At 42.1% G+C, this 72,089-nt stretch overlaps 3 protein-coding genes and 1 pseudogene across 3 annotated transcripts; 2 read left to right on the top strand and 2 right to left on the bottom strand.

Moving 5' to 3' along the window:
- The first annotated feature begins 16,720 nt into the window (after window positions 1-16,720).
- On the top strand, window positions 16,721-17,676 carry LOC149408359 (uncharacterized). The gene is made up of 2 exons (XM_089625229.1): window positions 16,721-17,057; window positions 17,480-17,676. Exons 1-2 carry the CDS (start codon window positions 16,721-16,723, stop codon window positions 17,674-17,676), a joined length of 534 nt encoding a protein of 177 aa, XP_089481355.1.
- Window positions 17,677-37,705: 20,029 nt separating this feature from the next.
- Window positions 37,706-39,113, bottom strand: LOC149408358 (phenolic glucoside malonyltransferase 1 pseudogene; annotated as a pseudogene).
- Window positions 39,114-66,541: 27,428 nt separating this feature from the next.
- On the top strand, window positions 66,542-67,807 carry LOC149408357 (small acidic-like protein). The gene is made up of 7 exons (XM_089617042.1): window positions 66,542-66,697; window positions 66,775-66,896; window positions 66,962-67,014; window positions 67,103-67,166; window positions 67,253-67,295; window positions 67,382-67,429; window positions 67,501-67,807. The coding sequence occupies exons 1-7, from the start codon at window positions 66,617-66,619 to the stop codon at window positions 67,660-67,662; spliced, it is 573 nt and encodes a 190-aa protein (XP_089473168.1). The 5' UTR covers window positions 66,542-66,616; the 3' UTR covers window positions 67,663-67,807.
- Window positions 67,808-67,988: 181 nt separating this feature from the next.
- Window positions 67,989-69,990, bottom strand: LOC149408356 (Mitochondrial substrate carrier family protein). The gene is made up of 5 exons (XM_089617035.1): window positions 69,701-69,990; window positions 68,790-69,359; window positions 68,588-68,720; window positions 68,352-68,496; window positions 67,989-68,246 (listed from the first exon to the last, which is right to left on the bottom strand). Exons 1-5 carry the CDS (start codon window positions 69,757-69,759, stop codon window positions 68,224-68,226), a joined length of 930 nt encoding a protein of 309 aa, XP_089473161.1. The 5' UTR covers window positions 69,760-69,990; the 3' UTR covers window positions 67,989-68,223.
- Between the last annotated feature and the right edge of the window lie 2,099 nt (window positions 69,991-72,089).

Raw genomic sequence — 72,089 nt, 5'->3', positions numbered from 1 at the left:
AAGATTGGCTCGGACTGGACCGAGCTCGGAGTCGTGCGTCGGAGGCAGAGGACGGCTCGCGACAAAGCGGGTTTTGGCCGGACTTGCAGAAACTCGGGCGGTGGTTATAGCGTCGATTTCACCAGAAAGTTAGGAGAGAGAGAGAGAGAGAGCGGGAATGTAGAGAGAGACTGTGGAGAATTTTGTTTTTTTTATTATTAATTTATTAGTTTTCACGTGTGTGTGTGGTGTGAATATATTTACAAAAGGGTAAAATTGTACTTCCTCAGCTGACCAACTACTATTCTTGTCCAAAACATGGATTTCCATATTTTGGTCCAAATTATGAAAAGTGGTAGTACTTAGGGCCATTTCCCAACTATTTAGGCGTATGGGCTATAGGTATAGAACTTACTATTTGGGCCTACATAAAATCCCATTAAGAGTCCAGCTTACTGTTTGGGTCTTCATAGTTCATATATCTCAAAATGTTTTTATTTTCAATTGTTTGGAAATAGACATCCCAACTAAGCTCAATAAATATACTTCAATGTGGAGTCATTTTTCCCCCCAAAACAATTAGTGTTTTATAACGCAATTCGTCATAGAATACTAAGATCGATTTTGTCATAAAAAACAATTAGTTTTGAAAAAAGAAAATAATGTTTCCATTTTGGTAAAAAATAAAAAATAAAAACATTGAAGAAAGTATTATTCATGTAGTCTATTCCCTAGTTTTTTTTTTATGTGCTTCCTAAGACTAAAGAAGTGTATTAAAGAAATCTCACAAGAATCATCTATCTGAATGAAAAAGATTGTGTAGCTTAATTGAAAGGTTTCAAAGATTACATCACCTTCATCATGTGTTCACACTACTACAAATTTAGTTTTCTGATGCGCATGACTATCAGGTGCGACTAGTCGCACCTAAAAGTCGCATCTAAATGACTTTCGGGTGCGACTAGTCGCATCAGATTGTCAACCAGAAGTCCAAAAAATTTCGCTAAATTATTTTTTTCTTTTGAGTATCAGGTGCGACTTTGTCGCACCTGATTGTTAAAAAAACTTTCAGGTGCGATTTTGTCACACCTGATTATTTAAAATTTTAAGCGGGCCAATTCTCTCCCTCATTTTTTCATTCAGTTTTACAATGGCAAAGAATTTAAAAGAAAAGAAAGGACACGGGAAAGAGAAAGAGAAGAAAGAAAGAAAAAAAAAGAAGAGAGAAAGGGAAAGGGAGAGAGGGAGCCGAGAAAGAGAGAGCCGAGAGAAAGGGAAAGAGAGAGAGGAACCTGAGAAGAGAGAGGATTCGGCGCGCCATCACCAGCCGTGACCCATCCTCCACCGCGCGCTTCTGGCCGAGGAAAAGAGACGTCGCCGGGAGTCGCGAGGACGCCGGAGCAAGAGCGACCACCGAGGAAGGAGTGAGTGGTTGCCGGAGAATCTAATTCCACGAAAATAAGGTGAGGAAGTCTCTTTCTCGGATGTATTTTTGAGCTAGGGTTTAGAGCTCATAATTTGGGGATTTTGATTCCGGGATGATTTCTAAGCAATAGATTGTGTTTAGTTGATCTTTGGACCCGATTATTGATGTTGAGGACTTGAAATTGGTGATTGGTTTCGGATTTCTTGGTTGTGGTTTGAATTTGGCCGAATTTGTGAAAAAGAAAAACTGTTTGAACTGCCTCTGTAAATTGACGTGGACAGACCGATATGATCTGAGTTCTTATTTTTGGATATTTTTCATGGATAGTAGACTGTATGAGCTTTCTAAAATGACCAAGAACATGTAAATCCATTGAGTATTGAATGGGTTATGAATTTCCAAAGTTTGTGTTTCGCAGCAGTAAAACGGGATTTCCAGAATTGTAACAGTGAATTACGGGCTGTTTTTGAGATAGCTATTCTTGTCGTATATATGCTTGTAATATCTCGTTAGAAAGCCACATGAGTCTACTTCATTTGCCGCAAGAATCAATCGATTTCAAGTTTTGTAGCTCGAGTTATGATGGCTTAAGCGCTAGTGGGTCAGGCTGTCGGGAATTCTTTTGACTTGTTTATATTTGTCGAGCGTTCGATTCTTGTGAGACCGACGCCGCAAAATCCGAGGAGGAAGAAGGAGTGAGGGTCCGTGTTTGCTGATTCGCGTGGTCCGATTTTGATTTTTCTCGCCGTGCGCTCAGCCCCAGCTCACTCTCCGCCGTGCGCTCGCCTCGTCCCGAGTCTCTGCAGGTTAGTGTTTAGTTTAGAATTTGTGATTAGTTTGTGAAATTGTGAAATAGTAATATGTTTAGTTTAGTTTAGTTTGTGAAATTGTGAAATTGTAATTAGTTTAGTTTGTGATATACTAATATGTTTAGGTTAGTGTTTAGTTTAAATTTGTTTTTGTTTTAATTAGTTTTGATATATTGTAATTTATCAATTAGGAATTGTAATTAGTTAATGAAATTGAAATTAAGATTAATAATTTTAATAATGTAATAATGTGATTAGTTTATCAATTAGGAATTGTAATTAGTTAATTGATTAGTAATTGTAATAATGTGATTAGTTTAAATTTGTTTTTGTTTTAATTAGTTTTGATATATTGTAATTTATCAATTAGGAATTGTAATTAGTTAATGAAATTAAAATTAAGATTAATAATTGTAATAATGTAATTAGTTTATCAATTAGGAATTGTAATTAGTTAATTGATTAGTAATTGTAATAATGTGATTAGTTTAGGTTAAAATTAAGATTAGGTTAAAATTAGTTTAGGTTAAAATTAATATATAATCAGCATATTAATTTTTTTTTAAAAAGATAAAGAGCATCAGATGCGACTAGTCGCACCTGATAGTCAAGACTTTCAGGTGCGACTAGTCGCACCTGATAATAGAAGACTTTCAGGTGCGACTTTTCGCACCTGATAATCAAGAGGATTATCAGGTGCGGACTTTCGGGTGCGACTTTGTCGCATCTAAAGTCGCAGCTGCAAGTACTTTCAGGTGCGACTTTTGCACTTTCAGGTGCGAAAAAAGTCGCACCTGATGCTATATTTTGTACTAGTGTCAAGCTCTAGGAGGCCCCGTATGATTATGAGTTGTAACAAGCTCATTTGACTTGATATGACTAGCTTATTGTGTTTCTTGAAAATCTAAGATTGATATAAATACCTTATTTGTGAAGAGAGTGCAATTAGAGTTAACCAATGCTCAAATCTACGTTAGTGTTCACACATCTTGTTCAAAGAAAGATTGATGGGATAGTTTGTTGGAACAAATACACATTGAGTTTAAGATGAGCATGAAATGTCTTATTTCTTAGGTCTTTAGGCGAAACAAATGAACGATGATAGTAGTTATATATCACAACACAAGTATGGTAGAAATTGGGAAATAGTTCTATATTTAACATTCCAATCATCACAAGCACCAATCATGTGAATTTACTAGGCGTTGATCAAAATCTCCGTGGAAATATGATTCATTAGAAAAATAACCAATTTAAACGTTTGATAATCCTAAATAGTCAATGTTTGGTAAATATTAAGTAAATAGTCAATTTCATATATTTACAAACGTAAATCTTAAGTAAATAACCACTGCCATATTAAGTCATGTTATCATTTATGATTATTTAGTTAAGATTTACAAAACGTTGGCTATTTAGCAATATCAAACGTTTAAATTCGCTATTTTTATAATTTTTTTGTTATTTAATCTCGTGTCTCACACAACGCATGTCTGATTTATGTTATGCAACGGAAGTGGTAGTTTGTTATTGTTGACTGGTCATAAAAGGAGTTATTTGGTCAATATACGAAACATTTTTTTTTTCATCAACAATATATGAAGCTGCTGATTAGGCATGTGAATGCTACATAACATTAAATATTTTGTGAATCATTTCCACTTGAACCAAGGGCCTCCAGATGTTGATCTCACACATTGAACTGTGTTACCGCATTTTATTTTCAATTTTGTTTTTATAAATATATATGTTGATATGATCTGAGAAAGGAGCTAAGATGCATCGAGAATGGTAGGAATTCAGCACTTTGGTCGAGTCAAATAAGCCCGACGGATAAATGAAATTAAGAATCATCCGTTCATAAGGCAAGAATGAATCATACCTAGTAGAATTTCAGAGAGAAGTGAAGCTGGTAGGTCAAAGACTAGTCAAACAATAAAATATGTGGCAATAAGAAAAACTTAAGCAAAACGCATACTTCGATGGTTATCCGAGCACACGAGAAATTAATCACCCACTACACACGTTTGTGAGCGGTTATTCAAAAACTGTCCGGACGTAGACTTGATCACCCCACGTACTCGGTACTATCCGTTTACAAATAGTTGAGGAAGCGATAGAAGCAAGGACATGCACAATTTCATACTCAAAACTCGAACAGAAAACTTCGGCTATCATTAAATATCATCATCTACATTCTCTCTTTTACTAGATTCGTTTTTCCTTTAGAGATACTCTTGTATAGAAACTCATAATTATCGAAACTACATGTTCGGAACTAAGTGCTCTTTGCGGGACAATTGTTGTAACATTTTTGTCTGTCAATATGTACAAAATTGACAAATAAATTTAATTGGTTATTGTTGCAAGTATATTATTCGAATATAACCGTGTTCATGACTCTACTAGCTAGATGATATTTAAATTTATCAAGTTTTAATGTACATTTTAATCGAGGTGTTATTTTAATTTTTAATATTTTAATTTTTAATGAAACTTACGCATATCAATAATTGCTCACCAGGATAATACTTGCTCTTGCTATGTTGCTCATTGATAGCATTATTGCTAGCTTTACAGAAAAGGTAGAAGCAATGGGTCACTTTCTTTGGGAAAGACCAGTCAAAATATTCGTTTCGCTTTTTTTTAAAAAAAGAAAAAGATATTCGTTTCGGTATAAAGATAATGGCATGAATCATTTGCTGAATTATGGTGGAAAGTGCAATATGTTTTTAATTTTAAAGTCACAAACACTCTTTGGAGAACCCATATCGTTTAATTTTTTTTAGCTTTTGTCAATTTTATTTTAGGGTGATTTTGGTAATGAATTTGTAAATAGTCGAGGTCTTGACAAAATTAGTGAAATAATCAAAATGTATAATTATGTTTCAAACAAAATTTGACCATAAAAATAATTTTTTTAAAAGTCATAAATTGTTTATAATAATCATAAAATATTTTAATTTTGGCATCAAAAATATTTTGACAACATAATTTTAGTTATTTTGTCGAAATTTTAAAATTTTGACTATTTTATTAATCAACTAGTTTCAAATAGTTATTTTGTATAATTTTTGTTATTATTATTATTATTATTATTATTATAAATAAGTTACAAACTGATGATACTGCCTAATTGGAGGAGGTACACAAAACGAGAGACCCTCAGTGACGAATTACACAGGACTGTAGGGCATACTTTTGTGCTGGCCACTTTTTAACAACTGTCTTTTTTATTCTCATTACCTATTATTTGTTTTTAACGAAAGAAAAGAAAAAGAAAGAAGGGGAATTGACACACATAATACCAATTGAATGTCCCTTACCAAATATAGCTCAAAATGAAAAAATTGACACAAGTAGTACTTTTGGTAGGTGAGAGAAATTAATTTTTCCCCATCTACCCTCACCCCTACCCTCCCTCATTTAGTTACGTTTTATTTCTGCTGAGAACATAACCCAGGAGAAGAAGAAAAGAAAACAAAAAAGGAAAGAAAAAAATCGCGCGTCTTCAAGGACACCGGCTGAGAAGAGCTCGCCGGAGAAGAAGGAGAGAGAGACGGCGACGGAGAAGGTAATCTCGATTTTTAATTTCTCTTCCTCTATGGTTCGGATTTGAGGAAAAATGAAATTAGGGTTTGGAATTGGGATTTTCTGATTTCGTGGGTATGAGTTTGAGAGTTTGATTTCGATGATGACATAAATGAGTTTTTGATTTATGTTCGTGTTTGATGCCTTGTTTATTGGTTGGGCTCGGATTCTATTTGGTTCTGAAATTGTTTCTTCTGGCCGAGTGTAATTTCGGCATTTTGACGTTGTTGATGTTCTGGTTGTTTATCATGGTTAAGGAAATTCCTTTGGAAGATGTCTGAGAATCACGTGATAGGTTTGAGTCTGGAAATTGATTTGGACGAGTTTGGGTTTGATTTTTGGGTCTTGGCCGTGTGATGATAGATTTAATTGTGATGTTGAATTGTTGATGATTCGAGACTGTTGGTGCTGTGTATTGGCTGAAATTGCTAAGCGTTTATTGTGCTTTGGACTGAAATGATGTGAAGCTGTTTTTTGTGTGTGTGTGCGTGTGTGTGTTTTTTTTAATTCACTGTCATAACATCTTGCATTGTATCATAAAATATAATATAACTAAGATAGTGACGTTTGCAGAGTGGGAGGTTTGGGAAGCTGAACAAAAGAGTGACTTTCCCAGAGAGTTTGGATCTTAGTGCTTATACGAACAAGGGAGGAGAGAGTGGGGACGATGATGATGTGTACAAGCTCTATGCAGTTGTTGTCCACGTGGACATGCTTAATGCATCGTTCTTCGGCCACTATATCTGCTATGTAAAGGACTTCTCCGGAAACTGGTATAGACTTGACGATTGCAAGGTAACCACCACAAACTGTCATCTCATCCCTCTGCCAGATCTTATGATTGGCCTTTGACAAAATCTTTTTTTTATGAATATATACTCTTGTGTGTGTGTTTTAGGTCGCCAAAGTTGAATTGGAAGAGGTGCTTTCCCAGGGAGCATATATGCTTTTCTACAGCCGGTATGTTCATATTAGTCAATTTCTTCTACCTTTTTAAGGTTATGATAGAGAATCAAATGATAAAATTAATGAAAAAATGATATAATTTAACCATTCTGAATATAATTGATTAGCAAAATAGCCGAGGAGTTTTTTAGTAATTAACCATATTTGGAATCAAAGGAATAGATGTATTTTTGAAGACGTCCCTTTCCACCTCAAAGATCTGTGGGACAATATTTTGAGGAGCATTGTGTTTTGTCCGCGTGCGATCTAGTTTGTATTTTGCTTCGTTCTAGATGAAGCTTCCCCTCTTTTTATAAACTTTTTCGATTTCTTTTGAGAAAAAGGTATTCAGCAATGTAGTTAAATTTTGACACTCTATATCAGGGTATCTACTCTATAAATTTTGTCACGAAGTGAATCCAGTTTGTGACACTTCCAGGTTTTTCCAGGGTGTCACGAACTGGATTCACTTCGTGACACTAGTGTCACAAACTGGATTCACTTCGTGACACTAGTGTCACGAACTGGATGTTTTTCCATGTTAATAACCGTCTTTTAATACTCATTTCTAATACTGAGTGAACGTATACAGGTATGGCGGAAATATGTTTATATGCTAAGCATAGCGGGAAGTGGGTAAAACCGGGCGTATATCAAGAGGGTGGTACTCTTACGCTTTTGCTTCCTACCAAATTGAATTACCAAAGTTTGATGCAAACATTGTATGCTCGGCTGAACGTGACCCCTGCAACGCATTCAATCAACGTCAAACATGAAGCTGACGGGCTCGTACCGCCAACCATAGACGACGACGAAAGTTTGCGATGTTATTTGTACTTGAGGAAGAACGAACCAAACCGGACGAAGTTGAATCTTGTACTTGAGATTAGTCCGGAGGCATTTCAGGATAAAAAAGCGGATGACGCGTCTTCTCCACGGGTTGGATCCACTCCAACAGCAAACACAAGCGAGAGTGGATTTGGTTGCAATCGAAGCAGGATCATTCCAAACATGCCGAGTCCTATATCCGAGGCACGTGAATGGGACGTACGAAGTCCGGAGGCTTTCGACAATGATACTGTTGGGTTGGATGACATGAATACTGTTAGCCAGGCAACACCCCAACCCAGAAGGTCTCCACCACCAGTTATTTTGTCGATAAAGGCTCCACCACAGACTCAACACCAGGAAGAGCCTCCTCTTCCACCACAGCCGCCAACTCGATCACAAAGAAAAGAGAATGTATCGAGCCAAGAGAATGGGGGGTGTTCGGTTACGGCTCCCGAATCAAATACATGTGTCGAGAGTAACGATATTGAGGTGTTGGACATTTTATCTCCGGTAAGTGTAAAAAAAAAAGGATTATATGCAAACAAAGCGGTGTTGTTGAAGCATTTGCGGATGGATGCAATCAATAATCATTATCGGTTCAAAACGAAGAACTCATCTCCGCTCAAACTTCATGTCATTTGTGCGGGTAAAAATTGTGATTGGGCGGTCCAGGCAGTGAAGCTAAAGAACACGGATTGTTTTGAAATTAGGAGCATGATCATTTGTAATCAGAGCCATGGAAACAGAATTATTAAACATAACCAAGAATAATGATAATCAATTCACAGAGGAAATTGATAATCAAAACGAATACTCTTTAAGTATGGTCTTCACTGAAGACAAATTTAAAGAAATAATCAAACATAAATTTGAAAGAAGAGAACTCACTTTTCAACCCGGAGTTTTCACAAAGCTAAGTAAAACTCTACACTTAAGACAAAAGCATGTTTATTATAACATAATTACGAAGGAATACGCTACTAGAATAGACGAATCTAATAGCATGAAATTAATCACCAAGAAGGAGATTAATGACGTTTTCAATCAGATTGATAAAAAGAAAAGAAATAGTATAAAATTCCTACATGTAGGAGGAATAGAGATTCTCATAGAAGCCCTTTTTAGAGAAGGCTTAGACACACCCATAGGAGTGACTGTCAGAGATGGGAGAATCAGAAACTACGAAGAAAGTATACTAGGAAAGATATCAGGGAACCTGTGCTATAAGAAAATAGGATTCACAGTATACCCAGGATATTCCATAGCTATTACAGATAGAAACATACAGGATGTTCTAACCCTAGATTACAACTTCCAAAAGAAAAACCTTATGAAAGAAGGTAATTCACCCATAACTATCAAATACGTCATGGGAATAACACTAAGTAACCAATCGGGTCTAGACATTAAGAAAGATCATGACCATTTAGAAATAAACAATATCTTTAGGGATGTCACAGAAAAAACCCTACCTAATAGAACTTTCATAGAAGAGGAACAAATAAGGGAAACCAATAGGGAACTCATAGAGGAACTTAGACAAAGGAACACTAGACGACCAGCACTAGAAAGAGCCAGTTCTAGCAGACAAATCAGGTATAACCCTAGAGAACACGCGCTAGAAAGTCAACCAGCTAGGTTCTCTACCTCAACCCCTGAAAACCACATAGAAAGAAATATAGAAATAGAACCCTTTAGGACAGAAGACCTTAGGAGAAATATTGAAAGGATAAATAGAAACGTAGAAGTAATTAAGTCCTCAATAGGATTGGAAGAACAATGAACAAAAATTAATTTGTCACCACTCGAACGGTATAACAAGATCAATTCCCTCGAGGAAATTGAAAAAACGGGTGAGAGAGAGATAGCAATACAAAGGACAAGGACAATTAAACGATAAGAATATGTCATTCTCCGAAAAACAAGAAACTGTAAACGAAGTCAAGAAACCCTTGATGAACTTACAGGAGCTTGAGAAAAAGATTACCAAACAATTGGCGGATCTACGAAGTGATTTTGCCAAAGACATGAAGAATATCCTAAACAAACACGAGATGGAGATGAAGAACTATATCGAAACAGCAGCAGCCAAGGTCATCAAGGAAGGAGAAGACTGTAAATGCAAGGAAGAGTTTAAAAAACTTTTGGACGCATTCAATGGGAGAGCTGTCAAAACAGCGCCGGACCAATACAAACAAAGGGAAAGCATACCGGAACCATCTTCCCTACCAAGAAGGAAAGAGAAGGTATCATTCCCAGAGGAAGACCCTGAAGAGGAACTGAGGACGAGATATATAGGTCAAAGACAACCCGTAAGGGAAGCAGTACAACCATTCGTATTCGGTTATACTAGGTACCCACAGAGATAGAAAAATGAATTTTTCTGTAGAAGAAACAAACAGTCAACAACCTCTGGATGAAGATTTACTCAAAGAAATAGAGGAACATTTCAAGGAGCTAAACATCGATTCATCAGCCTCTGATGTAGGATCAGAACCAGAAGATATCCCGGAAACGTCTACCAAGCAACGAATATTTACGGACAGAACGGCAGAATCAGGAACAACGAGTGCAAACTTCCCAGAAGAAATCCCACGAGAAGAAAGAAGGAGACCCACGACCACTTCAGGATCTGCTAGGACACAAAACTTCCCAGTAGAAAAAATACCCGAAGGAATAACAAATACTAGAGCCTTGAATCTCGATTGTGGATCTGATCAAGAGCAAAATATCAGAATCCAGAAATGGTACAATGAGATGAAAGTACTAATATACGCGAATGAATACCTAAGCAGGGTTACGAATGACCCAAAGGCAATTAGGGAGGCCATTATGGTAACATTAACGGGAAATGTTGCCAGATGGGCGAAATATCTTATTTTCCCCGTAGATTTGGACAGAAGCGGAATCGAATACCTAGAAGCATTCGTTCAAGCTTTATACCAAGAATTCTTAGGAAAAGCTTACAACGCTTTTTTAGAAGAAGCAAATAGCATTGAACAACAAGAAGCAATCTTCAGGCTAGACAACATGAGGCTCTGCAACCTCTGTGAGCTAGAAGCATTTATATGCGAATACCTGAAGAACTACTACAAGGTAAGCGATCGAACGCTACAGCCCAGGTATAAAGATCTTATATTTGATAAGATGCCGCACGGTTTTGGAATAAACCTAAAGGCAAGTTTCCCAAATTCGACCTATCCCCAAACAATCGGAGGGGCCATTAGATCGATAAGGGGAAAACTTCTCATGACCTGTAAGGAAATAACGGAAAAGAAGAAAGTCAGGAAGGCTATAAAGAAAGGATATTGTTGTGAAAAACAGGAATTCACAATAAAAGATTTTGGATGTAGGAAACAAAAAGAAAAAAGAAGAGAACCATCCAAGAACTATTACTACGAAAAACCCTACAACAAATACGGAAATAAGAAGTACCGAAGATTCAAAAAATACTCCACAGAAAGATACAAAAAGGATTTCAACAATTCATATAGGAAGCCCCAATTCAGAAAGAAATTCTTTAAGAAAAAGCCTGAATGGAAGAAAAAACCCCCATGCCCGAAAGGAAAGGGAAAGGACTGCAGGTGTTGGCTCTGTAATGAGCAAGGACACTATGCAAACGAATGCCCGGTACGAGCAACCCGGCAAAACAACCAAAATTGGAAAAATAAAATAAAATATCTAGAAGAATTAAGAATGCTAGATATATACCCTATAGAAGACAATCAAATAGGAGAAAAAGAAGAAATTTTCTATATAGACTATTCAGAATCAGAAGAGGAGACTACAGATGAGGAAATCAGGTTCAGTCAAGAATCCACGGGATCCTCTTCACAAGAAAGCGAAGAAGATGAATAGAATCCATAGTGTACATAACATCACGAACCCAAACTCAATCTACATACCAATAGGATTAAAACACAAAGGACACAAGAAATTTCACATACATGCCCTGATAGATACAGGAGCATCTTTATGCATAGCCTCAAAACACATATTCCCGGAGTCAGCATGGCAAGACACTAAGAAAACCCTAGTGGCAAAAATTGCCAATGGAGAAAGCATAGCGATCACAAAATGTATTAAAAACCAAACGGTTGAAATACAGGGAATGGAATTCATGGTTGATACGGTATATCAATTTGAATCAGGATTGGATTTTATAATAGGAAACAACTTCCTATTAAAACACCAACCTACCATTCAGACAAATGATCATTTTATCTTGACAAAGGAGAAGTCAAGAATATGCATACCAAAAGTCAGAGAAGCCAAGAAAATCGGACGACAAGATTTTCTTAAAGACTACAGGAAAAACAAAAATGCAAAAACTGAAAACATTGCCGTCTTAGAAGAAAACGACAGCGACAACAGTTTTTGGGATGCATTTGACGAAGAATGTCATTTGTTCCTTAACAAATGCCAAGAAGAAAAGGAGATTGAGGAACTATTCGAAAAACTTTGTTCGGAAAACCCTCAGGATCAATCGATCAAACGAAAGAAATTCCAAGCCAAGATTGAGCTTAAGGAGGAAGATGATACGATTGACCAACCGCCAAGACGAGTCAATCAGGAAGATACAGAAATATTCAAGAAAGAAATTGACAAACTTTTATCCCAAGGACTGATAGAAGTATCAAAAGGACGACATAGTTCACCAGCCTTTTACGTCGCAAAAAAGGATACGACAGACAAGAGGCTAGTCATTGACTATAGAGAAGTAAACGAAAAAACCAAAATGGATGCTTATAAAATCCCACATAAGGAGGATTTGCTTAGCTACATAGGAGGTAAACAACATTTCTCATCGATCGATTGCAAGTCAGGATTCTGGCAAATACAGTTGCACCCCGATTCAAGAGAAATCACAGCATTCAGCTGCCCACAAGGATTATTCCAATGGAACGTATTACCATTTGGATTAAAACAAGCACCAGGTATTTTCCAAAGGTTCATGGATGAAACCTTTAAACCTTACACTCAATTTTGTTGTGTATATATAGATGATGTGTTAATCTATTCTGATACATTAGATCAACACTATAAGGATGTAAAATTCGTTTTACATTTATGTGAAAAAGATGGAATCATCCTTAGCAAGAAAAAATCAGTTTTCATCAAACAGGAAATTGATTACTTAGGACTAACCATCAAACAAGGAAATTATACCTTACAACCACACATTCTTACAAAGATATCTGAATTTCCAAGTAAGATTAGTGATAAAAAACAATTACAAAGATTTTTAGGAATTCTTACTTATGCTGAGGGATATATTAAGAATCTTTCAGAAATAAGAAAACCTTTACAAACAATGTTGAAAGAAGACTACAAGTGGAATTGGAAGGAATCCGATACCAAGTATATTGATGGAGTCAAAATAAAGATTCTAAAAAATATACCAAATCTACATTTCCCAAAACCCAATGATATTATGATCATTGAGACAGATGCTTCGGACCAATACTGGGCCGGATGTCTGAAAGCTTACACAGGAGAAAAAGCTTTTGAAGAATTAAAAAATTCAAAGGGAAAAATACACAAAGAAGAACAGTTGTGTAAATACACAAGTGGATCCTTCTCTGGAGCCACCTTGAATTATCATTCAAATGAAAAAGAATTATTAGCCATTTTAAAAACGGTTAAAAAGTTTGAGATACACATAATTCAAAAACCTTTTTTAATAAGGACTGATAACAATAATCTAACTTATTTTAAGAAAATGAAATTTGACAAAAGATCTGCAAGATCCAGGTCCAGATGGATACGATGGCAACTTGAACTAGCCGAGTATCAATACGAAATTAACCACATTGCAGGCATTGACAATTCTTTACCAGATTGTCTGACACGCGAATGGAGACCAGGGGATTAGGTTTATAATAACCAACAATATCCGAATAAATATGGGTAATAATAAACCCAAATATATATATAAAAAGAGATCATATACGATCCACCGAGAAAACGGTATAAAACAGGACAAGGATAAGTCTATAAAAACCCTCGATACAAATGAAAATTGGTCGGGAATCTCCTCACATGACGGTGAGAAAGAGTCTAATACAGGTATACTTTCCAAACGCAGGAAACAAACTACAAACATGGAAGAACTCAAACTAAAGCGGGAACAAGCCATAGAAGACTACGAAGAATTTATGATAGAAGCCAACAACAAAAGAAGAGCACTGATACAAAAGATACACCGCCTAGATGGAAAGATAGGAACACCCCTCACTCTTTTTAGAATGTTTGAAATACCCCAAGAAGGAGTAGAATCAAGCACAGCTTCAAACCTAACCCAGACAAACACTGAACAGAAAAAACCAGTGGACCAGAAAGAACCAACCCTTCTGACCCCAAGTGATTTCCAAAAGCAAATAGACCAAATTAGAAAAATTACAAGTTTTTCTAGAATCATCGAAGAAGAACGAGACTATAAACAGGCCTTAGAAAGACTCAAGCCTAGGGAAGAAAAAATCCTTAGACCAAGGTTGAACCTTAGACCAGGAAACAAAAACAATCAATTTTTGAACCTTCATAAGATGAACCTTGAAGAAAAGGAAACAGAAACCCAAATACCAAAACCCACAATCCATAGTTTCTTTGAAGATGCTAACAGCATTAGGAAACTTGCAAATGGAGAAACGGCCACCGTCCAGACAACTGACGGCGCAGAAATATCACGAATAAAGACCCGTAAAGGAGTCAACCCATCAATAGTAAGAAGATTCTTTGACATCGGTCTTATCACGATGATCCAAGTTTCAGAAGACGCACACGAAGTCCTACTTCTGCCAAAGGACATAGTTAAAAATGTCCAGAAGTACCTCAGAGTCACACGAAGGAGTGAATGCGTATTAGACATCATGTCTACTATCGCAGACTGGAACGGACAACAGGAGGAATACATCAAACCTATATTCTACATCAAGATCCGACCAATGACGGCCTTGTTCACATCCAACGAACCAAAGGAGGACGTCGTCCCAGAAAGGGTAACCGAGCTCAGAACTACGGCTGCCATCAACATACTGAAAGCCATATCCAGGATCAACCTCGAAACAAAACTCAGAGCAGAACTGGTTTCAGAAAATATTCTGATAACAATAGGAAGCAAAGAAAAGATTGAAGAATCATCCATCGGACACATTTCCGATTTCCAAGACCTCATCCTAGGCAACAGCCAAAAGATGGGAGGAACCTTCACTCGCGCACTCATATGCGCAAAACTGAATGACATGGATAGCATGAGCGATCCCCCGATGGAACATCGATGCCTCTACTGCATCAGGATGAGCAAAACGTCATCAATAACATCATCCAGTGACGAAGAAACGTCGGCAACAACCCCACCAGACGACAAAGCAGAAGCCGCCAAACAAAAAGATAAGATGTGAAATATCTTATCCCCAACGTGGACCCTACCACGATAAAACGCGTCTGACGGAAGACGTTAAACTACTTATCCTTTAATTACTTTTGTCGGCCAACTGTTTAGGCCAATTACTTTTTCTTATAGCCAGCTTTGGCTTTTACTTTTTTGAAGAGGCAAATAACCCTTCACTTTATTCCTCACCCCTCGCCTATAAAAGCGAGCTCTCATTTCATTTGTAATCATCCATCCCTAAATCTGAATACTACTTTTCATCCCTGTAAAAATTCTCTGAAATACAAGTTTCGGCATTTAGCCACCCAGATCTTTGAAATCACACAAAAACCATATATCAATAAGGAAGAAGAAAACTCTGGAAGATACCAGGAAAGTGCAGAAGCGGTAAAGTACCAAGGGGGAAAAAGCTTCGAACCACATACCGTAAGTATCCTGAGCCTTTTTTTTTCCCGATAATTGTTATGTATGAAGAAATTATGATAATCGTACGGAATATATGTGAAATAGACTTTGAATCAAACATGAACACCAATAGAATGTTCAAATCTGAATTACATTCAGTTAAACAACCTCTAGTAAATAATTTAAAGGAACTCATTAATACATACAAAATAACAGGAGTTATTAGAGAAAGAGAAGAAGAAAACTTAGCATGGAAAATATACTTTATAACCAAAATGATGAAAGTTTTGGAAACAATTAAAGAAAATAATTTAAAACAAAACTAATCTATTTTCAAAGATATACAAGAGGGTACCTTTCGAGAATTAGACTTCTAGTTTCATAACTACGAAGACTGTCTCAGGTATATAATACAAACCTCATAATGGAAACAGTTTTTGACAAATTAAACGATGTTGATTTTGAGGATAACCTTGAAAGAAATGAAGAATTTGAACAGGTTTTGAGAAGAGGAATTGAATCCATAAAAATTAAACAAGAAAATTTTGAAAACGAAGTCCGACACATTTGGACAAAAGAAGAACTAAAATATCAAAATATGTTAACAGAAAGGAAAATCGAATTTTTTAGAAATATGATACAAAACATTTTACAAATAAGAAAAGAAATTATCAAAGACAGTTACGACACGATATTAAAACAAAAATAAGGTTTGTAATCATGGAACCAGAATCAAGTAGAATGCATACGCCTGAAAGGATAGAAAAATTTATTCGAGGATTTTTCTTCATAGATTTTAATGAAGACTATAATGAAGTAAAACCTGCATTAGAACAAGCAATAGTAACCAATAATGAAGAAACAGAAGAAATTGTTGGAAGTATCGAACCTGAATTTGAAGAACAGGTTAGAAATGAAGGAGCATGTAAAAACATGATTTTTAGGAGCATGATAAGAATCATGAATGAAATTAAAAGGAAACAGGAAACTCCTAAACAGGAAGTAATTGATCTTTTGTCTGTAGACTAAAGATTTTCTCAAGAATTATCCGCAGTTGTATTTTTTGGTATCAGAGCCATGGAAACAGAATTATTAAACATAACCAAGAATAATGATAATCAATTCACAGAGGAAATTGATAATCAAAACGAATACTCTTTAAGTATGGTCTTCACTGAAGACAAATTTAAAGAAATAATCAAACATAAATTTGAAAGAAGAGAACTCACTTTTCAACCCGGAGTTTTCACAAAGCTAAGTAAAACTCTACACTTAAGACAAAAGCATGTTTATTATAACATAATTACGAAGGAATACGCTACTAGAATAGACGAATCTAATAGCATGAAATTAATCACCAAGAAGGAGATTAATGACGTTTTCAATCAGATTGATAAAAAGAAAAGAAATAGTATAAAATTCCTACATGTAGGAGGAATAGAGATTCTCATAGAAGCCCTTTTTAGAGAAGGCTTAGACACACCCATAGGAGTGACTGTCAGAGATGGGAGAATCAGAAACTACGAAGAAAGTATACTAGGAAAGATATCAGGGAACCTGTGCTATAAGAAAATAGGATTCACAGTATACCCAGGATATTCCATAGCTATTACAGATAGAAACATACAGGATGTTCTAACCCTAGATTACAACTTCCAAAAGAAAAACCTTATGAAAGAAGGTAATTCACCCATAACTATCAAATACGTCATGGGAATAACACTAAGTAACCAATCGGGTCTAGACATTAAGAAAGATCATGACCATTTAGAAATAAACAATATCTTTAGGGATGTCACAGAAAAAACCCTACCTAATAGAACTTTCATAGAAGAGGAACAAATAAGGGAAACCAATAGGGAACTCATAGAGGAACTTAGACAAAGGAACACTAGACGACCAGCACTAGAAAGAGCCAGTTCTCCACGGGTTGGATCCACTCCAACAGCAAACACAAGCGAGAGTGGATTTGGTTGCAATCGAAGCAGGATCATTCCAAACATGCCGAGTCCTATATCCGAGGCACGTGAATGGGACGTACGAAGTCCGGAGGCTTTCGACAATGATACTGTTGGGTTGGATGACATGAATACTGTTAGCCAGGCAACACCCCAACCCAGAAGGTCTCCACCACCAGTTATTTTGTCGATAAAGGCTCCACCACAGACTCAACACCAGGAAGAGCCTCCTCTTCCACCACAGCCGCCAACTCGATCACAAAGAAAAGAGAATGTATCGAGCCAAGAGAATGGGGGGTGTTCGATTACGGCTCCCGAATCAAATACATGTGTCGAGAGTAACGATATTGAGGTGTTGGACATTTTATCTCCGGTAAGTGTAAAAAAAAGGATTATATGCAAACAAAGCGGTGTTGTTGAAGCATTTGCGGATGGATGCAATCAATAATCATTATCGGTTCAAAACGAAGAACTCATCTCCGCTCAAACTTCATGTCATTTGTGCGGGTAAAAATTGTGATTGGGCGGTCCGGGCAGTGAAGCTAAAGAACACGGATTGTTTTGAAATTAGAAGGTAAAATTTCACGACCTAAAAACTGATTTTATTTGAAATTTCATTTCTCTTCATAGATGAATCAGTCTGTGACAGATCTATCACGACGTGAATCCACTCCTGACACGAGTGGATGTACTTAGTGACAGATATGTCAGGAAATGTATGCGCTTTTAATTTTAAATTTTTTTTGATCGTGTGTATGTGTTTATGGTTCAAGATATGATCCAAAGCACACTTGTTCTGTGGAGGAAAGACAAAAAGGGCAACCGCAAGCTACTGCAGAGTTGGTTGGAGAGAGGGTGAAACACAAATTTATTGATCCAACTGTACATAGTTTTACCCCAAAGGAGATTCAGAGTTACATGCGAACAGAGGTGGTATGGTTTTTGCGCATACCACGTGAAGAATAACGTCAAGGCAAAATTCAAAAAACTTGGCAAGGAATTCAATTGGAAGTTCTACGGTGCAACAAAAGCGTATACTATATTTGAATATCAAAAGTTTATGCGCATGTTGGACAAGGAAGACCCGTTGATACGTCTGTACCTTGTCAACGAAGTAGGAAATGAGAAGTGGGCACGTTGTTTTTTCAAGACATCAAGGTATACGATCATAACTTCAAACAACGCAGAGTCTTTGAATGCGTTAACTGTTAAAGCAAGATCATTTCCAATAGTGAAGTGCCTTGATTGGTTGAGGGAGAGAATGCAAGTTTGGTTCTACCAACGACGAGAAAAGGCGGCATCAACTCAAAGTGTGTTGTCAATGGAATATCATACCGAAATGTTAAAAAAACTTGCTGTCTCGGCAAATATGCAGGTTATAGTGTGTTTTTAATTTTTAAATTCTGTCACGAAATGACCCGAGTCCGTGACACTTGTGTCACGGAGTGACTTCAGTCCGTGACACATGTTTAAACTTTTTTTTGCTTATGTTTTAGGTCCGGCCTTCTGCAGTATACGAATTCGAGGTTTTAGACACAGAAAGAACACCATGGGCAGTGAAATTGATTGATAAGACGTGCTCGTGTCGAGAATTTCAAACTGATCTATTTGTATGTGTCCATGCCATTGCGGCTTGTCGCTTACGCAACCTACCAGTTGAGAGCTATTGTGCAGAGTACTACACGACCGAGTATTGGAAATTGGCGCCATCGTCCTTCTTATTCTTGTCGTCTTTGTCCTGCTTATTTTTCTTGTCCCCGTCATCGTCCTTTTTCTTCTTGTCCTCGATGTCTTTCTTCTTCTTCTCGTCTTCGTCGTCTTTCTTCTTCTTCTCCTCGTCTTCCTCTTTCTTCTTCTTCTCCTCTTCTTCTTTCTTCTTATCCTCTTCTTCTTCTCTCTGCTTCTTCTCTTCTTCTTCCTGCATTTTCTTCTCTTCTTCCTGCATTTTCTTCAGCTTCTCAACATATTCTTCTTCCTCTTTATTTTTCTTTTCTTTTTCCGCTCTCTTCTTCGCCATCTCTTCTTCCCACTTCTTCAATTTGGCCGCTTTCTTCTCCCGGCGCTTCTTTTCTAACTGTAACTCGTTTCTCCAATCGTAGTACTGATCTAGTTCATCAAGAGCCACTCTGTAGCTCTTCACCGCGTCCAAAATATCTTTTTTGAACTTCCTGTAGTCGTCTTGCATATAGCGGAAACGCTCGTCGAGATTTCCAACTGAGTTTTCGAGAGAGTCGAGCCGGGACTGTCCATGACCAAAATTACAAAGTAAGCTGGCTGACGAGTAAATCCACTACGTGACACATCTATCACGGAGTGAATCCACTCCGTGACACATCTGTCACGTAGTGGATTCACTCCGTGACAGATGTGTCACGGAGTGGATCCACTCCGTGACACATCTGTCACGGAATATGGTAATTTAAATTAAAATAGAAACCCAAAATTGTGTTACCTCAACTGTCTGTGCTTGTGAATGGGACGGTTGTTGTGGTGGTTGTGCTTCTGGTTGTGGGGCGTCTTTTTTCGGTTTCTTGTCCGGGCGTTTGTTATCCCCCGCTAGCGTCGTAGAAGGGGTTGCAACGCTTGAAGAAGTGTCGCCGATTCCGTGAAATTCAACCTATACGTGGGACAAGTTAACAAATGAGTGTGATCAATATTAAGTATGAATTAACCTACAAATTTATTACCTCATTGAAGTTGATTCCTCTCATGGCGGCATCCTGAACAAGTCCGATAGACTTCCACCGACGCATTATTGGCCGAGATGTGGTGGAGACTTTCTCACAAACCCCCATGTTCGTCAGGAAAGGAAGACACTCGTACCCCCAAACCTGAAGCGGCTCGACGAATCCGGGGAGATGGAGCTTCCTTTTTTTTTACCTTGCTCCATTGGCTCGCCACCCTTCTCCACAAACTTCCGGACTTCGCCGAGAAGGTAGTTCTACACCACGTTGCCCCATGGATGGGGACCGTGTTGGAATCGATCTAGGGTTTAAGAAAAAGTTTAACGCTTCGTTAAGCGGCGGAATTTTAAAAATTTTCTTTTTAAGTAAAACTAGTTTTTACTAACCTAGACAAGAGCATGTACATGTAAATAAAAACTAATATGAGCTATTAAAGTTACTAACCTTTCTTGAAGCTTGAACCTTGTAGAAGCTTTTGGAAAGTTGCAACGCTCGTCTCCCCTCGCAGCACGTCTCTCTTTCTTTCCTCGGCACCTCGAGCAACCACGAAAGTTTCTATCACTAAATCACTCGAAAAGAAGGAATCAGTGAGTGGGCACTTTTAAACACTACGACTTGAGAACGAGTCTCGAAGTCGCAGAGCTAAAGACTAGGTCGAGTGAGGACCTAGGTGCCAAGACAAGAGAAAACCGAAAATAAACTAGAGAGAGAGAGAAGAGGACTTCGGCCAAGTTCTAGAGAGAGAGTCTCTCAAATCTCTTAAACTTGGATGAATGAATTGTGAGGAAATGAGGCTCCTATTTATAGGAGAGGTCTCACCTTCAATAAGGTAGTTTCCTCTTCTATAGAATATCACATATTCATGAGCAAAATAACCCTTATTTCCTCATGAGTCACTCGGCCAAGGCAGCCTTCTAGAAGGCTTGGATTTGTTTCCTTTTTTGTTCCTTGCCTTGCCTTTGACTCACTTGGCCGAATTCCCTTAAGCATCCTCATGCAAATTTGTTTCCTCTTTTTCTTTTGGCAAGTATCTTGATACATTTATGCACAAAATATTCTCTCTTTCTTGGGTATTATGGGCGCCCAACATTTCTAGAAAAGACTCCTAGAATTTTCTTCACTTGTTCATGACAACATAAGAAAAGGCCCATTTAGAATTTTCAAATAAAATTCTTATGAAATGAAATTAATTCACAAGGCCCAATGATCAAGTCATGGCCGAGTGAAACATGTCACAAAATGACCTTGTCAAAAAATTTATTGACATTCATTTCATCCTTTGTCTCAAAAGACAAAAATACCCTTTTAACTATTTTCGTTCTTGTTTTGGCTTAGCTTCCAGTTTAACTATTCCTATCGATGTGATTCGTGACAGTGACCTCATGGACCCAAATGAACAAAGCTTTAGCTAAACACTTGGACTCAAAAGTTCACAAACCTTTTCCAAGTTTAGCTTAATGCCAACTGACTCCACTAAAGAGCTGACACTGAAAATCTCTCGGTTCAAATGAATTTATTTTCTACTCAAGAATTCGACCTAATTATGATGAGCGGATCCACTGAATATTATCTATGTTTACCCTTCATGAATGTCATCAGCTAGTCGGGATTTACTAAATTACCATTTTACCCTTCTAGCTGTTATTTCCTCAACTCCTTTGTCGCTTGTGAATAAGTTAGAAACAATGTATTGACGAGGAGCTAACAAGTCACATTGTTTCATCCAAAAGAGTCAGGACTCAATTTGGACACTGGCCAGTTCATTTATTCACACTCCAAGGAACAAAGCATGAGGTGACATACATTGCATTTCAGCAATCTTGTACATGAATTCCATATCTATGAGAACTTCACAAAGTTACTCATGACAGACTCACAACTTAGTACTTCACCAATAGGCCTTGTTCGGAATCACATAGTGAGTCCGAACTTTGACTTTCTCAAATGAGAATACTAAGGTGTGAAATGGCATGTCTCATTTCAGGATTAAGGTAAGCATGATGCAATTCATACATAGTGACTTCGAGACATAAGAGGTTAAATGGTTTGTTCTTATCTTGTCTCTAGAAGTGCACTGGTCAATTCAGTACCTTCGGAAGATACCTAGAAGAACTATAGAGTTCCTAACTCTCAATGCCTCATAACCAGACATCATAGATTCTTCTAACAATCATACTGAGGTCAATAGTCCTTTGACCCTAAGATTGCGAATATATCGTTTTAAGCAAACTACGAAGAGTTTGTTCATGCAAATCTACATTTGTCTCTTCGTAAGTTGTTAAGTTTGTTTATGGACTAAAAGACTATGGTTTTATCATAAAGCTTCAGACAAGGAAGATTGAATGAACGTTTCAACTTTATTAATGAATGAATAGGCAATTACAAGCAAGAGTCTTCATGAGACTTTATTACATCAAATGTTCAAAATAAAGACTACAACTCTTCTTGTGGGCACCATTGACAACAGACCGAATGTGTCCGTGTCCTCCACCGTCTTAATGAGCTCTAAGCACGGTGTCCTGTTCTTCGCATCGTCCGCCAGGAGGACATTCAAGACGAAGTAAATTTTCAGGTAATTTACCTGAACTTCTGTCGGCCAATCTACGCTCGCCTCCAAGAATTGGTTCACCAAGTTCCGACTCAAATACTTCCCCGGGAAGAATTTTTTGAAGAGGATGTCATTAGAAACAACCCCCTCGAACTTGAATTCCTCGTAGTCATCGACGACTTTGAGGAATGTGATCTCCTGGAAGTCTCTCTTCGTGAACTCCCGGACTTGGCCTCCAATCTCAATTAGAAGCCCGTCAGTAGTTTCTCCGTCGAAGCTCCCGGCCCTCAACACCAAGTGGCTTATAATCGCCGATGACCGCATTATTTTGGGTTGCCCCACGAACTGCCCAAAACAAGATTGGGCGAAACCAGCTTGCGTTTCGGCACTGCGGCCGAGTAAGAGAGCCAGGAAATTTTCCAATCCCCCGTGGAAGTTAAAGGAAAATCCTTCAACGTTGGACTCCGGTATAAACCGTCTCCACTCCTACACACATGAGTCAATGACATTATTAGTGAAACCATTATGCTTGAGTGCGTGACAGATGTGTCACGGACTCACCCACTTCGTGACGGATGTGTCATGGACTCGCTGACTTCGTGACACATCTGTCACGAAGTCATCGAGTCTGTGACACATCTGTCACGAACCAGGATCAAAATGAGTTTCTGACACTCACCTTTCGGGGAATAGCAGTTGTAGGACTCTCCAAGGCGGTCGCAACGCCCGATGACTCAGCCTTGTTTTTTGGCTATATCAAACACAAAACAAAATCAAATAGCTGCACATACATCTAATTAAGTCACTTCATTTTTATTCTATACCTTCTTTATCTTTGTTGGTGCGACGACGAACGCGTCGTCATCGTTGGAACGCTTGGACGGCGAAATTATTTTCCTTTTCGAAGCCGTCCTAGGACTTCTTCGGACACTTTTTGAGGCCTCCTCGACCTTGCTTCCTTTAGACTTCGTCATTGAATATAAAACCTAAAACAAATCAAGTCACCAATTTTCAACAACTTCAAGACCAAATACACGCACACACACACACTCGCCAAACCCTAACATTGTTCAATCAAATATATACACGAGCACGAAACACACACAAACACACACATTCTCGGCCAAACACAATACACACAAACACTCAAAGACAACACATTCTCGGCCAAACACAAATACACTCAAACACCCAAACACAAATACACTCAAACACCCAAACCCAAATACAATCAAACACCCAAATACAACACATTCTCGGCCAAACACAACAAACACTCGCCCAAACACCAAATACACTAAAACACCCAAAAAAAATTTGAGCCAAAAACCCTAAATCAACAAACACTCGGCCGAAATAAATGAAATAGAGATACCCATACCTTTTTTAGTAAATGAAATAGGGTTTTAACAAACACTCACCCGTATTTCTAGGGTTTTAAGAGACCGAAATAAATTAAATATGTGTCACGGAGTGAATCCACTTCGTGACACAAGTGTCACGGACTCGGGTCATTTCGTGACACACTCGCCCAAACACAAATACACACAAACACTCAAAGACAACACATTCTCGGCCAAACACAAATACACTCAAACACCCAAACACAAATACACTCAAACACCCAAACCCAAATACAATCAAACGCCCAAATACAACACATTCTCGGCCAAACACAACAAACACTCGCCCAAACACCAAATACACTAAAACACCCAAAAAAAATTTGAGCCAAAAACCCTAAATCAAAAAAATTTTGAGCCAAAAACCCTAAATCAACAAACACTCGGCCGAAATAAATGAAATAGAGATACCCATACCTTTTTGAGTAAATGAAATAGGGTTTTAACAAACACTCACCCGTATTTCTAGGGTTTTAAGAGACCGAAATAAATGAAATAGAGATTTGAGTAAGCCGGCGGCCATGGGTATCGGAGTTCTAGCTTTCAAAATTGCATAAGTAATACCCATACCTTTTTTTGTTATGCCTTGCGACCTGGAACGACGATGGAGGATCACTGTTTCGCTAGAGAACGTGTGAGGGAGAGAGAGAGAACGTGCGGCCGATTTCTTTGAGCGAGAAAAAAAATGGGGGGATCGTGCGAGAGAGACAGAGAGAAGACTAGGGATTTTTTTTTTTGGGAAAAAGATGAAGAATACCCGGGAATGGCCGATTTTTTTGAGCGAGAAAAAAATGGAGGGATCGTGCGAGAGAGAAGATGAGGGGGTTTTTTTTTTGGGAAAAAGATGAAGAATACCAGGGAAATGTAGCGAAATGCCGATGTTTTTGAGCTTGAAAATAATGGAGGGATCGTGCGAGAGAGAGAGAGAGAGAGAGAGAGAGAAGATGAGGGGTTTTTTTTTTTGGAATAAGATGAAGAATACCCGGGAATGGGTTTGCATGCGTTTAAAAGATTTCTGAGGGTATACTTGTCTTTACACAATGGCTTAGGTATTACATGTGTCAGTTTTTTCATTTTGGGCTAAATATGGTAAGTGACAACAACATGGTATTATTGCTGTCAAAATCCCAAGAAAGAAGCACTCACAATAGAATATCAAATTATTAAAATACTCTCATATAGCACCTACAATAGAATAACAAACTATCCTTTCAAATCGTTATGCAAATTATGCGGGTCGACGATTTTTTTTTTTGAGAAAACAGGTCGACGATTTAATTCGTGTCACAAAAGAATGCAAATAAGACAGTGATACAAAAATTATTACAATATTATTTTAGATAATATTGTTCGAATAAAAAAAATTGTTGTGACATAGTTTGTTTTAAAATTCGACTAAAATATTTTATTTTATTAAAAAAAATACCCCATAAAATTTAAGTAAATTAAATTAACTAAAACAGTTAATTTAATCCACTTCGGTTTGAAAAGCTATTTTCTTAATAAAATAAAATTTTTACTATTTTTTAATAGGAGAGTGGACTATTGAACTACTAGCCTAATTGTCCCTAAAAAGAGTATACAAATTGCAAACAAAAATGACTTAAATAAATAAATGTAGACAATAACAAGAAAAGAAACCCGGTGGAAACCTCAAGCGGTATACACGAAGAGGAAAAGAGACCGATGACTGTTGGACAATCTTCTTAAAGTGTTATTGCTCTCCCACAAGTGCTGGACTATATGAGCAACCACTTCTTAGGATGCAGACAAGACATGCTATGACACTACATAGTTTGACTTCGGCGAACTAGAACCAGAAGGCCAGAAATTATCACTCAACTACAAAGGAAAAACAAACAATTTTTAGAGGGAGAGAGGAAGCTTAGAACTATTGGTTCGATGTTGGTGCGTCGAAGTGAGAAGCGAATATCTCCTTTTATAGGAGAATCCAAGTATGGCTACAAGCCATAGCATCAGTGCACGGTATCATTAGTGCACCCTTAATGCTCAAAAATCTGTGTAAAACTGCTCAGCCATCATGACATAGTTTAAACCATTTGAAAATGTTCACGCTAATTGCAAGAGCATTACTGCTCGTTTAAGCAATTAAATCCGTTTGGTTTAATGGATTTTAATATCAAATAATTACTATTTATAAAATAAATAATAATTTTGGAAGGAAAAATAAATTGGACCCAGCCCAACCAACTAGCTCGGCTAGGCCCGACCCGCTCGACCTAATGGCGGCGGCGGTGACGGCCCGCGCTTGCGTACGGTGGATTTGGGCTTGCCTAAGTCCTTACACCACTACAAAACTAAGTCACCATTGAGAACCCAAACCCTTTGAACAAATTAGATATATAAGCTCACTCATTTGCTCATTCTCATTCCTCGTGAGACTCTTGTAAGAGCACCATCAACAACAACACTTTCATCTTTCCTTCACAATTATTGATATTTTCCAACATGTTTTGAGTATCAATTTCTCATTCAACCTAGATCTTTGGAAAATAAATATTCAATCTTATATCCGTTGCAACGAGGATTAAGAATATCATGCAATTAATCAATTCTCATGAGTGGACTCCGCTCAAATCTTAGCCACAAATCAACCATACACATAGTATTATGTGCTCTTTAATACCGATATTCCAACAATCCCCAATATGAATAAAATTGAGTAACGACAATAAAAAGACACGACACGACCTGATGTGGTGATAGATTCTACGGTTAATACCAGTATATGATAGGTAGGCAGAGCGTTTGAACATTCTCTTGGAAATATATGCCATCTTTACTGATTACTCAGAAGACACGATGTCTTTGAATTGTTAGTCCTTTTTTTATAAACGATAAACATATCCCCTACTGATATCTTCCTAACATAGGTTCAGTTCTCATGTTATGTTCTTTCGGCCCTGAACATTCGCATTGTACAACAAGAGTTTCTAGAGAATTAAGCTCAACTAATTTTCTTTCGAACCGGTCCCACTTCTCTCTTACATAAGTGATTTTTTACCAAAGAATAATCCCGAATTACTCACTAGGAATCTCAAAGATCCGATTTCACGGAATCATTAAAAGCTCAATGGGTGTCACCATTTTATCATAGGAGTATGACTGGAGGTCTTCCTCCATAGTGACCTCACTTCGCCTTCGACAGTTAAGTTGTCCATTTGTACCAAGATCTTGGGATCTGCAGTCAGCATGGTTTGGTTTTCTTTTCCTTGGCTTTATTTTCCATGGGGCTTTAGCCCCATTCCTCTAGATGTCTTCTCTACTTGGCCCATATTTAACTCTTTCGTTAGCGGATCCGCAATATTCTCTTTGGACTTAACATATACTAATGAATCCAAACGAGAGAAGTTGTCTAATGGTAGTCGTTGATGGATATGTCTAGACTTACCATTGTACATCACATTTTGTGCCCTACCAATAGCAAATTGGTAATCAAAATATAAACATATTGCAGGGACAAGTTTTGTCCACTAAGGAATATCTTCCACAAAGTTCCTTATCCATTCGACTTATTCGTCACATTTACCCAATGCAGTACACTCAGATTCCATCATAGATCTAGTTATCACAGTTTGTTTAGAGGATTTTCAAGATACAGCCGCACCTCCTAGAGTGAATACATATCCGATACTGGCTTTCAAATCTCGAATATCAGATATCCAACTCGCATCACTGAAACCGTCAATAGCTTTAGGATATTTCGTATGGTAGTCATGAGCGGATCGTAGATATCTCAGTGCTCTCTCACAATTGCTTTCCCATTTTCAGAACTTGGATTACTCATATATTTAGCCAGTCTACTCATAGTGTAGGCTAAATCAGGTCTTGTACAACTCATCAAGTGCATGTGACTGTCTATCACTATCGCATATTCCATTTGAGAGATACTTTCTCATTTATTCTTAGAAAAGTGCTGACTAATGTCTATAGAAGTTCTAAAAACTCTAGAATCGTCATTTCTAAACTTGTCAGGAATTTTATCAACATAGTGTAATTGATCAAGGACAATTCCATTAGGCTTTCGTGTAATCTTGATCTTTAAAATTACATCAGCATGCCCCATATCCTTTAGATCGAACGTTGAGTTTTTTAAAATTACATCAGTATGTCCGCGCGCGGCCCAGCCTGGAATTTTCGTTGAGGGAAAACTAAACCCTCGCGGGCTTCCTATTTACCCTAGAGGACGGAAACACGCCATGTCGTAGTTTGGTTGGATCAACATAAAATGTCAGCAAAATATTTACAAAGATATAGTGCGTTCCATGATCACAATACGGGCACTTCACTTAGAGTTTCCAACTCGTAAACACTGGGTTAGACCAATTTGGTTACCGCATATGTAACTTTTTAGTTCGTGGTTATTTTTTCGATTGTGTAATGGATTAATCCTCTCAAGACTAACTCCTTAACAACGAATCACCTTTCTCGCACTTCGAAATTGTACTACTGAGCAGCGGCTTCGTGATACCTTTAAATTCAAGTAAAAGTTTGTTCTCTCTTTTCGTCAACTAAATACAATTCATCTCTAAGCATTTTGTCATTCGTATTTTTTGTGCTATACGAATTCTCTCATGGTCATTGACACCTATATCACATCGGGTTCCATTCCGTATACTAGCAAAAATAAGAGATTCTCCGGTGGCCCGACCAGGGGTTGGCTTGTAGGTCCACAAATCCCCAGACAACGCGTCGGTCCACCTCCCTTGTTCTTCCTCTATCTAAAAGGTTGAATAACGTTCGCTCGGTCCGAGTGTCATAGTCAACCAGACGTTGAAGCCAGGCTTCAATTGCGTGAATGAGATTTATTTCAAATCACGTTGGCTTAGGTTTCCTATATCATACCTTTTTCTTGGTACTTTGATCTCGTATGGATCGCTCTCCCCAGCTTGCCCCACTTCCTGAGGATGGTCATTGGGTTGATCATGCTATCGAACAAGTATTGTTTCAATTTATAGGTCTTAAGGAGGGTTGGCCGAGCTCCTCTTTTCAAGGGCATACATTGAGTTTGAACCGATCTTTTCTTCTCATCATGCGCAATGTACGTTGCTTGATTCGGAGTTAAAGGAACAATTGAGAAGACAATGGTTGTAAAGTCTTTGAGATCATCGACTCAAAGGTGTCGTTGAAGAAGTCTTCGTTTGGTACTTGGAGGGAACCAAGTCAAATTGGACTTAGCTCGCAATTATCTTCATGGCGAAGCCAAAAGTGGCTTAGCTCGTCATGTCGCGTACGATGCACTAGGCCAAAAAATGGCTTAACTCGCTGAATTTCTCATGGCGGGCTAAGCCAAAAATGGTTTCTTCGTCGTTTCATTCATTGCAGAGCCATGAGTGGCTTAGCTAGTCACAATATATCTTGGGTCATACAAATACGTCCTCCGAGTATGGATTTGACATTTCTCATGGACCTAAAAAGTTCTTCTTGACAAAAAAATGAAGTTTAAAACCAATAGTCACCATTGATTTGGCTCATGTAAAACCCTAAAAGTGGTGAATTAAGTCGCATAATAGAAATTTTTCGTAGGTCGAATAATCATAGCATTAAAATTTACATACCAACAGTCTTCCACATATTTAATAGGTTAAATGTAATCTGTACGGTATAGATAATTAATATATGCATGTATGCAATGTAGTTTTCAAACTTTTTTGTTTTCTCACTATCTAAGATAATAAATTGTTTAAGGATCATCACTCCTCCGATTCCATATCATTATGAACCAGGATTCATTGACTTTACAACTTTGGATAAACCATGATTTTTTTTTTTTAATGTGTGTGTGTGTGTGTGTGTGTGTGTGTGTGTGTGTGTGTGAGTGTGTGAGAGAGAGAGAGAGAGAGAGAGAGAGAGAGAGAGTTTAATGGAACCTAAAACAAAAATCGTGTGTGATAATAGAGAGAAAAAGAGGGATAATTAAAGAAATAAAACTCTCAAAATTTATTGAAATATATATATCGAAAATAAATTTGTAAGGTTTAAATCGGATGGATTCACTACCATATATGTAACAATTATGCAATTGTAAGATTTCATGTTGCTTAATTGGTTTAATTTTTCTTTTTAAAATAAAAAATGTTGAATAAAATTCAAAAGACTGTATGTTGTCAATTATTTATGATCGACATTAACTTAATATTATATGATTTAATTATGTTATATATTTATATTTAAAAAGATTTGATATTTCTTTTATTTATCTATAGCTAAACAATGATAATAATAATCAATAATAGAATATCTTCCAAACTTAGCCGTCACGCTTTTTCCCAAAAAAATCAAGAATGGGCTTTCAATCTTCGGTGTTGTCGCCTCACCTGAGATATGAAGACTCCGTTGGTCTCTATCAATGGAGGACTCTTAACCTAGGAAAAAATACTTTTTTTTATTCTTCTTCATGTTTTGCTTTTTCTTTTGATTATATTACAATAATTCAGACTTAATAGATTTATGGTTTTGTACCGCATGATTTTTAATTGGAGTAGTTTTGAATATTTCTTTATATTTGAATCTCATATCTAAGAGTCATATCTAAGTTACGATTTTCTTTAGTCGTGAATCTCGGTCGGGTAAGACCCATCAAATCGCAATATGCAACAGACGAAGATTGACGTTTTCGCTCGTATTCGTGTAGGAATATGATTTATCTGCATAGATGGGTAACCCACATGTTATTTTATTGTATTTATAATTGTTTGTAGTACCCTTTTTATTTTTTGCTTTTGAATTCGCTTTAGGCTATCCTTGTAATCTAAGCATTTTGATCCTTTTATATAAAAAAAAATTAGTGATAATCATATGAAGTTATGACACATTAATTTGTGGTCACTAAAATTAACACTTATGAAATTGTGAAATAATCTCAATTTAGAAAACATCTCACGTTGTAGTTTATGAATAGTATACTCGAAAAAATGACAACTCAAATCGATCCTTAAAGCATAAGATCCATGAATTTAATATGAATTAATTTCTATACCTGATCGAAGACCCCTAAGAGGTAGGTGTCAAATACTAAATTGAGTTACCATTTTTGTTTTCATTTATATTCATAATTAATATATTTGCCGATGAAAATTATCATAAATTATAATATCTATCAATAAGTTAATTGATTATTAATTAATGTTGTGAAAACTATTCTAAAATAATCTTAAACATTTATACGCAAATTTTAACATTATTTGTGGGAATGTACTCTTGATCAATTATTGCTCCTGGACCACGACAATAGTTGCTTGTGTTTAAGCATTATTGCTCCCTTGAAAAGAAATGCATTAAAGTAAAGATTGTTCGATTTATTCGTTTCTTGTCATGAATGAAATGCTGAATCATGTGCAAATGTTTTTTTGCCACTACCCTACTTAATTACGTTAATTTTAAAAAATTATCTAAACAAAGAGCCTAAGTAAACAGCAACTTTATCTATAGTTAGTCTTAAGTCCCTCTCTCTCGACTTAGGAACATTTCAAACTCGAGTAACGAAGAAGCGGGACTCAAATATTGTATACTTTTGTGTTGGCCACTTAACAATTGCTTTGTTTATTCCTTCTCTTTTTTCTTTATTTTTAATGTGGAAAAAGTGTCAAAATTCGTAATAGAATGTCGAATGATTAAAGTTTGTCACATAGTAAAACGGACAATGAGAATATATATATATATATATATATATATATATATATATATATATATATATTTCAAATCTTTTGCATGAATTTAATTTCTGTTACAAGGAGACTAATTGCAATAAAATGGCAGGGAGAGAAATATCTGTATCATACAGAATTAACAATACATATTTGTAATAATCTTTATGAGAAAAAAAATTCTTGTTTATAAAGAAAGAAATTGAATCCAAAATTAATTCATGCTCATAAAGAAACAATTGAGACCAAAATTAGGAGCTGGATTAACGCGGAAAACTCATGTAGGAAAACAGTACTAAATTCATTTGAAGCGAAAAAAGAGAGTGGCAAACACTACTATAAAATTACATGTTGTAGTGTTTTTTTTATAAGTAAACGCAAGAATAGCATGCCTAAATTTTTATCATGAATATAATATTTTTTAAGTTATAAATAATCATTTTTATTAATGTTCATAGATTGTTTTACGAAAAATTGTTTATAATTTTAGACTCTATTTATCTGTTTACAATTTATTGTTTCATACATAAAAAAATAAATAAAAAAAACACTTATCTTGAAGATTAAAACAATCGTTAATTATAAAAATGTGGTACTTTAAGAACATCAATTTTGTAATTTACCCGGCAAAGTTTGTACAACAAAAAAAATTTCGTCGTGCAAACCCTTTTATTAAAGAACTTTGTGTTGTTGCACCGGAAGCTTGCACGATGGAGCAAATTTCCATCTCGCAAGCGTCTATACACCAACTCCTCGTTGCGGCGACCAAAAAAAGCTCCGTAGCGAACTCTTGCATGACAAATTTATTGGCGATGTTTAAAGTTACCGTTGGTGCAAAAATCCTAATACTAATCGATTGAGGAAATAGCCAAAGTTTAATTTTTATTAATATTCAAAATTCTGAAGATTCAACTATATTAGCAAAATAATTAAAGTGTCATACTATCTATAACTTATACACACCGGTGGATACAAACTTTATTCTATATATAGCTTTTACTGATCTATTTTTTATTCTTTATTTGTTTATTTTTTTGGTGGAATTTTACAGATGTATTTTAAACTTGGATTATTTCACTGAATTTAAATGAATTATAGTTATTTTTCAGAGGTATCAGTTTCAATAATTGAATAGAAATATTTATTCTTGCAATATCTAAGCATAGAGTAATGAAGCAGAATAGTGTCCAAAACGTACTTTTTCACTTTCTCTTGATATAAATTGTGGGGAGAGCGAGGTAGAGAGCCACAAAAACAGAGAAGAGAGATGAGAGAGAGATACGTTATGTGGAGAAGAAGTGAGGCTCATCCGACGGTCAGCATGGCAGCGATAGCGATGGTTGCCACAGCCGCGATGCTCCTCCTCGCCAACTCTAGCTCCTGCACGGCGGCGCTGGTTCTGGGTGGCGCTGGAAACGTGACATATGGCGGCGGCGGAGGTGGGCTCGTTATGACTGAGGAGATGGAGCTGGAGATGCTCATTGAGGACCTCTACTTCAGCGTCCACGTCACCCGAGTCTTGGCCGGTGAAACCAAACAAGTCACCAAGGACACGCCCATTCCCGGTAAGCAGGCTTGCATTAATTGCCATGGCACTACAGGAAAATACTGTTGTGACCCCAAAGCCAACGGAATAAAACAGGGTGGAGGTAAAGGCCAGTATCATAGAGGAAAACCGTAATGAAAAACAATGTGTGCTCGCTTCGTTACTACTATTTTATATCAACTAATTAAGATAATTTCTCAGCATTATTGTTTGTTTACTTTTGTTTGGTACGTACGTACCTTACTGCCGTGTGCTGCGTTACTACGATATGTGTGTATGTGTCTGCGTGTTGTGGGTGTGTCATTGAAGCTATCTTGTTTTGTGTATCTCTTATTATTAGTATCAATAATATATTTATTGAATGTGTTAGTAATGAAGAAATTTCATTCTTCTTACAATTTTAAATTTTTTTTTACGTTTTTTGTAACTTGTATTCAAATTTGAATACTTCATATAAAGACCCCGTTTGACAAAGATTATTAATGCCTGTTTTTGTTATTAAAAAAATTAAACTGTTTATTTGCGTTTGGTAAAACTATTTTTTTAAAAAAGTTCAAAAACGATTTTTAAAATTGTACATGAGTTAAAAAAACTAAGAATCGTAGCTTTTGGAAAAAGCGTTTATGTAAGTGTATCATCTACATCTCTTCCGTCAAATTTTAACGGTTAAGACCAACTGTTGATGTCGATTTTTAGATCGATCAACAATCACAAATAGGAAAATGCTAAGATATTGTATTTTAGTGAGTTTCGAAAGACGTCGTATAAGAAATAATATAAAAACAGAAACTGTGATTATATAAGAAAAATAATTTAAATATATTGATCGTGAAATGAGTTACAAGTAGGACGAGGTGACGGGCTCAAATAGGACGAGCTCAAGACCGTAAATATCATAATACAGAGAATTAATTGGAAGCTTGCATGTGGCGGAAATTATCGTCTTATCCTCTAATTATAGGCGAGATGGAACTTCTTTGCTGAAGACACGCGTCCTTCGATCCACACTTCTCGTCAAGGTTGAAGTCGCCTCAGATCCAGTTCTCGTGGCGTGGTCTACTCTTTGACTACCCGAGTCTTCTGATCAAGAAGACGTGGTCGAGCTGGAACCTTCAATGAGCTGGGAAATGTTGCTGGACTTGGGACGATCTATTGAGATCGGACTAGGCCCATAATTGACTATGTGGGCTGGTCTTCGAATGGATACTGGACTTTGGTCGGGCCAAAGCCCACCCGTTACGATTATAAAAACTAAATTTTTATACCCCCACAATTAGCCCCCAAATATTTTGAAAATATTTCGAATATTTTCAAAATATTTAGCGCAGAAAATTCGAACTACTCCGAACAAAAAAGGGGGGGGGGAAATCAAATATTTGGAACCACGTGGCATCGCGTGAGAACGCGTCTTCTTCACACGTGGCGTGACATGACTGTATTTCGTAGGTCGAAGTCGAAGAGTTGGAAAATCTGTTATCTTTGCAGATATCGAGGGAAATATCTTAGATTCGGTTCGATTCATTTTCCGTAATCATTAGATTTTTTCGGGATTTTGGTTAATAATGACATGTATAAATAAGCGGGCCGAAGAGTTGCTTCTTCTCATTTATATTCTCATCATCCGCGGTTAAAAAAGGTAACTCTCCCTCTTTCTAACTTCTCTCCTTTTTTTTCTGATCTCGAGTTCTCTCTCTAAGTTCTTTAAGCTTGCTTAGACTTCGTCTACTTTCAACTCTCAGTTCGACTAGCGAACTCAACCGAGTTCATAGATTTAAACACTTCGCCCGTAGAACACCTTAGAACTAAATGTCGAGCTCACGACTTTAATCTTCCCTCTTAATATAGGCTAGATACTAATAAATCTCTTAAAACGAACTATTCATAGTAAGCGTTTTAAATTCAATTTTTGAAATTATGCCTAAACTGTTAATCAAGTCTGCGCACTGATTTGAAGCAAATCTGAAAGTATTATTCCATTAATAAAAATATTATCCCATTTCATATTTAAGCATAAGAGATCTAGCACTAGCTTTTGCAAAAAGAATCAGCGCAAAATAATTATTTTTGAAACCACAACAAGCTTCTTAAAATTTGATTTTGATTAAATCAGAATCAGAAACTTTTTAGAAATTTGTTGTTCATAGTAAACAGCGAAAGAGAAAATTATTCTATGTTAAATTAGTGAGAAATCACGGATTACCTTGCTAGAAATGAAGAAAAGAACTTGAATAAGCTTTCTAGTATAGTGGAAACTCATATGAATGGATATTTGGTGCGCATGGTTTCGTTTTTGTCATTAGGGAAAGAAAAGAGAAGAGAAAGGATGATGGGGATGGGGAGCAGAGAGTGCGGCATGACCTTCGACGCCAGTTGGACACCCGGACGGATGAGGTGAACATCATACAGGGCCAGCTTGCGTCGAGTGAGGCTGCCTATGTCCGGGCGGAGTGCGAGCGTGACTCCTTGACAGGTTGCTCGGCTGACTGCGGAGAAGACCACAGCGGAGCAACTTGAGTCGGACTTAGAAGACGACTTTGATGTCGAGGTTGAAGAGGCTAGGCCCGCTGCCTCGGTGGAGTGTCGGGAAGCTACCGTGGCTGACGGGGTTGAGCCTCCTAGTGGTTGAGACGAACATGTTGACTTTGAGTACTCGCTTATTTTCTTTGCAAGTGTTTAGCGCATCGTTTTCCTTGGTAATTTTATTTTTCAATTTACTTGTCCTAGCGATCGCTTTTTTCGGATTTTTTTTCATTTTCGGCGCACTTGCATTAGCGCTTACTTGCAAGAACGAGTCCGAACACGCGGTGTACACTCCGGGCACCGACGACGAGCGGCTGCTACTCAGCGTGTACGTGGACGATCTCATCATTACGGGTGCACACACACAAGTTATTGATCGGTTCAAGGAGGAGATGCAGGCTCAGTTCCAGATGAGCGACCTCGGCAAGCTGAGCTATTATCTCGGTATAGAGGTTCAGCAGAACGCCGACAAGATCACTTTACAGCAGAGCGCGTACGCTGCCAAGTTGTTGGAAAAAGCCGGCATGATAGGTTGCAACTCAGTTCACGTACCGATGGAACCGCGGCTGAAATTGAGCAAGGAGAGCTCAAATCCACCGGTGCACACGCGGCCGGACATCACGTTCGCTGTTGGTTATGTTAGCCAATTCATGGAGTCGCCCACCACCGAGCACTGGAGCGCCGACAAACACATACTCAGGTATATTTCTGGCACATTGCACTATAGATGTTGCTATGTCAAGGACGATGCAGAGGCTAAGCTCGTCGGGTACAGTGACGCCGACATGGCCGGCGATATTGATGACAGGAAGAGCACCTCCGGCGTAGTGTTCCTTCTCGGTGGAAACACCGTGAGCTGGCAATCACAGAAGCAAAAGGTGGTTGCTTTATCGTCCTGTGAGGCGGAGTACATCGCTGCGACCACAGCAGCGTGCCAAGGCGTTTGGCTCTCGCAGCTGCTCAGAGATTTGCTCGGTAAGGAAGTCGGCAGTGCTACTCTTCTCGTGGACAACAAATCTGCTATACAACTTTGCAAGAATCCGGTCTTCCACGATTGAAGTAAGCATATCGACTCTCTACCATTTCATCAGGCAGTGCGTCGATAGCGGCAAGATCGCCGTCTACTACATCAACAGAGACGAGCAGCTAGCAGACATATTGAGAAAGGCACTTGGACGGGTTAAGTTCCAGGGCCTGCGCGCGAAGCTTGGTGTCGTCAACACCTGAAGCAACTAGATTAGGGGGAGTTTGTTGGTTAATTACGTTGCTTCAGTTAATGTTTCCCTTGTTGCTATTTTGTTTTCAGTTTGAATAATACACGAGGCCACGATCTGTGTGTGTTCAGTGGTTTTAGGTAGTTAAGACTTTGTCAAGCACATCACTAGATCGTGCACAAAGCTAGGAACGGTTATATTTTTTTTCTTTATTTATTTCAGAAGAAGAATAGAAAACGATGCAACATTTTTCACAGCAAATATTCATTGTGCTCTTGTGTTGTGTTTATCCTGTGAGTTCGTAGTTAGAGTGAACACAATAATATGCTATGATGACGTGGCCGGAGACGGTGGTGAGGAATCTGGACGGGAGAGGTGACGTCATGGAAGGAGCGGAGGAGTGATGGTGAAGATGGCGGCGGCGACGAACGATGCATCGGTTCGGGGTCTATGGTGGGGCCCACCGCGGAAGGTCGAGGCTATCACGATCGATCGGACCATTGACGGAAGCACAACCACGGAGACTCCGATGACTCACAGAGCATAATTCTTAATGTCACCGATGGAATCAGCACACTATTTTCACCAAGGCACACAATTATTTTACGTCAAGATTATGTTGTCTTATGAATGCGACCAAATTGGCAGATAAACATTTAAACACACACATTGTAGTAACTAAATCAGGTTTTCAACTTCAAATCCTCAAGTAAAAAAAAAAAAAAAAAACATTCGTATGGACAAACCGTATTCACTAAAAAAACACGCACAAACCGTATTCACTACAACCCATAATTAATTCAAATGTTTTCAAGTCCCTTAAAAAACTCAAAAGCAAAAGCGTCCATTTCGTCAGGTTTCAGCACCAAACCAATCTCAACACTTCCGTCGCAATTCTTTCCATCGGAAAGACAAATCGCTCCGGTCTTATCCACAGAAGCCATATCCACTTTCCTCGGCCTCCCGAACCCAAAATCAACCCCATAAACCCCAAACCTCGGCGACCCAACAAAGCTAATCACCCGAACCGAATTCTCTCTCGCCACATCATTACCTAATTTAGCCCTCCCTGCGATCATCACCGACACCAGATTCTCCACGCCTTTGAATAAATCTTGATTCCCATCCAAGCTCTCAACGGCTCTCCCGATCGCCTCGACACCAACTCTCATCCCGTCCTCTCCAGAAAGCTCTGCGATCTCAACCGCCGCACCTCTTCCTCCGACGCAGTTCCCGAAATACTTTGGCGGAACCGCTGGGACCAGGCGTGATCGAAAGTCGGCCAAGAGAGTAAGGTAGGCCATCTTTGACGGATCTCCAGTGACTCTCATCGACTTCGCTACACAGACGGAAACGTAGCCAGAGACGATCGAATGAGACGTGACTCGTAGTTGAGCAGGCATGGAGTTCTTCAGCTTCTCGATCTTTTCTCGGCTAAACTCGAACGTGGCTCGGACAGAGCTAGGGTTTACGAGAAACTCCCAAGTCTTCAAGCTTCTGTTCTCCATCTTGCCGTCCTCATTCATCCATGCATTTGCATATATCGATTCCAGCCCTCCTGGGTCTGCGATCGATGTCCGGTCGTAGAACGGCCGATAGTTCTGAGATTCTAAGAGCGACGATGATTGGGAGATTCTGGCCCACGATTTCATGAAGGATGTCGAGGTTTTCCCATCCATGACCGCGTGGTGAGACGCGATCCCGATGCAGAATCCGGATCCGGGGAAGAGAGTAACTTGGATCGTGACCGGTTCCGCTCGTTCTCGGGACGAGGCTAGCTTGGGGATTAGAGGATGAATTTCCACAGCGGGGAGGGTGAATTTATCACCGGAGAGGGATTTGAATAATCCTGGGCTGTCTGACTCTGCCACAGTGAATGAGACTCCATCGCCGTTCAAGTATTCGATGACAGGTTTCGGGCAATTTTCCGGCCAAACCAGGTGTCCGGCGAGAGGAAGGTAGTAAGAGAGCGAGAGAGAGAGCGAGTTCTTAAGCTTCGGAATCACGGAGTCGTATAATGATTCTCTCTCGGATGATTCATAGAAGAAGAGACGCGTAACCGGTGGAAACCTAAGCCATAAGATGTCGAAGAAAATCAGCGGGAGAAACTCCGGGGAAGCGGATTCTGATTTGGGTGGAACTCGGCAGACCTCGACGACTTTCACAGAGCGACGTTGAGATTCCATTCGGAGAGAAATAATCGTTTGTTTCTTAATGAATTATATCTACGACCGAACCTCCTTAAATATAACCCGCGCCAAAAAGTTGACACGCACATAAAACTAAACTATCTCACAAGTCATGAGGTCATAGCTCGTCCTTATTTGCCCACCCATGGAAAAGAAATTGTTACTTTTAATCAAAGCAAACTTGACAATTTAAAATATATTTAGAAAAGCCAATAATTGAGCAATAATAAACATCTTTGAATGTACCCTTGATTGTGAAAGCACAACACATATATTTATTTTTCATAAAAAAATTAAAAAAAACACATATTTCTTTTTGTTACACGGAGCATCATATAAGAATATAGAATATTGCACGCACATAGAACTAAACTATCTCACGAGTCATGAGGTCAAAGCTCGTCCTTATTTGCCCACCCATGGAAAAAAAAACTGTTACTTTTAATCCAAGCAAACCGGACGATTTAAAATATATTTAGAAATGCCAATAATTGAGCAATAATAAACATCTTTGAATGTACCTTGATTGTGAAAGAATGAGTGGTACGTAATGTTAAGCCGTTTTTTGGATTTAACATTTGAGGACACGTGGTGAGCCTGGGATAGTCACGTGCCTAATATTGGATCGGCCCAAATTACTTTTCGAGAGTCCAAAGTGCTCAAAGAAATTCGAGACAAAGCCCAAATCATCCAAGAGCTTCAGAGGATCTAGGAATCGCAAATAGGGAAATAATACTTTGTCTTCTTCTTCGTCGGGAATGCGTTCTTCGTCTTTGGTTCCTGGCCTGTTGATCGAGCCTACCTGGAGGTCGAGTCTGCCTGGAGGTCGAGCTCGCCTAGGGGGTCGAGCTCGCCTGGAGATCGCCCTTGCCTGGAGGTCGAGCTCTCCTGGAGATCGCCCCTGCCTGGAGGGTGAGCTCGCCTGGGGGGTGAGCTCGCCTGGGGGTCGAGCTCGGCTGGAGGTCGAGCTCGCCTAGGGATCGTCCCTGCCTGGAGGGTGAGCTCGCCTGGGGGTCGAGCTCGGCTGGAGGTCGAGCTCGCCTGGAGATCGCCCCTGCCTGGAGGTTGAGCTCGCCTGGGGGGGTCGAGCTCGGCTGAAGGTCGAGCTCGCCTGGAGATCGCCCCTGCCTGGAGGTTGAGCTCGCCTGGGAGGCGTGATCGTGCTCTTCGTGAGCTGCCTACGTACCCGCCTTGCGGGATCAGGTCATGACGTAGTTCAGGGGATTCTCTTCAGTCGTCCCTTTGAGTTGAGAATGAGTGAACTATTTATAGGAAAAGAAAACGGTGCTTGATGCTTGGTTGGCGCTTGGTTGATGCTTGGTTGGGGCTTGGTTGATGCTTGGTTGGCGCTTGGTTGAAGCTTGGTTGGCGCTTGGTTGATGCTTGGTTGGCGCTTGGTTGATGCTTGGTTGGCGCTTGGTTGAAGCTCGGTTGGCGCTTGATTGATGCTTGGTTGGCGCCTGGTTGAAGCTCGGTTGGTGCTTTGTTGAAGCTCCGTTGGCGCTTTTATATTGTAACGTCGTTTTTGCAATTGAGGCGTCGTTTTTATCGTAAGAAAAAGACGGCCTAACATTAACCCCCCACTTTCGCGTGCGACTTGTCGTGTGGGAAACTTTGCTTCTCATCCCCTTCTTTGTTGATTTATTATTTATTTATAATTTCGTATGTGTATAATATCTTTATTTATCTTTTTAGGAAAGGTGACCAACCCGGTCATGACTTTTGAAAAGTATATGCACAAGTACCCACGCATTTGCAAGTTGCGTAGGTTTCTTTTCTAGACATAGACCTATATATGTATTTTGATGTACTATAGGTAGCCAGTTTTTATTACTCCGTGTGTAGGTATGTGCCCCTTATCTTATTTATCATTTTTTATTATTATTTCCTATACTCTGCGTATAGATTGGTTTACTCATTTGTTTTTTTTACTTTAACACTTACTCCATGCTCTCTTTCTTTAAAAACTGAGATGTATCCGGGGATTGAGCTGACATCACAAGAGCGTAGCAGAGTTGAGATCAGCAATCCCCCCGGATTTTCTTGCTTCTTTCTTGAGGTTGGTTTCTTCTTTGGTGACTATATACATTCTTTACTTCTCACTTTGCCATTTATTTCTTTTTTCACTCCGTCTCTCGACCCTCATGCCCCCTTCTTTGAATCTTTCTGGCTTTTCTTCCAAAACACTGTGATGAGTCTTAATAATCCGGTCAATGGTGGGCCTAATTCACCTCGTGGTCCCAACGACCTAGCGGTCCCACCCGATTTTTCTAGAGCTTTTGGCACTTTCGATTTTGGTGAGTCGTGGGTGTTTGATGACTTTCCAGGCGCTTTTGGCGAATGCATGGGTTCCACAAGTTCTCCTAATGGTTTTGGTGACGGCGACCTTGATGCCCTCCTCGATGCGGTCCTCGGACGGAGGCCGGTTCCGCCTATGTCGGGTTTGTGTTTCGATGGGAGCGGTAACGTCGTTCAATCAGTGGCCCATGGCGAGTCGTCTTGGTCCCCGCTGGTCGTGAGAGGCTGCGAGGTAGGTCCAGCAGATGAAGACGGTGTCATACCGGGTGTTCTTCGGAGTTTGGAAGGTGATACTCCCTTGACTTCGACGCCGCTTTTCTTCACAAATGGGTCCCCGTCGCTGCCGGCGGACTTCGAAGCATCAAGGGGTGGGTTTCTTCCGGTGTCGATGGGCGGCGAGGTCGGTCTGGGCCGAGGCGCTATCATCGGCGGGCCCTCGTCGATATCGGGGGAGGGCAACGTAGACGTTCTTCCGAATTCCAGCTCGTCGTTTGCAGCGGAGGGCGTAGAGGCTCCAGCAAGCGAGCTTCGTTGTAGCTCCCCAAAAAACGGGAAGAAGATGTCGTTGTTGCTCGAAGCGTTTGGTCATTCGGTCGGAGGCGAGGCTTCGGCACGCCACATCCCAGGACGCGGCGACGAAGGCCTCGGTGCCAACTCATCGGCGGGCGGCGAGGTTAGTTTTTCGTCTCTTGGGGTTGATATTGATGATGATGGTGATAAGGTCGTTGTGGCGGAATGTTCTGAGGGAGAGGTCGAGTCTTATCGATGCAACTCGTTTATAGTTGAGCCCCCAAAACGGCCGCGGTCTCGGCCGAGGCGGTCGAGAGGCGGGGATTTCGCTGGCCTCGATGCCGTGAGCTTGACAACGGAAGATAGAGTTAGGTTCCTCCGTGAGAAGTACGAGATCCCGCCGAAAATCTCTATCATTGTTCCCTCCGTTGACGATTATTCCAACCAGCCACCCGAGGGATATACAACCGTCTATGTGGAGAGTCTTAAGCATGGGTTGAGACTCCCCCCACACCCTTTCATATGCAATTTGCTCGAGAGGATCCAGCTGCCACCCGGTCAACTAAATCCGAGGAGCTATTGGGTCATCGTGGCTTGTTATATCACGTGGTTCCGGGAGAAGCACTGTGAGATGACGGTGTGTGAATTTCTAAGTTTGTGTGCTGTGGTTCCGAATTACAAAACGAAAGGGTCGTTCTTTGTTTGTAACAACACGTAAAAAAAAAATACTCGACAAACTACCCGGCACGTGGCGTGAGTGGGTCGATGAGTTCTTTTACACGCGCGTCGACTGTTTTGGAAACATTCCCCTTGGTTTTCGTACGTCTGCTGATTGCCCAAAGCCCCCTGGTCAGCGATCCGAGTTTGCTTCCTTCCTTGAAGGGATACCTCTTAGTGATCGCGAGGCTAACTTGTTTCTTGACGACAAGCTGTGGGAGGAGGTCGGGTGGTTCCCTTACCGTTCGGCCGATGAGGTTCCTTTACGCCATTTCCCGTCATTGGCAGAGTCTGATGGTATCAGTTATAGGTATTTTTTTATCATAATTTGGTTCGCATATGTATGCATATATCCATTTTTAACAAAACTCTAATTCCCTTGATGGTTCCTCACAGGTATGGTGGCTTATGGGGCGCGAGGCGTTACAGGGCCGGGACTCCCCGCGGGGCGGTCGCTGCCGGTCTCTCTTTTTGGTTCGGAGGCGTCGCTTCCTTCGCAGCCCCGAGGGCAGGCTTATCTCCTCGTGCTACTAAAATGTCTACGACGACCAAAAAATCAGCGTTTACTAGTTCGAAAAGAGCGCGAGGCGAGCTTCGTTAGTGGCTTCCTCGCGTACCAATTTTGGGAAGAAGCCTAAAGCTCCTCTTTGCTCACCGCCCGACATGGCGGTGTTGTCGGGTTCTCGGTCGCTGACTCCTTTGGCTCGTAAAGCCATCAGCGGTATCGAGTCCACTCATGCATCGGAGGTGACCAAGCTGGATCGGATGACCGCGATCGTCCTCGCTGAGTCGCTGACTCGCGAGACCCGGCAGGTTTCCTCTACGTGCATGGCTCAATATTTTCTTCGTTCACCATCCTTTCATCTCATTTTACCTAAAAAAAAAATTTATTGTTGTTTTTTTTTAGTGCTATCTGGCTTCTGTTGCAACTAAGCGTAATATTCGCGAGTTGGTGAGGAAATTGGGACATGAGACCGAGGCCCGTCGTCTGGCACAGGTGGATGCCGATGGTCGTGTGAAGGCTCTCGAGGCTGAGATTGCAGGTCTCAGGAAAGGCGCTAAGGATGATACTATGAAGATATGTGAGCAAAGAGCCGAGCTCCAACGTCTGCACATCGAGCTGGGGGCCATTCAGGCGGAGCGGGCTGGTTCGGTCATCGACCGGGCACACCGCGACTTGGTTGCATACTGGAGTGGACCGGGAAAGGAGAATCCTTCGGAGGGAGCGGAGAGACTCTCCGCCTTAGATGATAGTGACTCGTCTTAGAAGCTCGAGTCTTTCTCCCCTTTTTTGTATGTGAATTTGGGCAAACTTCCATTCGTCGGGATTTTTCTTTTTGATGGCGCGGTCGGTTGTGCGCCACTTATGACCCGTTATGTTTTCGCGGGCCCCAATTTTGGGTATAACTCTGACGAATGGGCATTTTCCCTTTTTGCACTATAAGTTGTATGGGCTATCGTATTGTATATGTAATCTCTACGTCTCTTTTACTTACTGTGTTTGTATGCTTTTGGGAAAACTATCATTTGTTGGTTTTTTCCTTTTGGTGGCACAGCTTGTTTGAGCGTCCTTCTAGTCCGCTGTATCTCGTCACCTCGTCTAGTCGAGCTCGTCACCAGCTAGCCGAGCTCGTCACCTCGTCTAGTCAAGCTCGTCACGTTGTCAAGTCGAGCTCGTCTGTCGTCTAGTCGAGCTTGTCTCCTCGTCTAGTCGAGCTCGCCACATCGTCTAGTCGAGCTCGTCACGTTGTCCAGTCGAGCTCGTCACTCGTCTAGTCGAGCTTGTCTCCTCGTCTAGTCGAGCTCGTCTCCTCGTCTAGTCGAGCTCGTCACATTGTTCAGTCGAGCTCGTCTCTCGTCTAGTCGAGCTTGTCTCCTCGTCTAGTCGAGCTCGTCACACAGTCCGTGACGAGCCGGAATGACTTCGACACTTCGTCCAAACTTCTCTTTCGTGTTTGTCGTATGGAAATGCTTTGAGCTTGTGCGGGGCCCTTTCTCGCGCCTTGAGCAGGCTTCGAGGCGGGTCGGGTTCTCGATGGCGCGAGTTCCCTTATCTTGGGCTTCACAAGATTCTTTGAGGTGTGTTCGGAGTTTCAATGTTGCGAAATCTCATTTCTCAGATCCTGTGGACACTTTGAGGTCGGTCGGGGACTTGATGGCGCAAGTCCCCTCATCTCGGGTCGCACGGAGTTCTTTGCGATACGTTCGGGGTTTCAACGTTGCGACACCCCATTTCTCGGACTCCGCGGATGCTTTGAGGTCGGTCGGGGACTTGGTGACGCAAGCCCCCTCATCTCGGGTCGTACAGGATTTTTTGAGATGTGTTCGGAGTTTCGATGTTGCGAAACCCCATTTCTCGGATCCGTAGACGCTTTGAGGTTGGTCGGGGACTTGATGGCGCAAGTCCCCTCATCTCGGGTCGCACGGAGTTCTTTGCGATACGTTCGGGGTTTCAATGTTGCGAAACCCCATTTCTCGGATCCGTAGACGCTTTGAGGTTGGTCGGGGACTTGATGACGCAAGTCCCCTCATCTCGAGTCGCACGGAGTTCTTTGCGATACGTTCGGGGTTTCAATGTTGCGAAACCCCATTTCTCGGACTCCGTGGACGCTTTGAGGTCGTACGGGGACTTGGTGGCGCAAGCCCCCTCATCTCGGGTCGCACGGAGTCCTTTGCGATACGTTCGGGGTTTCAACGTTGCGAAACCCCATTTCTCGGACTCCGTGGACGCTTTGAGGTTGGTCGGGGACTTGATGGCACAAGTCCCCTCATCTCGGGTCGCACGGAGTTCTTTGCGATACGTTCGGGGTTTCAATGTTGCGAAACCCCATTTCTCGGACTCTGTGGACGCTTTGAGGTCGGTCTGGGACTTGGTGGCGTAAGCCTCCTCATCTCGGGTCGCACGGAGTTCTTTGCGATACGTTCGGGATTTCAGCGTTGCGAAACCCCATTTCTCGGACTCTGTGGACGCTTTGAGGTTGGTCGGGGACTTGATGGCGCAAGTCCCTTCATCTCGGGTCGCACGGAGTTCTTTGCGATACGTTCGGGGTTTCAATGTTGCGAAACCCCATTTCTCGGACTCCGTGGACGCTTTGAGGTCGGTCGGGGACTTGGTGGTGCAAGCCCCCTCATCTCGGGTCGCACGGAGTTCTTTGCGATACGTTCGGGGTTTCAACGTTGCAAAACCCCATTTCTCGGACTCCGTGGACGCTTTGAGGTGTGTTTGGTGCTCGATGCCTTGGTTGCTATGTATGTATTCCTGCATTTTCACATGTATGCATATGTATACATATATTTTTGTCTTTTTTTTTTTTTTTTGCGTTTTGCGTGGTGCCTTGGTGTTTGTCTCACTATATTAATCCCCCTGTTTTTACGCAATTTTGTTTAAATTGTATGAAAAGTTAAGAGCTAAAGATTTGAAAACTGAACGCGAATTTCGACCTCATTCATTAATTGGGCGCATGGCCTGCTTTTGAAAAATTCAACATTCATTGGGACCGGTGGTCGCTTTTGGAAAACTACAAATTTGAAAGGACTTGATTTGTTGTTCAGGTTTCGTCGCTTGCTAACCTTCAGGTACCTTGGCGCCACGGCCTATTGGTAGTATTGGCGAAGATGCTCCGCGTTCCACGGGTGTCTAATCTCCTTGCCGTCCATCTCGTCGAGGTGGTAAGTTCCGTCGTGTACCACCTTTCGAATTCGATAAGGCCATTCCCAGTTCGGCCCGAGTACCCCTGCTCCGCGAACCTGGGTGTTTTGGAACACCCTCCTCAGGACGAGGCTTCCTTCGGCGAAACGGCGGATTTTGACCCTTGAGTTGTAGTGCTTCTCAACGACCCTCTTCTGCGCGGCCATGCGGGCGAACGCTTCAGCTCTCCTTTCTTCGATCACGTCGAGCTCCATTCGGAGGGCTTCGTTGTTTCTGTGTTCGTCGAAGGTCTCTGTTCGGAATGACGGCCCTCCGATCTCAACGGGGATGACGGCTTCAACCCCGTAAGTGAGGGAGAAAGGCGTTTCGCCTGTGGCGGTCCGCGTGGTTGTCCGGTAAGCCCACGGGACAAAGGGGAGCTCGTCGGCCCATGCGCCTTTCTTTTCTTCCAGCTTCTTTTTCAAAGTCTCCTTGATCGTCTTGTTCACGGCCTCAACTTGGCCGTTTGCCTGTGGGTGGCGTGGTGAGGAGAAGGTCTTGCTGATCTTCAATTGCTCGCATATCCTTCGGACCATCGCGTTGTCGAACTGGCTGCCATTGTCGGTGACGATCGAGGCGGGGATGCCGTGGCGGCATATGATCGATTTCCACATAAAGCTTGTAGTGTTTGCTTCGGTTATTATGGCCAGAGGCTCCGCCTCCACCCATTTCGTGAAGTAGTCGATGGCGACTATCGCCCGGACTCGCTGGCCGGACGCCATCGGGAGCTTGCCTATGAGGTCCACCCCCCACTTCGCGAATGGACGTGCCACGAGGATCGGGCACAATGGGGCCGGGGCTTGTCTCGGAATGTGCGAGAATCTTTGGCACTTGTCGCATTTTTGCGCCCAACTGAACGCGTCTTTCTTCATCGTTGGCCAGAAGTAGCCTTGCTTGAGCGCCTTCAAGGTTAGGGACTGACCTGCGGAGTGATTCCCGCAAATTCCTTCGTGGATTTCCCTCAAGACATAGTCGGCTTCGGCCTCGTCCAGGCATCGGAGGAGTGGCTGCGAATACCCTCTCTTATAGAGTGTGGATCCTCGCCATACATATTTGTGTGCGTGATACTTCACCTTCTTAGCTTCAACCTGGTCGGTGGGGAGGACGCCATCGCGGAGGTATTCGATGATTGGCGTCATCCAGTTCGGTTGGGGCTCTTCTTCGATCAGGTTCACTTCTTCCTTGGTGATGGACGGGAGCTTCAAGGTCTCGACAGGTACCTTGCTTAACTCCTCGTTGTCGCAGCCAGAGGCCATCCTAGCCAAGGCGTCGGCCTCAGCGTTCGAGCCCCTGGGGACCTGCACGATCTCGTACCAGGAGATTGCCTCTAGTCGGAGCTTGGTTTCCTCCAGGTATGCCGCCATGTTCTCCTCTTTCGCCTGGTATTCTCCCTTGACTTGATTGACGATGAGGAGCGAGTCGCAGTGGATCTTAAGGTTTTCGGCCCCGAGCTTCCTAGCTATGTCGAGTCCGGCTAGGAGGGCTTCGTATCCGGCCTCGTTGTTCGAGGCTTTGAATTAGAAGTGGATGGCGTACTTGAGCTTTTCTCCGTCAAGGTTGACGAAGACGATTCCTGCCCCTGACCCGCGGACATTGGATGCTCTGTCCACGTGCAGGTTCCAGACCGGCCCATCGGGAGCGGCCTTCCTTTTCTTTTTCGGATCTTTGTCCCCCGCGGTTCCTTCTTCTTGCTTGTCTTCATCGTCTTTTCCTAGATCCATATCGTAAGTGAATTCGGCGATGAAGTCGGCGACGGCCTGTCCCTTAATCGCGGCCCTTGGCCGGAACTCCACCCCGTATTCTCCTAGCTCCTAGGACCAGACGGCCATCCTCGTTAAGGTGCCTGCAGAGCTTTCTTGACTGGGTACTCAGTGCTCACTGTGACTTGGTGTGCTTGGAAATATGGTCGAAGCTTCCTCGCGGACATCGTCAGAGCAAGGGAGAGCTTTTCTATCTCCGGGTATCGCGTCTTAGCGTCCAGGAGCGCCTTGCTTACATAATATACGGGCCATTGTGTCTTCTCTTCTTCTCGGACGAGGACAGCGCTGACCGCCCTCGTCGACACAGAGAGGTACAGGTAGAGGGTTTCGCTGTCCTTGGGCTTCGCTAGGAGCGGTGGCGTGGCGAAGTATGTCTTCAAGTCCTGGAATGCGGTTTCGCATTCGTCGGTCCACTTAAAGTCGGCTCCTCCTTTGATGGCTCGGAAGAAAGGCTGACATCGGTCGGTGGCCTTGGAGACGAACCGACTCAACGCGACCACGCGTCCACTGAGGCTTTGGACTTCCTTTGCCTTGGTTGGGGACCTCATGTCCAGCAGTGCCTGTATTTTTTCGGGGTTGGCTTCGATGCCTCGCCGGTTGACGATAAATCCCAGGAATTTCCCTGACTCTACACCGAACGCGCACTTGTTCGGGTTCAACTTCATCTTGTACTTTCGGAGAAGGGCAAAGGTCTCCTCCAGGTCTTTGACGTGGTCAGGCGCCTCGAGGCTTTTAACGAGCATGTCGTCGACATAGACCTCCATCGTCTTCCCGATTTGCTTGGCGAACATTTGGTTTACCAAGCGCTGATAAGTGGCTCCGGCGTTCTTCAGCTCGAACGGCATCACCTGGTAACAGAATAGGCCTCGATCGGTGGTGAAAGTGGTCTTCAGCTCGTCCGATCCATACATTCTGATTTGATTGTATCCCGAGTAGGCGTCCATGAAACTCAAGAGTTCGTGCCTTGCGGTGGAATCGACCGGCTGATCGATCCTCGGCAGGGGGAAGCAGTTGTTTGGGCAAGCCTTGTTGAGGTCGGTGTAGTCGATACAGATTCGCCACTTCCCGTTCGACTTTTTCACCATGACCACGTTAGAGACCCAACTAGGGAACTTGGCCTCGCGGACGAATCCGTCGGTGATTAGCTTCTCGACCTCCTCGTTGATCACGAGATACCTTTCGGGGTTGAACGATCTTCTTTTTTGGATTTTTCCCTTCTCTCCAGGGAGTACGTTGAGCCTGTGGGTGATAATCTCCGGGTCGATCCCCGGCATGTCTGCGTGTGTCCACGCAAAGACGTCTTTGTGTTCTTGGAGGAATGCTCCGAGCCGATCTTTTAGTTCGGCTGGCAGGTGTGCTCTGATCATGACGACCTATTCGGGGTTGGCTTCGTCGAGTATCACAGGTACGAGGTCGCTCGATGCCTCTACTTTCTTGGAGTCGGCTTCTTCTCGCGGGTCCAGGTCCTCGAGTGTTCGCGCCTTGCCGATCTCGCCTGAGAGGTCGTCTCCGACTTCACATATGACACTCACCATGGCGTCGCCTTTCCTGACGCGGGATCCCTGGACGTGGCATGCCCTGGAGTCGGCTTGGCTTCCTCGCATCACCCCTACTCCCTTTGGTGTCGGGAATTTCATGAGGAGGTGGTATGTTGAGCTGACCGCGCGCAGCTTGTTGAGCGTTGGTCGCCCTATGATGACATTGTGAGCGGAAGGTCGGTCCACAATTAGGAAGTCCACCAGGCGCGTGACCTGGGCTCCCCCCTCCTGTCCGAATGTGACTGGGAGGCTTATGGAACCTTCCGTGTAAACGCACTCTCCTGCAAACCCGAAGAGCGGGGTCTTGACTGGGGTTGGACGAACTTCTCCAAGGTCCATCCGGTCGAGGGCAGCTTTGAATAGGACGTCGGCCGAGCTCTCGTTGACAATGAGAATCCTCTTCACCATATTGTTTGCTACTTGCGCCTTGACAACGATGGCGTCGTTGTGCGGGTGCATCACCTGGCGGGCCCCTTCCTCGGTGAAGTGGATTGTTTCGTATGGCGTAATCGGGCATGTGCTCTGGGTGAGGTTGATATGGTGGGAGGGACCCTCTCCGTTCGCTGCTCGCGCATATTTCCTTCGTTCGCGCGCAGTATCTCCCATTTCTGGCCCTCCAAAGATTGTGGTCACCAAGTTGAGTGGGGCGTTGGCCACGTTAACTCGGGTGTTGTTGTTGTTGCTTCCACCAGCGACAACTTCTTTCCCACGTTCCTGCCGCCTGTCGTTTTGGGGAACCTGTCTCCTCGGCGCGGGGTCCGGATTGGCGACCATGGCCATCACGAACTCCTTCAGCTGGCCATTTTGGATGTGACTTTCGATCTACTTCTTGAGCTCGAAGCATTCGGCGGTGAGGTGACCGTGGTCTTTGTCGAAATGGCAGTACTTGTTCTTGTTGCGCTTTGATGGGTGCATCGCCATGGGTCGGGGCTCGGTGAACATGTCCCCGTGCAAGGCCAGAATTCGATCCGGCGTAGCTTTGAGTGGCGTGAAGTCGGCGTTCCTCTGGAACTTCTCGACTAGTAGGGGTCTCTGTCTTGGCGGGGGTCGGACGTTTGAAGCCGCGGCGTTGGCGCCCCGGCTCTTCTTTCTTCGTTGACCTCGTCCTCGTCCCTGCTCCGGTTTCCCCTCTCGCGGATCCTCCGACTTTCGTAGTACTCCTCGACGGAGATGTGCTGGGTAGCTTGTGAGATGAGCTCCGTCATCGTAGCGGGCCGCTGCTTCACCAGTGACGTCAGAAGGTCGCCAGCCCGCAGGCCGTCGATGAAGGCGTAGACAGCGTCGCCGTCCTCGTAATCGTCCACCTTGTTGGACTCCTCGATGAACCGGTTGAGGTAGTGTTAGAGCGTCTCGGAGCTGCCCTGTTTGATTGTCAGGAGGTATGATTTTTCCTTTCTCCGGACCCGTGAGGCGGAGAAGCGAGTGAGGAACCTTTCCTGGAGGTCTTCGAACGATTGCACGGACCCTCGTCCGAGCCTTTGGAACCACTCGAACGCGGTACCGGTGAGGGTGAGACAGAATGCCTGGCACATTGTTGACGGGGATTGTCCCGCCATCCTCATGTTGGTCTGGTACTGGTGGATGTGGTAAAGAGGGTCTGTGCTTCCATCATAGAGCGGCATGGTGGGTGGACGGAAACTCCCCCCGGTGTCGTTAGCGAGCATGTGTGCCGCGAATGGCGAAGCCACGCCCTCGATCATGCTTCTCACCAAGGGGGTTCTTGTCTGTGCTGCTTGCAACTCTCGAATTTCCTCTCTCAACACGTGGAACATGTTAGTTACTTCATTATTTCCGGCGTGTATGGTGGTAGGCGCAAATCTGGTGGTACGTTCTCTTTCATTCGATGCTTGATCGATCAGAGTGATATGTGCCGCAGGCGGCGTTGCCGTAATTGGAGGGGCGACTTCTTGTGGTTCGCCTGTTTCGGGAACGGCTTGGCGCCCCGGGATCTCCCACCGAGAGTTGAGGTGACGTCGTAGATCCACGTTGGGCCCTAAGCGTCCTGGCGACCCCGTACGTCGCGGCGGAGGAGATCTTCTGACGTCTCCGCTATCTGCTACCTCTTCTCCTTGGCCCAATCTATCGAGAGCAGACCTTCGCGATTCGGCTCTGGTTCCTGCGACGGAGCGGGCGGCCTGAGGGATACTGACGCGTTGTGGGTCGGTGCCTAAGTTCTGCGGTCCATGTTGATCTAGCCCCCGAGCGGTTCTTCGTTCTGCCCGGTGGTGGCGGTCGATGTCTCGAATACTTGGGTCAGGGTCGTCGTCTTGTCTGCCTTCGATGTTCGCATTTAGTGTTTGCCCTTGTTCGCGCCTTTGACCCCCAGAGTTAGCGTTCTGCGGGCGCCCTTCTCTTGCATGGGCGTGTAAAGTCATGACCCTCTCCTCTCAATCTCTAGCGAACTCGCTTGCTAGCAGGAAAAGACTGTTCTCGAGGCGCTCCATGCGACTGTCTCGTTCGACGAAGACAGTGTCGAGGGGCGGGATTTCTAACGCCGGTGGTATTTGGGTGTGGCAGAGGCGCGGTGCCTGTTGCCGGGACGACGCTTGGCGGCGAGGTTTCTTGACCGTGCCTAGCCTGAGTTTGGGCCCGTGTGTGAAGTGCTACGCTCTCCGCCTGTTGAGGGGCGTTGCTCCCAGAAGCGGCGACGCGGTTGGACATCTTGCAGGAGATTTTTGCCGGAGGAATCTTCCGGTTGCGATGATTTGGCGGATTAGTCCTCCGGTCTTGAGACTTTCGGTGAAGGATTCTTCTGGTTTTGAAAAGAGAAGGTCTACCAGGGAGGCTTGTGATGGTCCCGTAGAGGGAGGTGGATTTGCCGATGGAGAACTCATGGTTGTTTTCGAGACCCCCTCCTTCTAGCGCCAAAATGTTAAGCCGTTTTTTGGATTTAACATTTGAGGACACGTGGTGACACTACTACAAATTAACATATTAGGTGCGGAAGGGTATTAGGTGCGACATGTCGCACCTAAATGTCGCACCAGATAGTCTTCCAAGCGCCTAAAATTTTCGCTGATGATTATGGCTATCCGGTGCGACTTTGTCGCACCTGATATGAAATTGTCGCACCTAATACCATTGGGTGCGACACGTGTCGCACCTAATGGGTTTAAAAATTTAAAACGGTCAGAAATTCCTCCCGAATATTTTGGGTTCTGGAATTTCACATTGGGTGCGACAGTGTCGCACCTAATAGTCATATTAGGTGCGACACTTATGACTATTAGGTGCGACTATGTCGCACCTAATATGTTTAGGGTATTTTAAATACCCGAGCTTCTTCTTCTTCGCCCAAACCAACTCTCTCACTCTCTAACTCTCTCTTCTCTCTCTAACTCTCTCTCTCTCTCTCTCTCCGACGAGCGTCTTCTTCCTCGACCAGCCCCGCCTCCAGCCCGACGCTCGTCCCCGGCGCGACCAGCCCTGCCTCCAGCGCCCGACGCTCGTCCCCGGCGCGACCAGCCCCGCCTCCAGCGCCCGACGCTCGTCCCCGGCGTGACCAGCCCCGCCTCCAGCCCGACGCTCGTCCCCGGGCGACCAGCCCCGCCTCCATTCCCCGGCGCCGTGAAGCTCGCCGTCCTCCAGGTACGACTCTCTCTCTCTCTCTCTCTCTCTCTCTCTCTCTCTCTCTCTCTCTCTCTGTCTCACTCTCTCTCCGTCAATCTCACTCTGTCTCTCTCCGACCAGGCCCGAACATCTTCCGGCGAACTAGTCCCCGGCCCACCCTCGGCCCAGCCCCCGGCCCACCCTCGGCCCCCGGCCCACCCTCGGCCCAGCCCCCGGCCCACCCTCGGCCCAGCCCCCGGCGAACGCACAACAGCCCTCGGCCAAGCCCCCGGCCCACCCTCGGCCCAGCCGTCGCCGCACTCGAGGGGCACGACGGTCTTTTCTCCGTCTACGTGCACTCGAACCCGTCGTACAACGAGTCCGAGCCAGAGAGTCCCGTGTTCCGTGGCCGGAGAATTCCTAGCAAGGTAATTTGTTAATTATTGATTAGTTGCACTTTATTTTTATTTTGTTTAATTAGTTTGGGGTGTGTGGTTTATAATAATGTGAGTTTTGTATAAGCTTATTTTCTTACTTTTGCTAATCAGTTGCTAATTAAAAAGTGTGTTATATTTGAGAATATGAAAAAATATTAGGAATGAAGTTTGGAACGTTTGTGTTAAGATAGTTTCTTAATTTTGATAATTAATTACAGTTTTTGTTAGTCAGTTTGGTGTTTGTTTTATAATATGTGTTGTTGAGAGTATGGGAAAAAGGAAACAAGAGTGTGAGAGTTTGTTCAACTAGAATTCGGTAGATTTGTTTATAGCTTTTGCTTCTCATTAAAACATGGTGAGTATTTTGTTTACAGACAAAGTAGCTAAAATAAATTATGGTTAATTAATTAATTAATTTAATACTTTTTTAGTTAGATTAAATAATAATATATATGAATATATTTTAAAATGAATTAGTAACATATTTAATTTAATTTAAACTTATTGAAAATTTATTGCAATGGAGCTACATAGGTTCAATTTAGTATTTAGTATGTTAATAAGATAGTCTTGGTTGGTTATATATGTGTTTTTTTTTTATTGCAGATTTTGGTTAGTCAATATTTTAGGGGAAACTCTGCCGAATTTTCGGTAGAATAAAACGTATTTCTCAAGAAAATTAACTCTTTTGATAATATATTTTAACGAATTAACTAATTTGTCGAAATTGGTTAACTCGTTAATGAAATCAGTAGTGAATTTGTATATATTAACGAATTCTAACCACTTTTCAAAATTAATACATGTCAATCACAATTTCTCTTTCATTCTTACAAATTCGCTCTCGAATCTTTCAAATATTAACGATCCACTATCAATTTCCTAACAATTCATCACTCTCAATTTCATAATAATTCACTCTAAATTTCAAATATTAACGATTCACTGTCAATTTTACCTCTCAATTTCCTAATAATTCATTCCTACAAAATGAATTCTAACGATTCAGTTTTATCCCCCAATTTCCCGTCTCATTCAGAAGAATGTCAAATCCAAGTAGGGACTGGATTACCGAGAACAATCGGTTGAGTTTGCAATATAAAACAGGGGTTAACGAGTTTATCCGCGTTGCAAGCAGACTCCCGAACGAAAACGGTCATTATCGTTGTCCTTGTAAGTCTTGCAATAACGTGAGATGTCTGGACATCGGGGTCGTAAAGAATCACCTTTTGAACAAGGGGTTTACTCCGGGATACACCGAATGGTATCATCACGGCGAACGTCGAATGGTAGAAGATGCCAGCGAGACTAACCAAAGAGGAGTCGGTGGATTGCACGATGCTCTCCATGATATAATGGATCACGAGGACTTCGACGATTTTACGGATCCGACTCCGAGTGAAGTGCGTGCAGATGAGCAAGTGGAAGATTTGTTCGCTGAGTTGGAAGCAGAATTGTACCCTGGGTGCAAAGAGTTTTCGTCTTTGTCGTTCTTGGTTTCGTTGATGCACATCAAAGTCACGAACCATTGGACGAACAAGTCGTTTACAGAATTGTTGCACCTCTTGAGGAAGTCTCACCCAATTGGTAATCGAATTCCGGAAAAACACTACGAGGCAAAGGCGAAGCTGAAGCGTTTCGGCATGGGATACGATATGATTGATGCGTGCATCAACAATTGTGTGTTATTTCGAAAAGATCTCGAGAAAGCTGAAGTGTGCCCAATTTGCAATGAGAGCAGATGGAAGCCAACGGGGAAGAATGTATCACAAAAGATATTACGATACTTTCCCTTGAAAGATCGATTGAAGCGATTGTACGCTTCTCGACACACGTCGCTTGAGATGCAGTGGCATGAACGAGATCGCGTCAAAGAAGAAGGCGTTTTGCGACATCCGGCAGATGGTTCGACGTGGAAGAATCTAGATGAGAGACACCCAAATTTCGCTGCAGAGCCTCGTAACGTACGTCTGGGACTAGCTTCTGATGGGTTCAACCCGTTTGGGGAAATGAGTCTAGCGTATAGTATGTGGCCCGTGATACTAACTGCGTACAATTTGCCACCTTGGTTGTGCATGAAAAAAGAGTACTTGATGCTAACGCTTTTGATACCTGGACCGAGCTCACTTGGAAAAGACATGGACGTGTTTTTAGAACCACTAGTTGAAGAGCTGAAAGAATTGTGGGATAATGGATTCCAAGTGCGAGACGGGGCGAACGATGAAGTGTTTCGGTTGCGTGCCGCGCTTCTATGGACGATAAACGACTTTCCGGCTCGATCGTATTTGTCGGGATGGAGTGGCCAAGGGTATCTTGCTTGCCCCACGTGCAACATTGAGACGCCATCTATGAAAATTAGAAACATGATTGTCTACTATGACCATCGTCGATTCTTGCCTATGCCTCACCGATTGAGGAAAAGCACTGATCACTACGTAAATCGTCACGAGAAGCGCCTGAAACCTGTCAAGTTGACTGCGCAAGACATACTCGATCAGTTGACTAGTGTGTCTTCCACGAAAACCGGCAAGAATATCGGTAAACGAAAACGTGCTGAGTGCGAATTGAATTGGACCAAAAAGAGCATCTTTTATAAGTTGTCTTACAGGTCAGAATTGGAGTTGAAGCATAACATGGACGTCATGCATATAGAGAAGAACGTGTGCGAGAATCTTCTCGGGACGATGCTCAGCTTGGAAAAGAAGAACTACGATACGGAGAAGTCGAGATTTGACTTGATGGACTTGAAAATCAAGTCTTCTCTGCACTTGAGACAACAAAGGAATGGGTGGTACAAACCGCCATCAGCGTACACGTTAACGCTTGAGCAGAGACACCGGTTTACCGAGTTCCTTCAATCTGTTAAATTCCCAGACGGGCTCGCTGGAAATTTGAAGAAAAATGTAACTGCTGACGGGAAGCTCACAGGTTTGAAGTCGCATGATTGTCACGTGATCATGCAGAGGCTGTTGGCTGATGGTATTCGCCCTTTTGTGCCAAAACCGATACAAGAGACGATCTCAGAGCTCTGCAACTTTTTCAAGTTGATTAGTTCTAGAACCCTGAGAGTGGACGATCTCGAAAAAGCGCAAGATTCAATCATTGAGATATTGTGTAAGCTTGAGATGATATTTCCGCCAGCTTTTTTCACGATCATGGTTCACGTGACAATTCATCTACCAGATGAAGCGTTGTGTGGCGGTCCGGTGCATATGCGATGGATGTACCCAATTGAGAGATACCTTGGAACGTTAAAACAATTTGTCAGAAATAGAGCTAGACCCGAAGGCTCCATTGCGGAAGCGTACGTTGTAGAAGAGGCATTCACATTTGTTGCAAGGTATCTCGAAGATAAGAAAACTGTCGATGAAGTTCAAGTGCGGGAACTTAGTGTTTTTCGATCTGAAAACTGTGTGCCTTACGGGATGATGAAGCCGATAGTTTTAGACGACGACCAAAAAGAGAAGGCGGAGTGGTACATTTTTACCAATTGTCCATAAATCGATCCGTATTTGATGTAAGTGATTCTTTCATTTAAATATGTACATAATCTAGCTCATTGATTTACATATAATTACGTAATGTTAACAGTGAGCATTTGGAACTTATACAAAATAACTCTGAAGCGGGAACTGCAGATTCTGATCTCGAAGCAATGCACAGAAAAGAATTCAAAATTTGGTTTGCGAAAAAGGTAAACCGAAATGATTCATTTGCGAAAAATTGCTACTAAAATTGCTAATGACATCATCTTCATTTGTATATTCCAGATTTATGACATGAAAGTTAGTGGTTCCGACGTGTCTGAAGAACTTTACGCGTTGTCTACGGGATCTATGCAAATTGCTCATCAGTATCCGAGTTGCTTTGTGAATGGCATGAAGTTCATCACTCGTCGTCGTGATAACCAACGAATCACCCAGAATAGCGGTGTTTGTGTGCCCCTGAACGACTTCAACTTTTACGGTCGAATGGAAGACGTAATCGTGCTGAACTATACACATAACTGTCGTGTCGTACTGTTCAAATGCATATGGTATGGTGACAAGTACAATGCAGGACGTATAGTGCACGTTGATAAGACCACCGGAGCAACGAGTTCGTATACCGCCAAAGAGTGGTTTACAGAAGAGCCGTTTATACTCGCGACTCAAGCGAAACAAGTGTTTTACATCCAAGATCTCGTTAAGGGTCGCGAATGGGAAATCGTTCAGGAATGCAATCAACGTGGGATATGGGACATTCCTGAAGTTGATCCGACCACTTCAGCATCGATTCCATTGACAATAGAATTGTCAAATATCGACCGTCTTAATCATCGACACGAAACTGCTACGGCCGAGCTTGTTAATGTCGTTGAAGATGATGAAGAAGTGGATGAAGAAGATGAGGCGCTTGCCGTTTTTTAGGGAGACGATGTTGATGTCGATACTAACATTACATCGAGTGACAACGATGAATGACTAACACCATGTAATAACCGTAGTCGTCGAATAGTAATTACATAGTAATTAAAAATACTAACTACAATTCATTTTGCAGGATGTCTACTTCAGGTCAGGACCCATCAGGAGGAGAGCGTGACCCCCCGCAGATGCCGAGGAAGAAGCGGGGACCAACGACTGGCGTCGTTTCTGCGAGAGCTCGTGTTGGGACCCCTGGAGCGAACACAGTTCGCTACGATCAGAATGCGCAGGCGTTCTACCAAGACGTCAGGGAGCAAAATCCGTTGATCGGGACGTTCCAAAACCGATTAGGAAACCTGATCAAGAGTACCATTCCAGTCGACCTCCCAGACTGGAATCATGTGTCTGCGCAGAGTGTGGCGGCTCTTATGAACTCGATTCATAACGAGTATAACTTCGTTTATGCACATCCCGAGAGTGGCGAGCTTGTGCCTGCAGATCCTATTCGCAACGAGATTGATATGGCTATCATTCGCGATGCGAAGAGGATGCGTCGTGGCCAGAAGTCGAGGTTGTTGCAGCTCTTCTTCAAGACATTTTGCGGGAGTAAGGATCTCGCTAAAAATGAAACTCCCGATGGCTACAACCAGGAAGCCTGGTTGAAAGCAATAGAGGCGTTCGACTCGCCAGAGCATAAGGTATGAGTTGAACTTCCGATGATTATTCGAATTTCTTAAAATTAAACTTCACGTATTTATGTCTTGCAGGCGAAATCTCTCCGCAACCGGGAAAATTCGAAGATGAAGAAGACGAAGGCGAGGCAAGGCTCGCTTAGTTTTTTTGGTCATCGCTCGAGGAACGTAAGTCTCTTAAAATTAATATGTAATATATATGTGATTCATATTTTAATGTTGAAAAATTACAGCGAAGAGAAGATGGGAGTATAGGCTCGGCTATAGCGATATGGTTAGAAAAACACCAGGACGCTAAGGGATCGTGGACGACGGACTTCGCGAAGACGCAATACGTAAGTTATCAGGTGCGACAGTGTCGCACCCATTGTCGCACCTAATAAACCTTTAGGTGCGACATTTGAGGCATTGGGTGCGACATTTGTCGCACCGGATAACGTCTTTTCTCCTAGTGTGAGCCTGGGATAGTCACGTGCCTAATATTGGATCGGCCCAAATTACTTTTCGAGAGTCCAAAGGGCTCAAGGAAATTCGAGACAAAGCCCAAATCATCCAAGAGCTTCAGAGGATCTAGGAATCGCAAAGAGGGAAATAATACTTTGTCTTCTTCTTCGTCGGGAATGCGTTCTTCGTCTTTGGTTCCTGGCCTGTTGATCGAGCCTGCCTGGAGGTTGAGTTTGGCCTGGAGGTCGAGTCTGCCTGGAGGTCGAGCTCGCCTAGGGGGTCGAGCTCGCCTGGAGATCGCCCTTGCCTGGAGGTCGAGCTATCCTGGAGATCGCCCCTGCCTGGAGGGTGAGCTCGCCTGGGGGGTGACCTCGCCTGGGGGTCGAGCTCGGCTGGAGGTCGAGTTCGCCTGGGGATCGTCCCTGCCTGGAGAGTGAGCTCGCCTGGGGGTCGAGCTCGGCTGGAGGTCGAGCTCGCCTGGAGATCGCCCCTGCCTGGAGGTTGAGCTCGCCTGGGGGGTCGAGCTTGGCTGGAGGTCGAGCTCGCCTGGGGATCGCTCCTGCCTGGAGGGTGAGCTCGCCTGGGGGTCGAGCTCGGCTGGAGGTCGAGCTCGCCTGGAGATCGCCCCTGCCTGGAGGTTGAGCTCGCCTGGGGGGTCGAGCTTGGCTGGAGGTCGAGCTCGCCTGGAGATCGCCCCTGCCTGGAGGTCGAGCTCTCCTGGAGATCGCCCCTGCCTGGAGGGTGAGCTCGCCTGGGGGGTGAGCTCGCCTGGGGGTCGAGCTCGGCTGGAGGTCAAGCTCGCCTGGAGGTCGAGCTCGCCTGGGGATCGCTCCTGCCTGGGGGTCGAGCTCGACTGGAGGTCGAGCTCGCCTGGAGATCGCCCTTGCCTGGAGGTTGAGCTCGCCTGGGGGGGTCGAGCTCGGCTGAAGGTCGAGCTCGCCTGGAGATCGCCCCTGCCTGGAGGTTGAGCTCGCCTGGGGGGCGTGACCGTGCTCTTCGTGAGCTACCTACGTACCCGCCTTGCGGGATCAGGTCATGACGTAGTTCAGGGGATTCTCTTCAGTCGTCCCTTTGAGTTGAGAATGAGTGAACTATTTATAGGAAAAGAAAACGGTGCTTGATGCTTGGTTGATGCTTGGTTGGCGCTTGGTTGATGCTTGGTTGGCGCTTGGTTGATGCTTGGTTGGCGCTTGGTTGAAGCTTGGTTGGCACTTGGTTGATGCTTGGTTGGCGCTTGGTTGATGCTTGGTTGGCGCTTGGTTGAAGCTCGGTTGGCGCTTGGTTGATGCTCGATTGGCGCCTGGTTGAAGCTCGGTTGGCGCTTGGTTGAAGCTCGGTTGGCGCTTTTATATTGTAACATCGTTTTTGCAATTGAGGCGTCGTTTTTATCGTAAGAAAAAGACGGCCTAACACGTAACACACAACACGTATATTTCTTTTTCATATAAAAAGACATATATTTCTTTGTTTTGCACGGAGCATCATATAAGAATTAGGATATTGACATGAATATTACGAATACCAACATTTTATCAAAACGCCATAAATCAATTTGACATATCTATAACTTAATAAATGATTTGTGAAATGCTATAATATTCTTAATGAAATCGGTGAAGAAATTTTAAAATCCGTTACCAATCGATCATGAAATTAGAAAATTTCGTGATCGTTCTATCACAATGTTGGAAATTTTGTGACCGATTTGTCACGAAATTTGAGAGATTCATGAAAAATCAATCAAAAAAATTCCCCAAATTTGTGATAGATTAATTACAATTCTAGAATTTTGTGACTAATTGATCACTGAGTATATGTCACAATGGTACATTGATTGTTTCCATAACCATGTTTTAATATTGAAAAATTACACGGATTAAATCACTTGAAACGTTGGTATTTCAATCTAACCAACTTTTTATTTAAAGTTCAAATGTAACCACAAATGGTAAAGTGGCTTTATTAATCATTTAACAAATTACTACCTTGACCTTCGTTCATTAATATTCACATACTTGTCTAACATTTACAAAACACAAACAGACCCAAAATTGAGAGATAGTTCAATATTGATATCAAGTTTGACTACAAATAAAACAAAGTAGTTTAAGTTAAATCACACAAGAGGACTACAAAAGTAAACTATAATCTTTAGTGCGTAAATTTAAAAACTACAATTTATAGATGTAATCTTGATCACAAGCTAAATTTAAATAACTTACATCCTATATTACGTCGACACTTAGTAGTCTAAGTTAAAAAATATGAAATACCTAAATTTTAAAACTACACCTAAACAATGTAGTCTTCAAAAAAAAAAAATGGAGTCATAGGCAAAGAGATAAGACTTCAGTGCAATACATGACAGTCTTAGTGTGTAGTCTGTCTAATTGAATCAATTAAAACTACAAGCTAATGCTGTAGTGTCTATAGCTTATGTAATTGATTGCTATAAGACTACATAATAACGCTGTAGTTTTTATAGATGAGATTAGTAACACTACACTTATAGATCTGGGCAAAAATGGTAGTTGAAGTGGGCAAAAATGACTGATGGATTATGTTTGTAGGATTTGTGCCGTGAGTTTCAAAATGAAAGAGATCTAAAATGGCATATGGATTATGTTTCTAGGATTTGTGCCGTGAGTTTCAAAATGAAAGAGATCTAAAATGGTAGATGGATTATATTTGTAGGATTTGTGCCGTGGGCAAAAATGGAAGATGTGACGTCTTGTGCTATTTCTTTTTCCTTAAAAAAAAAAAAAAAAAAAAGTTGTCAAGAGAAAAGTGCTTTTGTCATTTAAACAAAATAAAAATAAAAAAGAAAGAAGGGAAGCTTGATGTACATTCAATAATATATATATTGTTGGAATAAAGTTAATAAATATTATTTATTAACATGTGGATGGCTGATTTTGTTTGCCAAAAATCGGACCTAAGGTGAATGAGAAATTGACAAGGTCGAGCTGGACGAAGTGACGAAGTGACTAAGTCATTCCATCCAGCTCGACTAGGGAGGTCGAGCTGGACGAAGTGACTAAGTCATTCCAGCTCGACTAGGTGAGCTGGACGAAGTAACGAGGTCGACTGGTTCCAGCTCGACTGGGCGAGGTCGTGTAGTTCCAGCTCGACTGGGCGAAGTCGACTAGACGAAGTTCCAGCTCGACTGGGCTAGGTCGGCTGGACGAAGTGACGAAGTCATTCCAGCTCGACAAGGCGAGGCCAACGTACTCGAAGTGACGAAGTCATTCCAGCTCGACTGGACGAGCTCGATTGGACGAGCTCGACCAGGTGAAGTAGTGACGAAGTCATTCCAGCTCGACTGGACGAGCTCGACTAGACGAGCTCGACCAGACGAAGTGGTGACGAAGTCATTCCACGTCGACTGGACGAGCTCGACTAGACGGAGTGACGAACTGTACGTTTGAGAATTAAAGCCAACGGTTTGTGTGCTTTAATTCAATGGTTTTTGAGCTTTAAATGCGCATTATGGCTGTATAATAATGCCATTAAGACTGGGAAAACGTTGGTGTGTTCACTTGGTTTGAATTCATAACGTTGTATTAACTGGGTGCATTAACCTGCGTTAATGCTTTTATGGTTGGACGTTTTGTTTTGAGTTCAAACCTCACTGCCTTGGCCCTATATATAGAGGCCTCAACTCTCATTCAGAGATATCCGAAAATCCATTGATTCCCCACTGTTCCCGAATACTCTCTCTTTCCCAGCAAATTTTTTTTTGTCGTGGTGATATTTTCTCACAGGTTTAAGTTCGCCGAGAGAGTCAAGTCTTTGGTGCTAGGCTTGCCTCTGCTAGTCGTTGTATCCTGGGAGGCTTTCGCTCAAGTATTCCAAGCATCCGTGGGAGGGCGATAAAAGCTTCAAGGAGACCGTCCAACGGGCCTCGGCTTTTTCCGTTTTGTTTTTCCGGTTCAAAGGTTTAACCCGGTTTTTATTTTGTATTTATTTTACGATTATTTTTTCCTTTCCATGCAACTTGTCTTATGTCATTTACGTCAATATTATTTGTAATATTGCTAACAATTTTGAAGCTTTTATCTAGCACCAAAGACTTGACTCTCCCAGGTTGCGTGAAGGAAGGGAAAATAATTGTTTTTCATTATTTTTCCGGTTTTGTTCTGGAGCTTACTGACTTGAGAATTTCTTTTGTAGAAAATATGACTAACGTGAACGAAAACGACTCGATGAATATGAATGTTGGAGGGAACGTCGGTGACAATCCCTCCTTGGTGAACACCCCGCCAAACCTGATCAACATCGGCCTGATTCCCGTGGCTGTGGGACAAGGCTCGATGGCGGCTACGGCCAGGAACGGACCCGCGGGTCTCGTTCAACCGATGGCAGGTTTGGGCCTAGATGGTCCAAACATAGGTGTGGCTCGAGGGCCTCCCACGGTGATGCCGGCCGAGAGGCCTGGGAAGTTTGACGGGCTCAACTTCAAACGGTGGCAAGAAAAGATGGTTTTCTTTTTGACAACCATCGGACTTGCTCGGTTTTTGACCGAAGATCCTCCGGCCACTCCTCGTGAGGGTGAAGCCGACCCACAAGTGCTTCGGGCCTATGTGGGGTGGAACGAATCCGACTACTTATGTCGAAACCACGTGTTAAATTGTCTCGTCGACTCTTTATACAACGGGTATAGCTCAAAAGTCTCGTCTAAAGAGCTTTGGGATTCGTTGGATCGCAAGTACAAAACCGAGGATGCGGGCTCTAAGAAGTACATTGTGGGTCGCTTCCTAGAGTACAAAATGGTGGACACAAAGACCGTGGTGAGTCAAGTGCAAGAGCTTCAACTCATTTTCCATGAGGTTCAAGCCGAGGGAATGACCATTAGCGAGTCGTTCCAAGTTGCCTCCGTAATAGAGAAGTTGCCACCGGGGTGGAAGGAGTTCAAGAACTACCTCAAGCACAAGCGAAAGGAGATGAGTCTTGAGGACTTGGTTGTTCGCCTCCGAATCGAGGAAGACAACCGAGGCTCCGATAGAAGACTAAGAACCGTCTCCGAGCGAGCTAATGTCGTCGAACATGGCGAAAACTCGAAGGGGAAGAAGCACGCCCACCAGCTTGGTGTCAAGGGAGGGACGTTCAAGAAGAAGCACCAACAAAAGATTGTTGGTAAATGCTTCAATTGCAACAAAGTCGGTCACCGAGCTGCCGATTGTAGAAAGCCAAAGAAGAAGAAGGAGACCAATGTCGTGGAGGATGATAATGACCTCCTCGTTGCTGTGGTCTCCGAGGTCAACATGATTGACTCGAACCCGAAGGAGTGGTGGCTGGACACTGGAGCTACCCGCCACATCTGCGCTGACAAGAACTCCTTCTCCACCTTTGAGCTGCTAGGAGATGGAGAAAAGTTGTTCATGGACGAAGTTCCAGCTCGACTGGGCGAGGTCGTGTAGTTCCAGCTTGACTGGGTGAAGTCGACTGGACGAAGTTCCAGCTCGACTGGGCTAGGTTGGCTGGACGAAGTGACGAAGTCATTCCAGCTCGACAAGGCGAGGCCAACGTACTCGAAGTGACGAAGTCATTCCAGCTCGACTGGACGAGCTCGATTGGACGAGCTCGACCAGACGAAGTGGTGACGAAGTCATTCTAGCTCGACTGGACGAGCTCGATCAGACGAAGTGGTGACGAAGTCATTTTAGGTCGACTGGACGAGCTCGACCAGACGGAGTGACGAACTGTATGTTTGAGAATTAAAGCCAACGGTTTGTGTGCTTTAATTCAATGGTTTTTGAGCTTTAAATGCGCATTATGGCTGTATAATAATGCCATTAAGGCTGGGAAAACGTTGGTCTGTTCACTTGGTTTGAATTCATAACGTTGTATTAACTGGGTGCATTAACCTGCGTTAATGCCTTTATGGCTGGACGTTTTGTTTTGAGTTCAAACCTCACTGCCTTGGCCCTATATATAGAGGCCTCAACTCTCATTCAGAGATATCCGAAAATCCATTGATTCCCCACTGTTCTCGAATACTTTCTCTTTCCCATAAAATTTTTTTTGTCGTGGTGATATTTTCTCACAGGTTTAAGTTCGCCGAGAGAGTCAAGTCTTTGGTGCTAGGCTTGCCTCTGCTAGTCGTTGTATCCTAGGAGGCTTTCGCTCAAGTATTCCAAGCATCCGTGGGAGGGCGATAAAAGCTTCAAGGAGACCGTCCAACGGGCCTCGGCTTTTTCCGTTTTGTTTTTCCGGTTCAAAGGTTTAACCGGGTTTTTATTTTGTATTTATTTTACGATTATTTTTTCTTTTCCATGCAACTTGTCTTATGTCATTTACGTCAATATTATTTGTAATATTGCTAACATATATATATTTATATATATATGCTCTCCCACACACGCTCAGTCTTATCAAAAGAAAATAGTTCAGTCTTATCAATAGAAAATATATATATAGTACATGTATGTACATAAATGAAAATATGCATATATATATATATATATATATATATATATATATATATATATATGTTATATACACGTATGTTCACATATAAAATATCTTTCTATGTGTACAAGTTATATACAAATACACTTTGTGCATATATGCACACATGCACCGTCGAAGAAAAAAAATATTATATGTGTATATACTATATACAAAATGCTTTATGCATCACACACTAAATATATATATATATATATATATACATATGAAAATAAATAAATATATATGGACATATATTTAACATATGTATATATACACAAAATTCCATGGGCATACAAATAAATAAATATATGAACATGCGATAAACGAAAGGGTAGGCCTTCGACGACTCAAAGAAATTCCGAGACCGCCATCGGAAATCCACATGCCAAAGAGGAGAATAAAAAAATTTCTTGCACAATAAGTGGCGCAAGAAAGAAACTGAAGAGTTAATGTTATGTCGTCATTTTTGCGAGGTAAAAACGACACCCCAAAAATAAAAAAGGACACGCCAAGTCAATTCATGGGGCCCAAGCCCATGAACAGAGCTCTTGAAGTCAAACCTCGAGTCAAACGCTCGAAAGAAGTTCAAGCTCATCTCATTGACAAAATATTTATGTCAATGTCACTTGAGAAATACGATGAAATTTGGAGATTTAAGATGAATTTTTCGATGAATTCGAATAAGAAATTTGAAGATTTAAGATGAATTTCGATGAATTCGGATGAAATATAATGATTTAAGATCGAAAAATAGGCTGAAAGGATTTCTGAATCTGGGTCCAATTTATGACATTTTTCAGCTCCTGGATCTAATGGTGATATTTCTTCATTTTTGAAGCTAAAAAATGAAATTTCTCTTTTGTTATTGGTATTTGGGTAATTAAATTGAAAAAGCCATTAATTAAATTCTTTCCGGTTTGGGCCTGAAAGCCCAATCCGTTAAAACCCTGAAGAATGATAGACCAAGACAAAACTGAAGTCGAGAGGTCCTCTGAACGAAGCAGAAGAAGAAGAAGAAGATGAGCACTAAGCAAGGTCCACCGAAGCACCAGAACCAGTACGCTTGGAAACCTAACGCCGGTGTAAAAATCAACGAGACGGTAAATTATTGTTCTCTTTATTTTGGTATAATAACACTATTATTAGAAGAGAAAAAGCTTAGTAATTGGTTTGACAGGAAGTGGGAGGTAGGTTAAGGCCATTATCGGAGGTGACCGGAGTTTGTCCCCGTTGTAGAGACCAGATCGAATGGAAACGCCGCTATGGCAAGTACAAGGCTCTCTCTGAGCCTGCCAAATGGTAATTGCTTTATATTTTGGAATCTAATCATTGTGAGCTAGCTTCTAACTTTCTAAACGTTTCAGCCAGAATTGTAAGAAACGCAATGTTCGTCAGGCTTACCATAATCTGTGCACGGGTTAGTTTTAACTTTCAATTGCACTCAGGTTTCATGTTAATCATTGGAGTTTGTTTATTTATGTCTTTTTAATTTGGTGATGTTAAAGGCTGTGCTAAAGAGCAAGGTGTATGTGCCAAGTGTCGTTCTCGTGTGGGTCAGATTGTTGGAAGGTCAGCATCAACTTTGATTCTTCGTTGTTGTTCGATAAATAAAAAAAAATGTTGTGATGGATATGGATTTCTTGTATAATGTTCAGGGATTTGGAAGAAGTAGAAGCCGAGCAGAAGATGCTAGAGGAGGTTGGGTTTGTTTGCCTTCTAATTCTAAGTCACGAGGCTTTGTTATTGGATTGAGGTCTGATATTTTCATACATTTTTTATTTCAGGCCATCAAGAATGCCCGAGAACGGGAAAGAAGGTCTTTACTCCGTGCGGTAAGTTCTGCAATAACTTGAGATTGTTTTTAAGTAACGTTGAAGCCCGGTGATAATTCTGCGTTTTACAGATGAGCAAAGACAAGTCTAACAAGACCTCTGATGCAACTGAGACGACCAAAGCGAACAAGGTTGGCGAGTTATTCCCATCAGCGTCTCTAGAAGAATATGCAGAGCTGAATAGAGACGGTGATGAAGATCTTCACGACAAAGACAAAACCCGAGTTTTGTGATTTTTTCGGTTTTTGTATTGTCATCTTTCACTGGATAATATGTTTACCGTTCTGGGTGAATAGAGATGGTTTGTATACACACCATGTGTAACCAACCATTTTGGAAATATCAAGCAAGTATGATATAGTTGATTTTGAGCTATCACTACCTATCCTGCCTAATTTGTTTTCTGGTCGGTTGATTTACGCAGATTTTAGAGCCTATGTGGAATTCCAATGTTCCATCTCTTTGGTATTTTTGTTTTGTTTGTTATATTCAAGTGTTTTAATGAAATAACATCAAAACAAGCTGGAAGAAAATTGATGAAAAGTATATGACAAGAAGATTACAAAACTTTGCTTCTTTATTTCATGCTGATGAACTAAAACAAAATTATTCTCATCAGATATATACCCCTTGATATGGGAGAAAAAATAACATCCAAGTGAAAAGAGGTAAAAGCTACAAAATCTAGCTTGAAAATCAATGGCATATAGGAGCTTTTAAAAGTAATTTGATGTAATATTTCAAAAGGGAAAACGCCTCCAAATCAGCAATCCCAGTTGAGGAGCAATGATGCCTCATTCTTTTGAGCAGACTCGCTCTGAAAAAGCAAAAGCAAGAGCATGGGAATGAGTAAACCGTAAAAGAGATGAGCATAAGAAGAGGAAATGAGAGAGAGAGAGAGAGAGAGAGAGAGAGAGAGTACTTAGATACTCGTAAGTGAGGATCATGGAGGTTCCCCAAGCGGACATGCTGAAAAATCTAGGGCCGAGGCCTCTGTAGAAACCTTTCCAACCTTGGTCCTTGATCAACTTCTTCACAACTTGCCTCGCATTTTCATGTCCCATCACCTTCAGATAGATAGATGTATAATTGTTAGTGGACTCACATAAATAATTGGCAATGAGTTGGAGATAAAAAAAAAAAAAAAAAAAAAAGTGCCTGTAAGCGTGTCTTGATAGTGTCTAGTGGAGTTGTTATACACGATGCTGTTGCGCCGGCAATGAACCCTCCGCCTGCTTGGACTAACATTATCTTCCCTTGGCTCGGAGCTTCGTCACCGTTGCCTAACACACTGCGCAGTACTCACTTTACGACCCCACTAAATTGTTTGTTTGGTAAATATAAAGACTTGATTTCTGACCTCCAAATGAAACGTTGGCTGGACCCATAGCTGGCCCACCACACAGCACTAGACGGGGAGTAAGTCATGACGGATAGGCCGAATCCCCTATACAACCCCCGCACTCCGCTTTCCTTGAAAAGCTGTCGAGCAACATCCAGTCCCCCGTTGTACTTTGCGTGCCCCGAGAATCCTTGAACCATCAACTTTTGACTAACCACGTCAATGGGAACAAAGACGGCTTGGGAGAAAAGCGATGCGGTCATGCCACCCAAACCGTTGGCTATGGCGGCCTCGACGGGGTCGGAGAGATGGAAGGGCTGGACCATCTTGAAGGCCGCGATTTTGGTGGTCTCGAGAGCGGTGAGGAATATGATGCGGGCGGGGACAGCGCCGGTGATCACGGTGCCGAAGCCTTTGTAGAGCCCGGGAATCCCGTCGGCTTTCAGCAACCCGCGGGCCACCGAGAACGCGCTTCTCTCGCCGGACCCCACTTGCAGCCTCGTTTTCACCACCGACACCGGGTACAGCGCCACCGTCACTCCCGTGAAAAGCCCCGCTCCTACCACGTAAAACTTACTTTTATCAAGCCTGCACTCACAAACGTTTTCGTTGTAAAACCCAACAATCTCAATGTGTCAATTCAAATCAAACGTTTACAAAATAATCAACAATCATACCCTGCGTCAAAACGGGTCCACTTTAACACAAAACCTTAAATTCCTTCTTCGTCAATGAATTTTCTTTGCAAATCTACCCAATAAACAACGAATTCGCAAATTTTCTAAAAACCCCTAAAATTATCTACATTCCCAAAACCCCTACATCTCAAAACCAACAGCGATGTACAAGAAACCTAAAGGGAAAATTAATAACGCGATTGCAGAAAGATTAGCTTGATTCAATAATGGAATAAGAGAAATCAAACGTACTTGTCCCAGTTGATCTCGGTCTGACCGAACGATTGAGCTCGAGCGTTCGACGCAGCCATGGAATCTCGGGAATCAGAATACAGTTTCGGCGAGAAAAGAACTAACAAAGATCGAATCCTAGGTCAGGTTAATAACGCATTGTTGTTCAGAGACCGCAAAAAATTTCCTTAACAGCTCCGAAATCGAGTTCCGCGTTCAAAACCCTAAGATTCGAAACGGCCGAGAATGAAATTGCAATTTGGTCCCTTTGATTGCTTGGAGATGAATCCACTCTGTTGATTATTTATTTCTTTTATTATAATTTAGCAATATTTTGACTTCTCCATTGGGTTTTGACTTTGGAGTTCCCTCGGCGAGTTGAGCCGAGTCGACTCAGCTCTCTTGTGAAACATAAAATTTTAGGGTCTTGTTTGGCGACGAGTTTGGCTAATTATTACTGTTTCTCGAGGTTGGCTAATTATTCGTTATTCCTCATAATCTCATCCCAAATAACGAAACTATTAATTTTGGACAATTTTGTCATTGCGGAATGATAGCACAGAAAACGTATTTTTGTGGTTGTCTCGGGTTCTAGATGACTTCTTTTTACAAAAAATTATTTATTTATCGCAACTCTGGGGAGGTATATTTTTGTTGCATGAAACGAGTATGCATGCCTCTTAAAGAAATATTAGTCAAAAACCAAAAAGATGTATACTACAAATTACAATATTCCAACTTGTCTAATCTAATAGATGAAAAGGACAAGTTTTTAGTTCATTATATATGAGAAATGGAAAAAATATATGTTCCAAACTTTAGTGTTTTTTTTTTTTAAACCAAAGGGTTGAAATATTGGTCGAAATCATAAGCGTGCTCCAAACTCCTATTTTTCGGCTTGATTTTCACATGTTCTCGAGTGACTTTTTGTGTAGTTGATGTATTTTTGAGTGATTTACATGTTCGATAGGCTAATTGGGTGTTAATGAGGATATTAGTACATCACGTGATTCGAAGACTTTTTTAAAAAAAAAATAGAGCGAAACAAGAAGTACGACGTCCTCTTTTGCATGATTTTGAGATTTTCTATCAAATTTTATGGAATAAATCTTACACCATTGAATAGAGATTTCTCTTAGCTTTCCAACACATTTATTTACAAGAATCGGACACTGGAGCAAGAAGTTAAGACAATTTTAAAAATCACTACTCGCCACAAAGATCCGGCCAAGCAATACGCGTGTTCCGCGCGCCCGCCGCACACTCCAACTGCGCGTTTGTCGCCGATTTTGTCTATTTTTAGCTTCCAAGATATTATTTTCCGATTTTGACGAGTTTTAGACATTTTGATCAGATCTAAAGGCCTAGATAGCTCTGAAAATCACCCAAAATCCTATATATATATATATATATATATATATATATATATATATATTTACTCTTAGAACTCTTAAAAACACAAGTTAGGTTTTTATTTTAGGTTTTCATTAGTTGTTTGGCTTACTGGGAGAGAAGAGGCAACCGAAGAAGAAGATCACCGTTCGTCGCGATTGACAACCGCAAATTCAACGTTTTTCCTTCTATCTCTATTCATTGGAACTCCCGTTTATGTTTTATTATTTTAATTTAGTTTTCATGATTTGTTTTTATTGATTTTGTTTTTCTGTTACTCTCGTCGTCATGAACTGAACCCCTAAGGGTGATGGCCTAACTTTGCTTGAATATGGTTGCAGATTCATTACTTATTGATTGAAGTATTTTTCATGTTCTCACTACTACAAATGTTCGATTCTACAACTCATATTCTACAACGCTTACGGCTAAGTGTTGTAGAAACTGGAGATTCTACAACACTTAAAATAAGCGTTGTAGAAACTGGGTGCTTCTACAACGCTTATGGCTAAGCGTTGTAGAAGCTTGGTGTTTCTACAACGCTTATGGCTAAGCGTTGTAGAAGCTTGCTGTTTCTACAACGCTTATGGCTAAGCGTTGTAGAAGCTTGGTGTTTCTACAACACTTACTATAAGCGTTGTAGAATTTCACCATATTTCAGATCTCCCACAACGCTTAGACTATCCGTTGTAGAAGCCTCGCCGCGGCGAGAACTTTCTACAACGGATAATCTAAGCGTTGTAGGATTAGTGAAATTTAATGGACCTCGCCGCGGCGAGAATCCTTCTTCGCTGCGGAGAGAACCTTCTACAACGGATATCTATCCGTTGTAGAAGGTTCTCGCCGCGGCGAAAAAGGATTCTCGCCGCGGCGAGAAGAGTTCCAGAAAGCCTTTTTTGGAGAAGATTTTCGTGCCGCGGCGAAGGCTAGCTCTCGCTGCGGCGAGAAAATTCTAGGCTTACTTTTCAGTAGCCTCACCGTGGCGAGAAATAGTTTTCGCTGCGGCGAGAGTTCTACA

This window comes from Urtica dioica, chromosome 1 (assembly GCF_054948205.1).
Source record: "Urtica dioica subsp. dioica isolate 48M chromosome 1, U.dioica_male_clone48M_v1_H2, whole genome shotgun sequence".
In the NCBI taxonomy this organism is placed as follows: domain Eukaryota; kingdom Viridiplantae; phylum Streptophyta; class Magnoliopsida; order Rosales; family Urticaceae; genus Urtica; species Urtica dioica.
The sequence above is the reverse complement of the archived record's forward strand: the minus strand, read 5'-3'. Positions and strand labels throughout refer to the sequence as shown.

Coding starts and splice junctions, on each gene's coding strand:
- LOC149408359 (XM_089625229.1), top strand. CDS start 16,721: ATGAAATTAATCACCAAGAAGGAGATTAATGACGTTTTCAATCAGATT. Junction 17,058..17,479: donor GAAAAACCTTATGAAAGAAG/GTAATTCACCCA, acceptor ACTGTTAGCCAG/GCAACACCCCAACCCAGAAG.
- LOC149408357 (XM_089617042.1), top strand. CDS start 66,617: ATGAGCACTAAGCAAGGTCCACCGAAGCACCAGAACCAGTACGCTTGG. Junction 67,015..67,102: donor TTACCATAATCTGTGCACGG/GTTAGTTTTAAC, acceptor GTGATGTTAAAG/GCTGTGCTAAAGAGCAAGGT. Junction 67,296..67,381: donor AGCAGAAGATGCTAGAGGAG/GTTGGGTTTGTT, acceptor TTTTTATTTCAG/GCCATCAAGAATGCCCGAGA.
- LOC149408356 (XM_089617035.1), bottom strand. CDS start 69,759: ATGGCTGCGTCGAACGCTCGAGCTCAATCGTTCGGTCAGACCGAGATC. Junction 68,721..68,789: donor AGCCAACGTTTCATTTGGAG/GTCAGAAATCAA, acceptor AGTACTGCGCAG/TGTGTTAGGCAACGGTGACG. Junction 68,497..68,587: donor CTATCAAGACACGCTTACAG/GCACTTTTTTTT, acceptor ATCTATCTGAAG/GTGATGGGACATGAAAATGC.